The sequence below is a fragment of the Haliaeetus leucocephalus genome, unplaced genomic scaffold (genome assembly GCF_000737465.1).
Source record: "Haliaeetus leucocephalus isolate CR32 unplaced genomic scaffold, Haliaeetus_leucocephalus-4.0 Scaffold616, whole genome shotgun sequence".
Taxonomy (NCBI): Eukaryota; Metazoa; Chordata; class Aves; order Accipitriformes; family Accipitridae; genus Haliaeetus; species Haliaeetus leucocephalus.
Genome location: NW_010973052.1, coordinates 3,698,678 through 3,760,186, shown reverse-complemented (window position 1 = coordinate 3,760,186; position 61,509 = coordinate 3,698,678). Strand labels below are relative to the sequence as shown.

At 37.3% G+C, this 61,509-nt stretch overlaps 2 protein-coding genes across 2 annotated transcripts; one reads left to right on the top strand and one right to left on the bottom strand.

Moving 5' to 3' along the window:
- The first annotated feature begins 1,012 nt into the window (after window positions 1-1,012).
- On the top strand, window positions 1,013-45,328 carry CCDC67 (coiled-coil domain containing 67). The gene is made up of 13 exons (XM_010578239.1): window positions 1,013-1,056; window positions 8,708-8,879; window positions 10,166-10,261; window positions 15,462-15,596; window positions 18,581-18,694; window positions 21,132-21,344; window positions 26,332-26,477; window positions 27,090-27,195; window positions 28,744-28,941; window positions 29,979-30,065; window positions 32,615-32,814; window positions 38,830-38,971; window positions 45,158-45,328. Exons 1-13 carry the CDS (start codon window positions 1,013-1,015, stop codon window positions 45,326-45,328), a joined length of 1,824 nt encoding a protein of 607 aa, XP_010576541.1.
- A 7,529-nt stretch (window positions 45,329-52,857) lies between these two features.
- Window positions 52,858-53,727, bottom strand: SMCO4 (single-pass membrane protein with coiled-coil domains 4). The gene has a single exon (XM_010578237.1). The coding sequence runs from the start codon at window positions 53,596-53,598 to the stop codon at window positions 53,419-53,421; it is 180 nt and encodes a 59-aa protein (XP_010576539.1). The 5' UTR covers window positions 53,599-53,727; the 3' UTR covers window positions 52,858-53,418.
- Between the last annotated feature and the right edge of the window lie 7,782 nt (window positions 53,728-61,509).

Genomic DNA, 61,509 nt, shown 5'->3' with positions numbered 1-61,509 from the left:
CTCCTCAGGTGGCCGGCACAGCCAAGGCTGCCCCGGTGCCTGTGTCACCTCGGCTGCTGTGGTCTCCTGTGGAGTCGAGGGAGGTGGTTCTGTGGCAGTGTCACCTCAGCTCCCCGTCAGAGCCACAGCTGCCCCTGTGGCGGTGTCACCTCAGGTGCTGGTCCCTGAGGAGGCTAAGGCTGTGGTGCCATGTGGCAGTGTCACCTCAGGTGCTGGTCCCTGTGGAGGCCAAGGCTGCGGTGCCCTGTGGTGGTGTCCACACATCTGTATGTACCGGTACCCGTGCCCTTGAGAGCCCCACTGCTCACCCCCATGAGGAACTAGGGCTGTTTCATGCCACCCTGTCAAGCATAACGTGGCTGGTTCCTGTTCTGGCATGCAGCCAGGTTTGCCCCACGTCCTTGTGTCCTGCTGGACCCACAGAACCAGACTGGTCCCAGCAACAGTCTTGTTCTGGTCTTTCTGCGGAGGTACTTGAGGGCTGTGTGTCTCAGCGCCGCATCTGCTAAGCAAGGGAGCAAATAGTCAATAGGCATTCAAAATTGTGTTTGAGAGCAATTATAGCCTGGGTATAGGTTAATTAGGGTGTGTCAAGGTATGGGTTGACGAATGCAGCCATGGATCTATGACAAATTTAGGTTTATGTGTTTTAGAGTGTCTTGGCACATCATTGACATCACACAACAGGGAATGATCCAAAACAAACTTCCTCATGGAAATCCAGGGCTATCCTCAAGCTAGCACCACCTCTAGTATCTCAGTGCTGCACCAAGGGCAAGAGCTGCTGACACGGAGCTGAGCTTACTCCAGAAGTTTTCATCTTGCTCGTTCCAGCCTGTAATGAGAGCTACGTTCTCCTGCCCTGGTTGTTTGCAATGGGAGAATTACAGAAATTGAAAGGAAGGCATAGAACTATCTAGTATGCAGTACTTGCCTATGTAAATGCACGCATTTAAGGATCTGAATTATTTAATTTTTGTTGTTTCAACAGGTTAAAATGACCACCAGTAATATGGAGCAGGACTTACAAGTGTTTCAGGATCAAGCTGTTGCTAAGTAAGTAATTAATGACTTACTGTCTGGAAGTTGAATATATAATGGAATCGAACTATGTGGGTTTATTAAAAATGTGAAACACAAAATATTAATGATTTTAGAAGAAAACATGATACTTTCTCAATTTCTTCTGCTGCTTTCTATGAAAACTTGGGAAGTTACTGATAATTAAGACAACACATCTTATTGCTTTAGCTAATCTACTGACTGGTTTTGTTAGTTATTTAATTTTTTTTAAATCTTCATACCTGAACAAAAGGGGGAAAAAAGAAAGCTATGTGGGGTTTTATTAAGATGTTAAGAAATGTTATTTTAAACTGTTTTAAAAAATAGTGAAGTTGCTAGGCTACAGCAGTATAAACTTACATATCACAGCTCTTAAAACATTCAAAAATCTTAAAAACAAGGCTATCAATTGCTAAAGCCCTAGTCTTATTTTGCACAGGTAATAACCACAATTGTTCTTCCCAAGTGTTAAGTGCACTTTTCATTACAACATCTTTTTTTTACATAATCCAAGTTTAGTTCTTTTAGTGTTAATCTAAAAATATATTAGTACAACACAAAATCTTTCTAAAGAAGTGTAAACAAGGATGAGATTTGACATAGGACCTCATCTGTTCAAGGAACACAGCAATATAAAAAATACTTCCCCATACAATGAGCTAAATAGAATGTTTATCTATCATAATTTGTAAATAAACTTATAACCTATTTTTCATATAAAACAGTTTCTTCTATCATTATTACCAAGCAGCAGTCCAAGGTAATATGATGCACATTAAGTGTAAAAGTATTTCTTAAAATAACAGAAAAGCGCATATTGTATCACATCTTATTCTGGCCCGAGAAAGTTTTAATAGGATTTGAAAGTGTGCTCTGTTGTACTGAAGAATAACGTGTGCACTTTTCATCGTAGAAAAAAATTGCTGCAGTAAAATATTATATTCTGAACAACGTGGCTTTTTTTTTTTGGCTTTGAGAGGTATTATTTTTGTTAGTGACATGATTGGTAAATATAGTCATATAAAAAATTGAATTTAAAAAAAACCCAAAACATTGCTATTCTTTGGATACTATTTTAACAAATCAGAAGCCTATTTCAAGAGTTCAGATCCTGCCTGGCCTTTGTTGTAATCCACATATGTGAAATTTCAGGCCATTGCAGATGAATCTAGAGAGTGATTTGTCCCCTCATAAACCAGGTATTCTCAGTAGCCATTTATTTCCATTAACTATACAAAGAATCTGGAAGAGTAGTTTAGAATACACATTCATTTCAGTTTATGCAGACGGTATTCCAGAGACAATGCAGATAGCTTTAAGTTTGGGAAGATGGCTGAATAATGGTGGTGGAAATCATGACAAGTACATCCCAGCTGCAAGAACTCATAAATCGTAAATTATCCATCCACAGATGTGTATGATTCTGTATGACTGAAAATTGTTAAATAAATTAGTTGTAGTTCATGTAATGGAACTTTGGGGTGGAAGATTCTAATGGACTATTGTATCACAACCGGTTTATGTATCTCCTATTTTTAAAGCAAGTTTTAAGAAGATAAAATGTATTAATATTGGCTCTAGAAGCTGGGTTAAGGGCCAAAAACTAATGAATGTATTATGTAAGATGGAAATCTTTGTTAACATTGTTCTGCCATAGGTTTTGCTTGTGTTTGCACAAAAATGGTCATACATATTTTCTTGTTTGTCAGCAAACCTGAGTAATAAGGGAAGAAGGCATGAAGTAGAGACTGGGAGTATGAACCAAACATTTCTTAAAATGTCAGTTCCTGAATAACAACTTTATTCTAAAGTTTATGGACAATAATATTCTTTCTATGTCTATTAGGAAACAATCAGAAAAATATAGATCTGTGCAGAACTCCAAAGCAAAAGACAGATAAATAGAGCTAGAAAGGTCTAACGAGTGCAAAAATCATTTGTGATAAAGGCCTGGAGTTGGTAAAACTTATCTGGATTTTGATTTGTCTAAATTCAGAAACACCTAGATTTTACATGAAGATAAATAGTTATTAATGACAGCAGAATATGAATCATCTCTGTTTTCACCAATATGGGGATAGAACAAAAGAAGACTAAGAGCTTGCCTAGATCACTTTAAAAATGAGATACCATTAAGTATTTTGAGCTGTTTCAAAGTAAATGCAACTAAAAAAAAAAAATAGCTGCCACTTGCTTAAGTACAAGTCATTACTTCCATGTATGAAGAATCCATGTGATGTATGCATTCAGCAAAGTGGGAATGCTGAATGTATATGGGTAAAAAGACATATGCATACTTCTTCGCTTTATGGGAAAACTTGTTCTTTGTGTGTTTGTTTACCTGATGGCATATTAAACAAAAGATAGCAGAGTTTTCCATATTCCACATTCAGTGATCAAAATAAATTCTCATGATTGTGATACCATATGACTGGCCATATTCTGAGGGGGGATAGTTAGCACTTTTTTCAAAACACTGAATGGACTAAAAGAATAGTTACAGCAGCTAGTAGTACCTCTATGATAATAGGTGGGGATAACTACCAAATACATCTTTATGGAGATCTGTTTGTAATACCATGATACAGAGTAGTTCTGGTAGTAGAACGGCAGCAGTCATCTACAGCTTCAGATACAGCTTTCCTTTTTCAGCTGCAGGTGTACCCAGGGCATCTGGGTAAGGAATTAGACAGAGAAGGTGACAATAGACTGAGAAGTGTTTCAGAAGGGATTTTTCATTCAACAGCTCCGTTTTATATATTGGTGGTTCTAGGTTCAAGAAGCATGCCAGAACTGTTGAGAGAAAATTTTCTAGCAGCAGTGGCAGAACTTGCCTTGTGCGGGATGATCTGAAAGAGACAGGTGAAAGAAACTTAAAGAGGGAAAAACATCAGCCATGGTGGATCTGAAAGGATAACCTGGTGATCCAGGCTAGAGGTTGCATTTGCACTTGCATAACAATATTTAGATGATCCACATGACACACAATAAAGAAAGTACCTATTTCTGAAGGTTAAAATCCGATAGCTGAGTCGTTGCTGATGGTTCACCAAAGTGTTGGCACCTGACATTACATGAAGCTGGAAAGGCCCAAGTCCTTATAGCAGTATTAAGGACAAGGTAGTCCTGATGCAGTATCGCTTCATCTTCTGTTTGTGAAATCCCACTTTGTGTTCCACCCAGAGGGAATCAAAGTTTGCTGCATCATTAATGCTGTTTTGAGATGAGTTTCAGGCACTTGAGAGGGGGTATTTTTGTTTTGTGCTATGTACATCACAGTGTACTACTTGCTTGCACTTTGATTATTATCATTCTATGACTCATATTAAATTTTTAAAAGGCATTGCTAACAGTTTTAACATTAAAAAGGCATTAAAATTTATGTGTGTATTTAAAAAGCCTTTCCAAGCTTAACATTGATAATGTTAAAGTTTCGATCATTTGTTGATATAAAAAGTTTTAAAGAATTTTACTTTAAAAAAAATCATGTTGAGTTTTAATATGATATTGTAAATCTAAAAAATTTGCTCCCATTTCCTGTAATAATTATCCTAACAAGCGATATGCACCATTTAAGCACCAAAAAGAGATACTCGATAAACACATATCCATCCGTCCACTAGATGACCTTTAAAGGTCCCTTCCAACCCAAACTATTCTATGATTCTATGTTAAGGAACTCTTTTTTTAGTGTAGTGCAATCAGAAGTTGAGCATGCAGGATATGAAAAGCAGAGCATGTGGGACCAGCACTTGACCCAGAGCACAACCTACAGACAGGGGACTTCAGCATGTCTGCACAGCCACTGGGAGGGCCGACGTTTGGAGCACTAGCTGAACAGCTGGGACGTGAAAGATTACGAGAAAAGCAGGGAAGCATTTTCATGCTAGCATTCACACAAGGTGGTGGTATCAACTACCAGGAGTAAAAGCATCTGCTTATATTAAGGCTTGGTTTGCACAGTCATTTACAGTAGAGGAGCATGTTAGTTATCTTACTGTTCTTCAGCGATTTGCTGGCAGCACACTCAGCAGCTGAAGGCTCACTGGCAATAGGGATGTTACCTCTGAGTTATGGCTCAGTTTGTGTTTGGTTAAGTGTGGCTCTGCTAAAGTAGAGTTCCTAATTGCTTGGCATATTCTCAGTTGCAATGTCCACCAAAAACATATGCTAGATTGTAATGTTCGTGACACAAAGTGGCATTCTGTGCTAATTTTGGGTATTGAAATCCTCTCCAACGCTTCCTAGGATGCTGCAGTTACAGGCATACTGCTGTGCTTTTTATCATTAACCCTTTTGCAGTTTGCTACTACATTATTCAGATGCTGCACCATCTTTTGTCTCTGTGTGACTGTCTCTATGTCAATTATTTCATAAAATAATATCTATGCTCATTTTAAGGAAATAGCTATGCTCCTTTAACAAGCCATCATGCTGTAGAGATATTAGAATAGCTGCAAAATGATTAGCGATCACAAAGGCACTTTATGTGTACACAAAGGTGTGTATTATCAGCAGTCAAGAGAACATAGCTTTTAAATTTTTATAAGTTAAAGAGCCAATTAAATTATAACCAGTGGCTATCACTTTTACTTTTGGGGAAAATGTCAGTGAGATAAATATTATTATTATTAAAAGGAAAATGGAACATGTCATAACTCAAAACAACATCACAGCATTCTTAGATAATTTTAAGGGAAGAAACTTGTTTATCAGAAGGCTAAATTTATTATCATGAAAAGAAATAGGTTACAATACATTTTTTGCATCAGTTTAGATATCAGGAGGGATAGTTAAATTTGTGAAAGAATACAATTGCTAGTTTTATCAAGAGGAAATTCAATATAGGCTTCTAATCAAAACCAAAAAAAGAAAGAAGAGACTTGAAAATTATGCAACAGTAAGAGGAAATGGAAATTAAATGCAGATTAAACTTCAGTTGTACAGTGAATAGTCACTATGACAGATGAAAAAAGTGAAGAGGAAGGAGGTGTACCACTAACAGTTCAGTAACAGTATAACTGGTTGAGATAAGGGAGAGAGAGTTGACAGTGGAGAAACACTGGTTTTATTTGTACCTTCATTTAGATATGGAAGTAATTGGATACACTAATCTCTAAATCATTGCAGAGACAAAAATGCAGAAATTTTCACAATGATCAGATCGTACCATTGAAAAGAGTAATTTGAAGATTTTAAATGAGAAATTTTTTTTTATGGCCAAGATAAGGTTGCAACAACTAAACGTGACACATTTCAGTAGATTCCAATCTGTTATAAAGATAAGATAGAAGTATGTCTTCTAAAGAAAGTAATAAAGCTGTATATTAGGGTAACTTAAACATAAAATCTCTTATTTAGAAAAAAAAAAGTAAAGCAATTAAAACTAGAACAGGAGACAAGAAAGGTATAAAAAAGCTCTAAAAAAGAAGTGGGAAAGAAGTATAAAAGTTTATCAATAGTTAACTCATGAAAACAGGATATGCGGAAAACAGATGCCACTAATAAAAGTTGTGTGGAAAGTAAATGTTTACAGAAAGTGAAATGAAAAAGATTCTACTCCTCAAAAAGTTTAAAAATTCCACACATTATTTCACTGGCTGAAAACAGCCAATGAAAGGTTTTCCTCATTTCAGAGAGATATATGCCCCTTCTGGTACTTAATACAAAAATATCTACATCCAACATTCTATGAGCTCTGAACATACTAAAAATGCTTAGAAGTTGTGGTATTTAAAAAAAAAAGTTGATAAAAATATTTTTATTTCAATAAATGACATGAAGCAAGCATTACAGTGGTAAGTGCTAAAGGCTTTTATCAAAAATACTGTCTTAACTAATTCTGATCTCGTATCTCAATTTAAGTAAACTGAGATCAAATTGAAGTCTTTAGTGATTGAGAAATAACAGATTTTTTTTTTTTGGTGATGTGTAATTAATCTAGTGATAGAAAACAGTCTGGGGTTTTTTTTCCATATGACTTGATGGAAATTAAGTTTTATAGAAAATTTATGGGCTCATATGCATAGTTAAGCAATTTGTTCAATAGGTAATTCTTCTTTTTAACAGTTCAAAAGCAGCTCTGAGTGATAATGGAATAAAATTCCCCTTCTTTATTTTATGGGTAGGAATTAGGCAGGAGTGTACATTGTCTCCTTTATCTTTTTCCCAAACCCTAAAATCCTAGGTTAAGTGGATAACAAGCAGTAAGTCAGGAAAATAAAAAAGGACAAAAACCTGGAATGTTTCACTGAAGGTTGAATAGATCCATGAACTCTAGAAAGATTCTGACTGTTAAATAAATAATTGCAAATCTGAAATGCTGTAAATTTACAGATTGAGAGAAGCTATCAGTTCATAAACAACTGAGGTTAACTGGGCAATAAACTCTCCAAAATACTTCAGGAAAAATATCTCATATAACCTACAAGGACTGTATAATTTTGATGTTAAATAGTCATTTCTACAAATAAAAAGTCTTAGAGTGTAGAAAGAATTATGCAATTTCTTGCATAAAAGAGTATCCAGAGCAAAATTTTCTATAATCGATATATTTCTTATTTCAAATTTTTCTTATATTCATCATCAAATACAAAGTTGGAATGGGTATGTAATAAAGAAATCTCCATACTAAAATTCAGGTATTTTGTATAGATCTGCTAAATGACATACACTAACTGATTTAAACATTATTTGACACTGTCCAGACAAAGTTTCATTTTTTAAAATTAGTGTACTGCTCCTATATAAGGGGCAGTATAAGAGGGCAACTTTGACTGCTTTCAGTTTCTGGTGGCCCTTCTAATATACCATAAATTAACCATATATCATTATTTTGTTACTTAGATCACATCATATTCCTAAAGCAACAGTGTAAAACATTGTCTTTTACTGACAATGAAGTCACAGTGTAAGGGATGTATTCTAAATTTAATCTCAGAAGTCTGGGAAAAAAACTAATGTTTATGTTGCAGATACTGTACAAATCTATATGAAATCCAGCACATGGTCCCTCAAAGACAAGTTCTTTTTCAAAATGCACTCACTTCTGTGCTTCCTAGTAAAATTAAAATTTACTGTTATTATACAAGTCACCTGGTTATTCAAGTCCATTTTCCACAAAGAGAACATGAAAAAGTAAAAAAAGGGTATAAAAGTTGAACTAGCAAGTGAGAATTGTGGCTCGCTTTCAAGCCAGCTGTTGAATAACTTCTTCCAACAAACTCTGCTTCCATCATTATGTATCCTTTGTGGGAATCCTGTGCCCATAAGCAACTTAATATTCAGCTTCTCCTACTCTTGTCCATTGAGGTTTGGGCCTGGATACTTTCAGCTCAACTTATGCTTGTTTGACAGTTCATCCCTGAAGGAGTAAGAGGATATCGAACAGCATTTAAGCTAGGCAAATAGTCCAGGATATGCTAAATACTCTGATTTTTACTTCAGGCAAATTTAAGATAGATGAAGTGAGATTCCACCTACATTTGAAGGCATCATTTAGCTTTCCGATTTCTTTCTTTCTCATGTTGAAAAGTGGTTATTTCCATCAGAATTAAAATAAAATCTTAGCAATGTAAATAAAAATTTGTTTTCTCCCTTATTCTTTAACTGAAAAAATAAATATCTTTTTTTAATATATTATTAGAGCTTCTCCATGTGAAGCTAAACTTCAGGAATTAGTGCATCAAATTGACATCATGGTAAACAGCAAGAAGGTGGAATGGGGAAGGAAGATGAAAGCTTTAGAAGCAAAGGTGGATATCCAGGATCAAGAATTAGCAAGTGCCCAAAGCAAACTGGATCAGAAAGGTCAAGAGGTATTTAAGAATATCACGTTCTATAAAGAAGTATTTATTCTGGTAGTTAGTTAATAGTGTGTTCTAAATGCTCTGTGAGGAGACCTGTTTGTTCTATCATGTAAAAATACCAAACATCCTTTAAAGGTCACCAATTATCCTTAGTGTTTTGTTTTAAAGCGTGCTTCTGTTCTGAAAAGCGATTGTAAAAATGTCATTGAAAGTCTCATATTTCTTCTATTTCCCTAAAGTCTAAATCAAATATTCTCAGTTTAGCTGTAAAAAGATAATTTGATGGTTTTTCTAAATGCCAACACTTCTAGTTTCATCAGAAATTTTAAATGGAATTGTACAGTTCAAAAAGTTTCACAAAATTGTGTCTTTGTAATTCCTGTTTATACCTGATTGTTATCATTTTACATGATAATGTAAATACATGATATCTTTGTATGATAATTTTATTATTAATAGTGAAGGTTTGAATTATATTATTACTTAGACTTGCTTATCAAACTGAAAGCCCCAGTGTATCTGATGTTGTCCGTACTTCACAGTCTTGTCTGCTGAATATTCATTCAGAAGCATCAGTAAATCCTAGCATTCAGTTCTAGTTCAAGACATCTGAAGTTAGGTGTTTACACATGGGCATCCTTGTGTGAGCTAGGTGTCTAAACTGCCAATGGGAGTGTTGAAAATGCAATAACTCTCCCTAATGAGCAATTAGGAACTTGCCCTTAGTCACTGCAGTCAGAGGAGCCAAGAGAATAATTCAGCTAGCCAATCCTTAAAGCATCAATTTATTTGCCTGTACAGAGTTTTTATCTGAAATATTTTAGCATATTTTACCTAGCTTCCTGCTGCCCCTCCAGAAAAACATAGGTGCCATGCTGAAACAAGTCTACAGTGTCTCCCGATAATTTGTACATAAGTAGTTGAAAGTCATTTATATGATTTTTATAAGCCATTCAAGCAAAATTTTCACAATGGGGCACAGCAGTTCATTTGTATAGTTGGGTCAGCAGAGCTTTCAGTAAATGGTCTTTCATGACAGACTCATACAGTATTATCATTAAATCATAACATAAGCATACAATGAGATTTTTTTTACTATAAAATCCCTAACTTGATGTTGACACTATCTGGGTTTGTGATAGCCAGTTTTATTATTAATTTACTGAATTAATATATATATTTCATATCTGCCTTTCAAGAAATGGTCTTCTTTCAGTGTTTCAAATGACTATTCCAAAAATGACATATTTTAGAACACTTCAGAAAAGGTAAATTTGAATGCTTTCTAACTGCAGGTGGGACTGCTACGACAGAAACTGGAAGACTTACAGAAAACTAAATATGAAATGGCTCAAAATTATGAAACTCAGTTTCAAGCACTGCAATCTCAAGTAAGAAAAATCTGTTTCATTATTTTATGACTGCTGTATAAAGAGCTTATACATGCCTTATGGTATAGATGTACCTTTATTGATTTGGGAAAGGTGAATCATGTCATACAAATGATGATGACTACAGCTTCCTACCAAGCTCAATTATCATTTCTGTACTGACACGTCCAAACACTTTGGATGGATTTTGATGTGGTTTTGATATCTGTTATGAAGACAGATACTTGATTTCCTGACTTTGGACTAATAAACTAAAACCTTGGGTTTAGAATAGGTAATTAGATTCATGCTAATAAGACTCTGATGCACATTAGGAATTTTAAGACTTAAACTATTCTCATCATGTCTTTGCTGTATTTTTTTCTGGTTTTAGTTTGCCTGATTTACAGGGAATATTAAAGTGGTCTGATAGCTTTCCATAAGGGAACATAGTATCAAAATGAGAGTAACATGGAGAGTAACGAAGATGATCAGAGGGATGGAACAGCTCTATAAGGAAAGGCTGAGAGAGTTGGGGTTGTTCAGCCTGGGTAAGAAGAGGTTCTGGGGAGACCTTATTGTGGCCTTTCAGTACTTAAAGGGGGCTTATAAGAAAGCTGGAGAGGGACTTTTGACAAGGGCCTGTAGTACCAGGAGAAGGGGCAAGGGTGTTAAACTGAAAGAGAGTAGATTTAGATTGTACATAAAGAAGAATTTTTTTTTCCGATGAGGGTGGTGATGCACTGGTACAGGTTGTGCAGAGAAGTTGTGGATGCCCCATTGTTCGAAGTGTCCAAGGCCAGGTTGGATGGGGCTTTGAGCAACCTGATCTAGTGGAAGGTGTCCCTGCCCATGGCAGGGGGGTTGCAACTAGATGATCTTTAAAGGCCCCTTCCAACCCAAATTGTTCTATGGTTCTATGATTCTATGGTTCTATGATTCTATGATTGTATTTGGCTGTGTTTGCTCTGTGCCTGTATTTTTGTTTTTTCATTATTTTCCACTTCAGTCATGAATCTAAATTCATAGTGAACTTCAGTCTGTTCTGTTTCTCAGATTTTAACAAGTTAACATACACAATTCTGCTTTGTTTTTCCTGCTATTCTACTGTTTCCTTCACTGGATTCTCCTACCAGAGATTTACTGTTATAATTAAAAATTGCCAGTCATCACACTTCTCATAGAATCATCTCAGAATGCATAAATTGGATATCATTATTTTCATTTAGAGGTGGTAACACTTACCACCCAAATCCATCAAACAACTTTATATATGTATAATGTATAACTTATTTTTAAGGTTATGTTGTCTTTATTTTTTCTTTTATATAGGAAATTGATTTGGCAAACAGTTCTGTGAGTAAGCAGAGACTGTTTTCATTGTTATGTAATTAACACTTTTAATCATTTGGGAAAGTAGCTAGAGACAAAAGCTATTTTATAATTTACAGAAATTACAGAAAAAGAAACAACATCTTAGCATGATTATTGAGAAGATAAACATGATACAATGAAAAATGGTGTGAGTTTTTACATATAAGTTGTAAGGTACCTTTAGCAATGCAGAACTATCCCCCCAAATATAGCAGAGCTCTCTTTTCTCATCCTTTTTCACATTTGCTGCAATATTTTCCTCTTAATTTTTTTTTTATCACATGCTAAAAATGACTGGGTTTATGTTACATGTTGTTGGTAAGAACTTCACTGAAATTCAACTTTCTGACATTGAAACTCCAGGTCATTTTTCACAAAGATTTTGATTTTGAAGTTGTTAGTTGCCCTACAAGTCCTTTCCATGGGCAAATGCAAGTTTTCTCTTTGTGTTTTTTTAAAGAATCTGATACTTCCTAACCTACAAGCTTCTCTCTCTAAACCTGGTTATACTTCTTGCCAAGATTTTCCCTTTTAGTTACCACTCAGACCACCTAACCTTTCTTTGAGTTTTCTGGTTGCTTTTTCTTTTATCTTTATGCAAGAAGTTTGGATTTCTAGCTCTTAATAGTATACATCACTTTCCCGATCTATGCCTCCAAACATTTCCTTCTCTCTCAGTCATCCTATTTATTTTACCAAAGGTTTCAGCACTGATGCCGTTTGCATTTTGGTTTCTGATTCCCATTGCTCTCCTTTCACCAAACCATATTTCTTCATGTAATAATACCTATCCAGTACACATTGACTGAAAAAGTAAACTGTTGAGTGCCTGAATTAGGAGGCCTGCCTAGATTCTCTATGTGATAAACAGGAACTTTGCCTGTCAGAACAATTCCAAGCACCTATGCAAGACAGTAGGACTATCCCACTTTGCTCCTCTGGCTTTTACCACATCTCCTTATTGAGTTTCTTTCTTAAATTACAGTGCTGCAGTGTCTACAATAGAATGACTTTAATGTCCCAATTCTTAGCTGCACAAACTCATATCTACAATATAGAGCTTCCCTGACAATATTAATCTTTGCCTTATCTCCTTTTTCTCCCTTCTTTTGGTTCTTATCCCACTTGAAAGTTATACCTCCTTCTACACTGTATAATCTTAAGAGCTACAATTTAGTTTTGCACAAATGGTGTGAGTGTTACTATTTACCAGTAGCATTGTATCTTTCTCTGCACATGTATTCTTAAAATCCCTCTCAATTTTTGTTCCTTCCTAATCTTGGTAGAAATAGAAAGGATCACTTTTTTTTTAGCTCTCAGGAAGAATGCTAGGCTATTCAGAACAAATTTCTCTCTGATATACTGCTTCTGTGGTCCTCTGTGCTTTTTACCCTTGCTACTGATAAAAGCAACTGTTTAATGAGCAACATTCCCACTGAATTGACTGTGTGCCTGTTGAATGCAGTAAAACCTGTATTTTTCTTGTGTTAGGGAATTAACTCCTGATACGTAACCTGAAACTCTTAGGCCATACTGCTGCACTCATTCAAATGTACAGCCTTTTGTGATAATTAAATAGCAAAAACTTTAGCGGTTCATCTTCATTACTTTTTTCCTTCATTTTTTTCTGTATTAATGTTTAGTAGTTATTCTCCTTTTGAAAATGACAGAAATCCCTCAGCAGAAGAACAAGAATCCATTCTTGCTTTAAGCACTTTCAACTAATTGACTCACTTAGACATTTAAAAGCTAGATGACTATGTCTGAGCTACCTTGGGCTCCCTTTAGAATCAATGGAGGGAAATGGACACCCCTAGAATATAATTCATGTCAGTGTATGACCAGAATTTAAGATAGCTGAAATGACTAAGCATTTGGAGGCAGCTTTTTCTAATGCAGAGTAGCTCATGCTTGGATATCTAACTTTCAGAAATCTAAACCCAGATCTAAACCCAGAACTCACTAACATGCCTCATCTTTTTTTTGTTGTTGTTGTTTTTAACTTGTACAACATGCAAATAGAAAAACTTGGACCTTATTTGTAAAGCAAATATCTAGCATTAAATGGAAGGATTCTTGACTTTTAGTCTAGTTTCTGGGCGTGGTAACATCCAGACTATAATCTGTCTGAACTGTCCTACTCTCATTATATAAATCTAATATTCAAACTAAATTTTCTCTTTTGGGCCATTCTGTTCCATTTTAGACTGATTTGCTGAAGTGTTGGATCCTGTATTTCCTAGCCTTTTTAGCATGAACAGTCTAATACCTGTCTTTATCCAAGTTTGCTCTTCCCAGGCAGTTCACATATGCCATAATATATTCAAGAGAAAACTTGTGTTATTTGAAAAAGGACATCTTTCTTCCAAAGGCAATGAGTTCCATGTTGTTTGAGCCTGGATCCTTTGACCCATTTAAAATGTTTTATCTTAAATGTGTTCTCTGGCAAGGTCAATTTCAAATATAGGCAGCTTCTCTCCAAGTCTTTTGATTTTGTTCTGAAGGTGGTATCTCAGCTCTGTAAGTCCATGTTACAGGATTTCTATTCAGAAATGCCAAATTGGTCAAATCTATCCCTGGACCTCCCCATTTCATAAAATTTTCTAGTCTAGGACAATCTATCTTCTGGTCATCTTTTCAATTCTTTTTTGCTGTTCCATATTACGAGTTCCCCAAATCATCTCAAATGTCTCTGGGAAGTTTCCAGATGATTTTTTAACTCCAGTTTCTGTTCTGTATCTTTTCTGGACTTCTTTGGCCATCTTTGTTATCTGCACAGACCTCAATTGCTTATTCCAGGTCAGTTCAATAGGATTCCATTCCATTTCCAATTACTTCCTTGGAGATAATTTCTTTTCCAGACAGCAGTTCACTTGAGAAGTTAACAAAAATATGAGATTTTATGGATTTTGTTTGGTTAGACAAAGAACTTTATGTTAGAGTCAGAATTTTTAAAGTCTTATATACCTGAATTTAAAAGAACAAAACAAGAGACATGATCAGTATTCATAGTTGTAAGCTTCTTTTCTACTTAACATTCTTCACAAAGTTCTTTCACTTGGCTTCCCTCAAGACCGTATTTTTAGTGTTTCCTTTGTCAATATCCTTGGTTGACCTTTTTTTTTTGAAACCAGGTGTACATATCTGTACCAGACAATGTCAGTTTGCTGTATCAAACCTGTTAACGGCCGCTAGCCCCTTTACTGTTGATCAGACCGGCCATTTTTCTGAAGAGGCTGGTACCTTCTGAAGAGGCTGGTACTTCTACTGGTACCTTCCCTTCTCTGCCTCTGATTCCTTTGCCTCTGACTTCTAAGCCATGCTTTCATGGTAAGATCAATAGGCAGAACAGTATTTAGTGTCTAATTCTCATAGACACCCTTTGGTACTTAATGATTCCAGAAGAATGCAATCATCACACAGATAACATTTCAACAATTTTCATGAAAAAAAATGAAATATGCAAATAAAATACGTTAATGATAATCCTTCGTTCTGGCTAGTGAAGCACCCTTTAAAAAGTCAACACAAGATGGCAGTAAACAAGTATAGAACATTCCACACAAACATTGTAGAGGAAATGACACTATGGGTAACAGTGCCGTAAAGAACTTCAGCAGAATTAAGTGGCTGTCAAATGAACCCGTTTGAACACTTAGTTAATATTTATATGAGAGCTTAGTCTTGTTCATCTCTAATAAATTAACTTTATTAATTGATTCTTTATTACATTGATTAAATATTCAGAATGCTGAAGCTGCAGTTGGCAGTTCTAGTTTAAAGAAAACTTTGGCCATGTGGTCATCTTTGATAGATTCTGCATGTTCAACTCTGCTTTCATTTTTAGTTTTCAAAGTTGACACGTAGTTATGAAAAGCTACGGTCACATCAGTTAAAACAAAAAAAGGTTGAAAATAGAGAAGAATGCGAGGAAAGCCTAGAGATACCATCTGAACTGAGAGATTTATACAAGAAACTGGAGGTAAGAATACTTTGTTACTATATTCTAATTTTAATATGCCTTTAGAACTAATTTGTGGTTTACAGTTGTAAACTTAAAATTCCTGATAATTCCACAAAAATTATGTAATTTTCTTGCTCTGTCAAGAAGTTTAATATTCAGGTTTTGTTCTTTTATCCAAGTTTTATTAGTGTTTTTGGTAGCTTTATGAGTTAGTATAGATAATTTTCTTCATAAGTGTAACTATAAATAAATTTTACTTTTTTACTGATTAATATATGTGTACTGGATAATATAATCTCTTGAGGCATGGGACCTTTCACATATGCAGGATACTGTCACAGAATACCTACCATTAATTCAAGTTTTATAGACCTCAGGACAACTTTGACCATGTAAGGCTAGATAGAAAAAGGATTTAGGATTGGAAACTGCTTGCTACACACATATGCTGTCAGCACCCATGTGCCTGAGGCAATCCACAACCTTGACCTCAGTGCCTAGTTTCCCTTAGGTAACGCATGAGGAAGGATTAGGCACTTAAAAACACATTCCACAGAATCCAACATACTGAGTGGGGGACTAGATAATATGAGATGCTGAGGACAGGATTCAGTCATATTCCCTGTCCCTCTGGAAACAGAATGGATTTTAGCTGACTTATTCTTGGATACAGGAAGATACTGATTTCTGATCATAATTCCCAGCCTTGACTTCTCTGAGTTAGAAGTTACATTATGATCTGTGGAATAATCAAATATTTATTGGGCCAAAAGGAGAGTTAGCCAACACAGAGAACTGGCATGTAGTGTGCCTCCAAGTGGTGGCTTCTCCCCAAATACTCCTCTGGCTACATTCACGGGTGCAGAAACTGATATCCAGTCTCATTTCTTATAATTGAGTGATATAATTTCTAGCTGTGCTAATTTTTGCTTCTTCTTTTTTATTTATCCAATAAATTTGCTGGTATCCTGTGCAAGGTGAAACAACTTCAAAAGGAAGAATTACAGAGCCTGTTGAAAAATAACATTTGTTTGTTAGGTAGAAAATTAACATGGGAAGATTCTGGTTCAGATTCTGTCTGGAAAGAAGGTTATTAAACTGAGTCTTTCACATATAGGAAGAGCAGTCTAACCACTAGCCTGAAGAAGCATAGGAGGATCACAAAAAAAATTGACATATTCTCTGGCCATCCTTCGTAAAGAGCATCATATAGTGCATGCTTCGAGTGTTTACTAAACTGGGTCCTGTAGGGAAAGAAAGCAGAGGAATACCAGTTGAAAGTGTGAGCTAATTGACTAGCTGCTAAGCATTGTGAAGACTTACAGGCTTATGATATACGTTTATGATGTAGATGATTTTAGACACTTTGAGAAATTTACAATCAAAAAATTAAGATCTGGTAGATTTGAAGTACTTTCAAACTTAAGCTCCAGTTAAGCAGGGTTTTAGGATCTTTATTTTGGACTTGCCTATCTTCTATGTTATTCTGTAAGGTATAGGACTATCTTCTGCGACCTTCAGGTGACTGTACCTACATAACAGGACACATCCTAGACACTTCCTAGCTCTACATAAGGTTCGTGTCTTTTCCACATGGAAGAGTCCTTACCATCAGAAAACCTACTACGTTTGGAGTGAGCATAGCTGCCAACATCTGCTACTACAAGAATAATAAATGGGTCATACATCTATCGTTGACTAAATATATCACTACTGTGAAACTGTCTGATCCAGCTAATTTGAGAATGACCTTACTCAAGATTAAAATGTGAAAATAATGTAACACAATGCTATAATTTGATTAATTATGCAGTATGAAAAATGAGTGCTTGGAATATATTCAGCAAATTCTAGTATTCAGGAAATAATTACTGTGTTGAAAATCTACTAAGCTCAGCAGTGCTTTAGTAAGGCCTTGAACCTGCAGTCCTCATTAAGTAGTCTGAAACTCCATTTGTAACTCCGTTTGTATCACATTTTGTAAAATGGGAAGATGTTTATTGGTTTAAAATGCCAAAGCAGATATTAGGAAAGCTGTAAGAGAAGATTTGTATTAATCTATGTTGGAAAGCATTCAATTTTGTTTCAGTAGCAAATAAAATCTTATTTTTTAAAATTTGGGGAATATACCAGTTTAGAATAATTATAAAAAATCATCTGTCTTTTTGGAACCAACATTTGCATTGTGAAAAAGGAAGTTCTCATAACAGCTTATAAGTATTATATATTTCACTGTATAAAACAGTATACTGTTATTTTGCCAATTCTTCAAACTAAAAGAGCAACAGCTTTAGTAACTGGAGTTCTACTTATTGTGTAGGTTACTGCCTTTAAAGTCTAGTTGTGAACATATAAGATCTGGTATGATTTAAGAGCAAATTCAAATACACTATGAAGAGGAATATAAGTGCAAATACAAAAATCGTGTTAGATAAACCTGATATAATAGAATTTGTTAAACAAGTTTTTGTTTAAACTAGGTGAACTCAGGACTAGAAGCAGCAATTGTAAAGAGAGCAACAACTAAAATTTATTCACAGTAGCTGCTGTCCCATTTGTTCAAAAAGAAAAAAGCAAGCACTCAAAACATTTGTCTGACTATTAAGGATTTGATTCCCTGCTGATTACTCTATTTGACACTGGTATCGCTTTAAAGTCACAGGAACTACCCTCCAGTAAAATGGGTGTATTATAGTCATAACTCTGAGATCTACAGCAATGGAAGTTATTTACAATATTTTATCATTTTTATTCAATTATTATGTTTACTCCCCATTTTTTTTCAGATTAACAGCCCTTAAGACTGGGTTTTTTCTGGTGAGGATGATTGAATGGCTGTTTATATCATTGTTCTTTTTTTCTTCTTTCCAAAATTATGGAAAGTTTATGTATTAATTAAAAAAATAGATTTTTCTTAGAACTATACAAATCACAAAGTTATTTAGATTAAAGAAAAAAGTTATTTTCCTTGTGTTTACTAGCCTTGTTTTGCTGTCTTTCAGGAATTTCAGGCAAAATCAAGAGAATGGGATAAGAAGGGGACAATCTGCCAAAATTATCTTGTTTATTTAGATGCTCAACAAAAATTATTGTCCGAGAAATGTAATCTATTTCAGGTAATATTCCTACCTTCCTGCTTTAGGAATAAAATGAGCTGTTAGCTCAGCTAGAGTTATTTTAACTTAATTTAAAAAAACTGAACACCACTAAGCTTATAGTGAATCTGACAACACATGGATATATTAGTAGTGAATACATTGCTTTAGGTAAGGCAGACCCATACTGAAAGATCTAATGATACATGCATTTATTTTATTTTTCTCATGAAAATGAGAAAATTAATAAGTATAATGATGAAAATTACAATATCTCCGATTTAAAAAACCTGCAAAAAGCAGTGCATGTTCCTATTTACTTTTTAAATCTACTGTGGATATACTTTTATCTTCTATGCTATTTACTAATATGCAAATAATTGTGATGACAAGTTACTGAAAAGTATCTTACCAAGTAAGTAGTACATGCCATTACTATGTTGACTCAAATATAAAGTTCCCTCAAATCTAAGAAGGCCCTCACTTTTCTGAAGATCATAAATATACATTACTATAATTTATGCAGAAAAATTAATTTCTATATGCTACTCCAAAATCACACTTGGAGTTGTTTGTTGGATCACTTACCCTTTTTTATCATATTTTTCAGGTTTCAAGTTACCATTCAGTCGTTGGTTGACTTTGTGATTCTTTTTTACTTGCCAATTTGCTTATTACTTTTTTTATATAGCCGATTGATCTAGCATATTTTTATTTTTTTAATTCCTTCTAATCCAGAACAAAATATTGATTTAATGATGTCTTGATGACCTATCCTGCTCTAAAAAAAAAATAGAAAATAACTTACAAATTAACTGGGCCACAAGACAGCTCAAAAATTAAGTAAGAGGAAGCCAATTACATTACTGACTGGTAATCTCCTTTTCCACTGTTACTAAACTCATTGGATTTTAATCTAGTGAAACACTTTCTTAACAATTCCTATGAGACTACCCATATCCAGAATTTCCAAGGATGACAGTTAAGTTTTGTTTTTAGATGCTGAAAGCATTATTTTGCAACTATTGAACTTCCATACAAATGTGTGAAACAAGCAAGGCTTTGACTAGACAAAACTACTGACTGACACATGTTGATTATATAGTTAGACAAGTCAAAATAGAGTACTCGAGGTGATCATCCACATTGTTCTGTTGAGGCTTTCACTGCCATCAGTGAACTTTCTTTGAAGCCAATTTTCTTTGCAACTGTAACATAACACTGACTAATTTGTTAAATAGAAGTCTGATGGACTGTTACCCCTTCACTGTTTCAAAAGCATTAATTGGTCCTGTGTCTTTGTCTCAAATTCCTCTTTTGTGAGGATTTCCAGCTGGAGTCTTGCACTGTACTTTTCACAGGATGCTTTGACATTTTTGTATGTCAGACTCTGTAACTTAGATGTCAAGGGGACCTTAATTTGTTATCTGTAGAAATGAAAATTACCTGCAAATTTCTTTTGGCTTTTTATTTGATATGCAGCCAGTGGTCAGTTCTGCTTAGGTATTCAGCCAACACAAATTATGGGAACATAGTCAATGACATCAAAAGCTATCTAAAGCATGCCTTTTTGCAGTCCTTGTCAATGAAATACGGTATTTGTGACCCTATTTATTTTTAATGTACATTTTCTTGCTCAACTTGATCTCTGCACATGATATATGGTTTCCAGGTTATACTTTGTTGTCATTTTTCAGCTAATTCTCTTCTGAAAGGTTACTGCTGCTTGTTAATCTCCCAGTAGAGGGATCCATGTGGATGGGTTTTTAAATAGCAAAAAGAGTTGCCATAGTAATTATGCTTCTTCACGATGCCTGTGAATTCACAAATACTAGCAATACCAATTTTCTAAAGTTTTGGTTCTAGGATTTTAATTGGTACAAGAAACAGAATGGAGTGTGGGACTCTGCAGAATGTGCGAATGGTTCTTCCCCCAGTTTAAGGATAAAGATATCAAAGAAGTACAGTTCCTGTAGTAACTGATCTGTTTATACATGAACTATGTAATGCTAGCCCTCTAGTCAAAGGTTAATATCTATCCTGAGGCACACACACACACAACTCCTACTGAGTTCAATGAATCAAAGAAGAACATTTCTCTCAAATTATTTTTTATAGGTAACTGCTTTGAGTAGGTCATCGTAATCACCTTTTTCACATTTGAGGCTAATTAACATTAAGTGCTAGGGAAGTACACAGCAGAGGAGAAAAATCCTTGAAAAAATTCTGTGCCCTTGAAAGTTTCTGAAACATTTTTTTGCTGAGAGCAAGGAACAAGAAACTAAAAAAAGGAAGTATCCTTTAGAGAAGTAATGCAAACTGTTCCAATTGTGCCATCTTTTCTAAGCAAATCCTGGTGAAGATAGAAGTAGCTTTATGATTTTAGTAGTAATGGTTTGGTCCTAGCAATTTACATATAATTACTGAATTTCATTTAAAAGATTTTCTTGTTTTATAGAAACAGATCCAGAAATATCAATTCCAAATAAGCAATAAGAAACAAAACCAGGAAGAGGTAATTACCTATGGCCAGCCGAAAAGTGAAAAGAATGAGTTGATTATTGGAAAGCTAAAGGCAACTGTGAATGAAATAGCAATAAACAAGAATAAACTAGAAGAGGAAAATCTGAAACTCCGGGAGGATCTAAAAATGTACCAAAACCAGGCCCAGGTAGTAATAGTTTTTCTTTTTCATGATGACTATGGAATTAATGTTGAAGCATTAATTACTTGGGAGTATACTTTAAAAAGTTGTACTGAGATGGCTGTATAAAATATCTGTACATTAGGTATATTCTTTGCAGGAACACAGAATGAGCTGTGAACAGTACAATTTTTTGAGTAACACTTAAGGAGAAAACAAAAATATGTTTGCTATGTAGTGGTATATTTTATTCTTGTCTGTATATCTATTGTTTCATAACTTTCCTATATCCTTAACATCTATAGGAACTTAGCCTAGTTCACTTGATTCCTTGTATATAAATGACTTCTATGAAATCTTTTTATCTGATTTACACCTTGTTGTACACTGTGCCATATAGCTAGTAAATAGAAAAGTGTATGGCATACTTTATTATTATTGAGAGAAGATTTTGCAGTCAGTGAATTTTTAGTTGCCAGCCATGTGAAGAACCATCAGTTTTTATCTTATCTCTACTTTACTGTTTTTCAACATAGCACTGATCTATGACAACAGCCATTTGGGCCTCTTCTTTTGGTCGTGGTATATGATTTCTGACAAGATTGAGATAATACAAGATCTTTACAGCCTTTTTTGTTAGCTGTTTGAAACAGATCAGGAATGAGATTTGGATTGCTGGGTTTTTTCTGGTAACTTATATAAATTATGCTTTTGCTTATTTATTTAAGCACTTCAAGGTTCAGTAATATATTTAGTGGCCTATAGTAACTTTGACTCTTTCTGGAGAAAGATAATCTATTTCTGTTTATAGACAACCTTGCAGAGTTGTAACTTCATGTGCAACATCCTTTACAGGAATTAACATATATGGGGTGGAGGTTAATTTCAGGTGTTGTCAGAACAGCCCAGTTTAGCACGTGATGTTTATACATTTCATTTGCACATTAGTTCAGAGTCGTTTGCTGGTTTACAAGTTACTGATATGCAAGAAAAAAACCTCTGTTTTGGAGCCTGTTAAAAAGGCTGCCATCAAAAGTAGTGGGGCTAGAAGATGGAGTGGAACAAATCATGGCAATTGCAACAGGTGGATAGATGCTGTACGACAGTGAGAGTAGATGTCATTGTGCTGTAGCCATTAAGTAAATCTTCAAGCAAGAGGATTTCTGGAATCCTGCAAACAGAATACAGGAGCTGTATACAGGAAGTGCTGAAGGCATTTTAAGTAGAAGTGGAGCTAGATGTACATAACATTGTCAGCTAAAGGGCAGAAAGTTGCAGAATAACTGTGCTGGTGGTGTGGAATATTGCTGTGTTAGTTAGAAAAGCCACATTTGCAAATAGCTGCAGAAGGGAAACACTGATGTAAAGACAATGTATTGGTGAAAATGTGTCGCTTGGAGAATATAGTTTTTTAGGAATGTCTATACGAGAAAGAAGGAAGTGCAAGGCCTGTTGTAAGCCAGAAGAAGTAAGCAGGTTTGCATGAAGGAGTGCTAGGTGGAGGATGGGAATAGTTGGACCTGATGTGGGTAAAGGAGGGAGGATTAGACGGGAGTCTTGGTGGGGAAAAGGCTGATGGCAATGGTAGCAAGCCTAGCATTGTGCCTCATATATCTTCTATGCCTATGACCATTTCATGTCTGCTTCTAAATATTTCTTTCATACTATTAATTAGCAAGGAAACAGTGATCAAGTGAAATGTACGGATGACCAGTTTGTTGGCTGTACAGAAAATACGAACTTTAGAAGATCCAAACTACAGTTTATTTCTTTAACTTATGAATTGTCTGACAAACTTAATTGCAGCCATACATGAGAGGCACTCTGAAAACATCATACAGAAGGCTTGGTTCTTGGAAAGTCTGCATTAAGGCAGCTGCTGGACACTAATTTGCATAGAAATCCAGCATATAATTGTATTTAAAAGGTTGAACAGTGTATTGGGTTTGCATGGCAAAGTTTTGGTAGCAGTGGGGGGGGTTTACAGGGGAGGCTTCTGTAAGAAGCTGCTGGAAGCTTCCCCCATGTCCAACAGAGCCAATGCCAGCCGGCTCCAAGACAGACCTGCCACTGGCCAAGGCTGAGCCCATCAGCGATGGTGGTAGTGCCTCTGGGAGAACAGAGTTAAGAAAGGAAGAAAAAACCTGCGCAACAGCAGCTAGGAGAGAGGAGTGAGAAGATGTGAGAGCACCAGCCCTGCAGCCCCCCAGGTCAGTGAAGAAGGAGGGGAGGAGATGCTCCAGGCGCCGGAGCAGAGATTCCCCAGCAGCCTGTGGGGAAGACCATGGTGAGGGAGGCTGTCCCCCTGCAGCCCAGGGAGGTCCACGGGGGAGCAGATCTCCACCTGCAGCCCGGGGAGGACCCCACGCCGGAGCAGGGGGATGCCCAAAGGAGGCTGTGACCGCGTAGGAAGCCTGCGCTGGAGCAGGCTCCTGGCAGGACCTGGGGCCCCGTGGAGAGAGGAGCCCACACTGGAGCAGGTTTTCTGGCAGGACTTGTGACCCCATGGGGGACCCACGCTGGAGCAGTCTGTGCCTGAAGGACTGCAGCCCGGGGAAGGGACCCACGCTGGAGCAGTCTGTGCCTGAAGGACTGCACCCTGTGGGAGGGTCCCACACTGGAGCAGTTCATGAAGGACTGTCTCCCATGGGTGGGACCCTATGCTGGAGCAGATGAAGAGTGTGAGGAGGAAGGAGCAGCACAGAATACGTCTGATGAACTGACCGCAAACCCCGTGCCCCATCCCCCTGTGCCACTCGGGGGGGAAGAGGTAGAGAAAACTGGGAGTGAAGTTGAGCCCGGGAAGAAGGGAGGGGTGAGGGGAAGTTGTTTTAAGATTTAGTTTTTATTTCTCATTATCCTACTCTGATTTGATCGGTAATAAATGAAATTAATTTCCCAGAGTCGAGTCTGTTTTGCCCATGATGGTAATTGGTGAGTGATCTCTCCCTGTCCTTATCTCAGCCCGTGAGCCTTTCATTATATTTTCTCTCTCCCCTGTCCAGCTGAGGAGAGGAGTGATTGAGCAGTTTTGGTGGGCACCTGGCATCCAGCCAGGGTCATCCTGCCACAAACAGCTTTGAGTAGAATTAGAAAAGGAGCTGATCAGGAAATTTTTGAGAATTCCCTTTGATATCAAACACAGCAAGCTAGTTGAAGCAAAACTTTTCACAGAAGAAAAGAGAGTATTTGGTAAATTTTTCAACTTGAAACAGACTCTTAAAAAAGTTGTATTTCAGTAGATATTTTCTAAACAAAACCTAAAGTTTTCTGGTTCAATATTAATTTTCATTTTCGTGTTTTAACTAGATGCAATAGATATTTCCTAAAATAATAAGTGGTACATATCTAATTTTTTTTTTTTTTTAAATGATGTTTGAAACTCTTGACCTGAAGTTCTGTTTCAGTTATTATTGCTGCTGCTGCTGTGGCTGCTGTTGTCTCTGCTATTATTATAATTCACAGAAGAAAATACAATTTATGTAAATATGTATGATGACTGCGTTCTGCCACAGATGATATGACTTCTACCACACAACTGTGCAGCATTCATTCCCTTTATCCACCCCAGACTGACATCTAAGGGGTAACCCTCCCCCAAATTCATATATTATAAAATAATTGTGGCTATTTCTTGAATGTTAAAGTCATGAAGATGTTCATAAGCAAGTCTTGCAGACAATTTTAACAGTTCATTAAGCTTTATTTCACTTTAATATGCCCAGACTTGCATTTCAGAGTTTAAAAAAGCGCTCTCAACCTTAATTTAACAAAGGATAAGACGAATGAATCTATATATGCAGCCCCTATAAAAAAAGCAAAAGCGCTTCATATCTATCTTCAGCAGCCCTTTCAGCCAGAGGAAAACCACAGGTTTCTTGGAAGGAAGGTCATTCTCATATGAGGCTCTAAGGGAAATAAACCTTTGAAGTTCCTTGCTTGTGGTGTCATTTCTGGATTCCAGTTGTCTTTTGAAAGTTTAAAGGCTTTATTTTTGCTTTTAAACATGGAAACTATATTAAAATAAAATGAAGAAATGATGAAAAATACTAGTGTTTTTAGTGTAATAGTTTTAAAGGCAAAGGATCAACATCCTTGGAAAATCCTTTTTTTTATCTGGAACATAACTTTGGATCTTGGGTGAGAGGAAATAAATATTCTCTGGATATTACTGTTGTGAGAATCTGATTATTATTGCTACTTTTTTTATTTGTGGTTATATTTCCAAGTTCTTAGCTTTAGTATGTTTTCAGTGTATCTTGGGGGAATTCTGATTATCTTTTTTAATTCAGATTGTATTATGCCAAATATAACATGTATCTTCAGGTTGTCTATCACATTATCAATCAGAAATTAAAGGTAAAATAGAGACAAGATTTGTGGAGTCCCTAAGAAGAATGTCTTTGTGATTGTTTAAAATTTTGTGATGTTCATTTAAATAAGCAATTAGCTCCATGCACATAGAACTAGTTTTGGAGGTGATTGAGCACACACCTTATCTAAGTACTTAAGTCTAGGTGTATCTGCTCCAGGCTTCCAGGCAATATTTAATGAAGGCATGCACCTAATCCTGCCATTCTATAGCCTTGCACTTTTCAAGCTTATAGATTTGGAAATGCTATTAGGAAAACAGAAAATGCAAGTTACTTATGGCACTAATTCCTGCATGTGAAGCATGTTCTAGGGTGCAGAACCTGCTCAAACAAGCAGACTATGTATTTGAGATGCATTTAATGCAATAAAGAACTTCTGAATGATGTTTCCTCTGATAGTTTCAGAGACAGATGCATTGGAATGTTGTAAGAGCTGAAGAATATTCAGCATCTGATTTTTTAGATGACATTTCTGGAGAAAGGAACTGACATGAAAGCAATGCCTTTTTCAGAAATGAAACTCAAAAGTATGTACGTCCTTTCATACAAATTGGTATTGAAAATTATGTGTTAATATACAGCATTTTGTGCTACTACTGTCTCATTTTATTAACTATTTATGTATTTGCTTGTTTCTTTAGAACATGGAGGCAGGCTTTTCAGAAATGAGAAATGAGCTGCAGTCACGGGATGCTATCTGGAGAAGAATGCAACTGGAATGCCAACAGTTGCATACAGAATTATTGAAAATCAGAGAGTATAAAGATATGCAGGAAATTCAAATAAAGTATGTATGTTGAAGACAATATTTAACAAATACTTCTGCACTAATAACTTTTCTTACATTTGATTTAAATTAAGTCTATTTTAAAAGATACTCTGGATTCAAATGTCAGATTCTAAACAATTTTTGAATAAACATTTTCATTAGCAATTATATACGATGAGATTGCAGGCAAGATGCAGGCTCTGTTAAAAGGCTTTAATGCTTCCTAGATCTTTACAAATCAATGCATTTCATTTATTTCTATTTATATGTTTACATTGCCTTTCTTTTCTCAGCATTAAAATACTTTGGAAGTAGTGCGATTAAGATTCTCCCTAACCTCCTTTAAGTAAAATGTTCATCTTTTTATAGTGTATATCTAATCTACCATAGCTGTTTGAGATTATACGAAATACTAATCTACAAGACATTTCAGGATTCTTTCTGCACGCACTTGCATTGTCCTTGATCTTCCAAGATTGAACCTGGTTTAGGCCAAATCTTTTGGTTGGTTGTTTTTTTTTTCATCAGTGAGCAGGGCTTTCACTGTTTTATGCTGAGGAGAGGATACTGTAAGTTAAAGGTTATTGAATGGTCTGCTTGTTTCATGTTTTGTTTATTTCTTATTTAAAGGCATCAATCACCTTGTGTACAACTTACTGAGCAACTAGAAAATAAAAACGCTGAGTTATTACTATTGGCACAAAGTCAAGAACACCAGCGAGAAGAGCTAAACACGGTATTTCATATTGTTAAGTATTTCCAGATCTTAACTGCAATATGGGATTTTAAAAAGCAAGCAGAGTACTGACCTTGGGTATGTTCATATGCAGAAGAGAGCAGGAGGATAAACTGGCTTTAGGAGAGTATGAAGTTTTCATATATGAAAAAGTTTTCATATGTGGTTGCATTTCTGGAGGTAGTTGCATAGCTGTAATTCTGTGCACTAACAACAGAGCTAGCTACTTCATTGAAATAATGGAAGAGACCATGCCTAAGCATCACGGGGATTCAGATAATACCATGCAAGTAATAAACCCTCCAAGGCTATGAGTAATTAATAGGCTATAGGAGGTAAGCAGTAGTTTGTAGGCGGTCTCAGATGTAAGACAGGCTAACAGATCAACTGATACAGGTCACTATGGCATGTACCCACACAAGGCTAAGCTTAATCAGTCACCTGCTGCACAGTCTAGGGCAGTGCTCTTTTGTTTGAACTATGCATCCCATTGCATTGCACATTTCAGAAGCGCTGTGTGCAAGCAGTAGTGGCATGGCACCATGGAATGGCATACGGCTTGGCAGACAAAACCACTTTGGGAGTAGAGGATGCTCAGAACTCCTCTTACAGGCATGTTGTGGTTTTGCTGAGTAGCAATGTAAGCAGGAATATCTCTAATTGGATGCAGCTGACTTGGACACAGCAATTTTGGCATGATAGTCATGATCTAGCTCTTAGGTTTTCTGCATCTACATCTATTTGTTTACAATTCTAGTATTTCTGTGTAGTTTGCATAAATAAAAATGAAATGCCATCTGTTACTGATTGTGTACAGTGCTGCAAGGAATTATTAAAATCAGTTCAACTGTTGTGCTGGGTTTTGTAGTTTTGTTTCTTACATAATAAAACTATCAGTACTAAATTGTTGGTTATAGTAAAAAGATTATGAAAACAATCTTTGTGTTGATCCTTTGGAGAACTCTGCACAGGAGATAGCGCAGAAAGCTTGACCTTAAATTTTATATATAATGGCAGGAATAATTCTCATAAAGTGATTTACCATATATACTCTTTATTTCTAACATAGTTTCTCATTAAAGAGCCTCTAGACTGATTTATTTATATTGCTCCTAAGTTAATTTAGGCTGCATTAAACTTATTTTAAACCTAAATTAACTTAGGAGCAATATAAATAAATCATACTTAGGATTATTGAATGGGTATTTCCTTCAATATTCTTTGCCATAAATTCCAATTCTTAAAATTAACATTATTTTTATTACATTCTTTTTAAATGTTAATTTCAATGCCTTGTATTTCATTCATTTCTAATACTAAATAAGCAAATGAAAGTACAAGAGAAGGGTTGAAAAAAGATGTAAAAATAAATAAAGTTATGTGCACTGATTCATTAAGACATTTTATTATATGATCTCAAAAATCTCTGATTCAGTTAGAAGAGTTGGTGTCTTGGAAGCAACAGCAAAAAAGCCACTGATAGGTAGCAAGTGATGCAATCATATTTACTGCACAACATTTTTTCTTTTTGAAACATATTTGCTACAGATAAGAAACCATGTTTATCGAGAGGAGCAGTCCCATTGCTCTGAGCAGGAAAGAATGAAGACAGAAATCTCTGACCTGACAGAAGAGCTTCATCAGAAGGAGATCACTATAGCAACTATCATGGAGAAAGCTAGTCTTCTGGAAAGACAGTTAAAAATGGAGTTAGAGATAAAAGACAAATTGTTAGCAAAACAACAGGTATGCAAGCAGGCAAAACCAGCCTAGATCATTTTACTCCACGCTGTTGATAATGACATACATTTTCAGTGAAAAAAGGCATTACATTTCTTGCTCTAGTTTTCATCAGCAGTGCTGTAATATCTGTGAAGTATTACTAAAGCAGCCAAAATGATACTGGAAACGGAAAGCACCAGTAAATGTCAACTGTACATCTGAATTGCAATTCATTCTGACCATCAAATGCATTTACCATTTTAACATGCAAAAGATCTTGAAAACTTCCAGTTTGTTGTTATTATATGTGCTTTATCATTAGAACCATTTATTAGATTATCTAGAAAGTTTCCTAATTTTTCAGGTTTTTTAAAGCTTTTTGAGGAGTGATAGAAATCTGCTTAGAAAATTCTGGTAATTTTAAAGCTGAAAACTGTAAGATACCAGTGTTTTAATGGCAAATTTCAGTTTTAAAAACAGACATGTTATATTCATTACTTAGTTTTGTAAACCAAAAGAACCTTCATATTTAGAGGTTTCTGCGTATCTCTGGACTTTCTGAGAGGGTCACTGCATATTGAAAAGAGTGATTAATGTAATACTTTACTTCTGACAATAGGAAAATTTGTGTTTGGGAAAATGAGAGATATCTCCTACTGTGTGGCACTCTTTATCAGGCCATATTCCCTACTGTATCACTAAAAGAGTGGATGTCGTTCCTAGGCTTCATGGCTACGATTTCATCCCGTTTCAGTGGCCTGCAAAAATCTGTCCCTCTTTGTATCTTGCAACTGCATGTGAACTCCTTTTTTTTCCTAAGTGATTACTTCTTTCAACAAAGGTAAATAAAATCAGAGGCATTGCATTTGTGTATCTTTTATAGATGGTTTAAGATGTCTTTCTGCTTTAGTATTGCTGTATTTTAAAAAAATTATTATAGTTAGTTTCATAATTCTTTATGTATATTTTGTAAAATTAAACTAACATATATCTATACTCATTGTTATTTCAAGTTAACAGTAATATTCTTGTATTTAACTAAGAATTGAATCTTTTCCTAGTTGTTGGATTTCCGATACAAAGTTATCAAATCTGAAAACATGCATCTAAAAGAGATGGTGGAAAACCAGGAGTGTAAAAGTTGCACGGTAATTTTTTTTAATCTATGCAATATGCAGAATAGTTACTTATATTTATTGTAAATGTAGATTGAGATCATGGCAGATTTAGAGATTTCTGGCTTGCGTAAAATAAATAAATAAAAATAAGGTGTGTGACATAATCAAAACCAAGTGATATTCACACACAGCCTGAAGATGGGTATAGCTAGGAATAATTTTGACCTTAATTGTAGTAAACTAGAAGTAAGCTAAATTTTTCAGTAACTGTCTAGACACTAAACAGTTTCTGGGAGCCTATTTTTTGTAAGTGTTGTCACTTATTTCAGAATTTTTTTTATTTTTAAACAGTCATCATTCTCACAGATGCAAAACTATGTTCCTTTTCTACTATTTTACTCCTTTGTTTATATGATATTTAAATAACAGTGTAAAAAACTGAGACATTTTGCCCCCCTCAGGTTATTTTCAGAGTTTAGTATTGCTTTCTCTCCAAACAGGGGATATTTAAAGTTTAATTCATAAAAAAGTGTGCCATAATATCACGTAGAACTATAGTTTATAAAGGTATCATAAATGTTATAGATGCTGCCTTCCACAAAAACGTCCCCTGCTTACAGAACATCTGTAGTTATTGTATCTATCACTAGAAAAAAAACGCTGGAATGTTGCTTGTAAATACTGCTGTAAATATATCTTTGGGGAATATGTAGCCTGTTAATTGTCTTACTGTAGACTGACAAATGCATCAAAGAATGTCACATTTTTCCACACCCTTAAAATAGCATATATGTCTTATCAGTGATGTATTACCTATATGTACATATACACTATGATGGATATATGTATGTGTATATATGATATATTAATGTGGAAACATATATGGATGTGTGTATGCGTGTCTAGCTCTTATCTACAGTGATATTCTTTATGAAGACTGAGAAGAGCTGTCTAACAAGAATCCTTGTAGATATCATGTGTTTGTTAATTCTTAACAGTAAAATCCAATTACTAGATATATCAAGGTCACTACAGATATCATTGTGTTTGCGGACTTAATAATTCTTTCCTACTTTACTAGTGTATTATGAGGATCTAAACATTAAAGATTGTGAGGTATTTGATATTAAGATTGCAGGGACTGGAGAGATTTTTACGGATGTGTTTGTACAGTACAGTAGACCACTACACAGACCCCTCAAACTAGTGCCAGCCTAAGTCAGCATGGTGTAATGCATCATCAGGAAGGGTTACTTGTTTAGATTTCAAAAGCAACGTAGCTGTGCCAGCTTAGTTTTGGGGTTCATGCCATTATAACTGTACTGCTGATTCTAGAGCTATTAGTGGTAGGGTGACTTAGGACTCTCCTTCTCCCCCTGTTCTGTCACTCCTCTCCACTTGGGAGACATAGCTGAGCCCCTGCCCCCTATCCTTGCACAAAATATTAAATTTTCTTATACTTTCTGGCACTTCCATGCCAGCTTGGCTCATAAATTTCCCCTAAAACTAGCTAAGCAAGGCAAGGTTTATAGGAAGAGATGACATCAGAACAGTTAGTGCAAGGAATAGACAAGCTTTCAGGTGCAGCAGCCCAGTTGTGCTAGCAGTAGACTAAGAACCAAATCCTTAATACTCATGAGTTACTAGGTTCCAAAAGAATAAGGTATATCTAGAAATATATGAAAGCAGAACTTAATAAAATGTATGAGGGTTTAGTCTTTTGTGTGTAATATGATAAATCTTTTGAGAATTTTCTGTTGATGACAGTACACTGTCATTGCAAATATCTTTACACAATGCAATGCAGTATTCTGCAGAGGTCGTTCCAAATTAGCTAGCTCAGGTGTGCAGCATAGGCTTTATGGAATAAGTGATAGGACATAAAAGGAATGGGGTATCCTGGCTAGTCAACTTCCAGAGCTAATCTCCATCTTCCCCTCTTCATATCCTAGTGGATGGGCCTCTCTAGACCCTGGTCGCAGTGCACATGTTGCTTGCACTTTCAGTATTTTGATGTGTATACCATGTGGGCTAACCCACCTGAGAAGCAGAGTTTAGTAACACAGACGCACAACTCTGTGCTAATGTGGCTTTACTTTACCGCTTCTGAAACTGAAGGTGACTGTATCTTGACACAGATATTAAATTGTGCCTGTAGACATACCCTGTATGTACTATAGTAATGAACTTCTGTAATTTTTCTTGGGTTTTTTGGTGGAATTGTTACTGGAGGGAGCAATACAGTCTGCAGCTATAGCTGTTATGGTTGCTTTTATGTCCTAAGTTTTACAAAGCAAGCGATGAATTTACAACAATAATATTTTGAATGCATGTTTGTTGAGAAATTTTAATTTGTTTTATTGCGTTATAGAGGCTGTTATCCCTTCTTTTCCATTTATCTACAACTTTTTTTCTGGAGGCAATTCTCTTGGTTTGCTATAAGTGCTGCATGATTATATATGGTAGCTAGGTCTTTCTTTAGCATAGAACATTGTTTTGTGTTTGCTTGTTAGAAATACTAACATCCATTTATTGTGGAAAAAATAACTATTTAATGATGGTTTTATCTCCTTTCACAGAGTATAGATTTATCTAACAAAGAACATGGAAATTTTACAGCTTCCATTCACAAACTGGAACATGATAATGTAAGATTACAAAATAGTCTGGTTAAACTACAAAATGACACAGAAACATCAGTACTGGGTCACATGGATACATATGGAGAAACAGAGCACAGCTGCCAAACCCATTCAAAGATGCAAGAAAAAGAAGAGAGGTAATATTTAGATTGTACACATACATGAAACTTCCTGTAAGTTTTTTGGAAGCATCTAACTGGGCCAAACTGTTAAATTTTGTTTCTGGTTCTGTTCATTCAGAACTCCCACCAACATAAATATCAGACCTAGTTAGTATATTTTTAAGAATTTCCTACATTTTTTTGGGTGGCTAACTGAATTTGGCAATAAATGGAGTCCCAGAAATGTTTGATCATTATTTTAACATTTGTTACATGAAACAACTTAAAAAACTTTTAATGTGCTGCTAAAGTTATTCGTAGTTCCAGGCTTTGCAAAACAGGACAGAATGTATTTTTACTGCCAAATAAAAACAAAACAAGGAAAGGATATAAAAACCAACATGAGAGGTAAACTGCTCCACAGGAGGTTATCTTAATAAGCAGTTTGAACTACAACCCCTGCTGAAAAGCTTTGTGTCCCACCAGTTTCATTTGTTGGAAGTTTCATTAAATGTATTTTAATGCCTTGTCTAGTTTTGGTGTTCTTGGGTGACCTGATTTTTAAAAGAAACATAATTTCAGATGCCTTGAATAAATCATTACTACAATAAACTCCTTGTTAGGGAAAAATAATGAGACTTAAGAATACTCAGACTCATAGAAAACATTGTAGTGATGACTTCCTTCTTATTTCCCTGTATTCAGTGAAACACTGAATTACCTTCAAACATGTTACAATCATGGCGTTGTGGTAATAAAAAGAAAATTAAACTCCCTGCTAAACACTATTTCACAGTACAGGAGAGTAAAAATTAATAGGAAGCTAAATATTTTGATCATCTATAATAAAGAACTGAAATGATAGCACTAATGTGAAACAGTTCTGTGAAGCAAAGTTTAAGTAATTGGAGCCAAAGTTGTACAGGTCAAGAATTCAAACTCATACATTCAGTCTTTGGCAAAATTTAAAGTGATTTTCTTTCTGCAAAATAGAAAGGCATCCCATTGTATGTAGCTACATTCTTGCCTAAAATTTCCTTTTAAATATGTTTAGTGTTAGAGGTAGTATTCATGTGTATGCAAGTATATATATATATAATATGTATGTATGTACATATGTATATGCATATACATAATACACACATACACATAGATATATAGATATATATATATGGAAGTGGCAGGTATGGCTGTTTTCCTACTAAGTTTCAAATGATGTTGAAGGTTTTGCTGAAACAGATATTTACAAACCAAGATACAGACTATTCTGCACCTGTAGGTCTCATAATTTCACCAAATATTGGTCAGCACAATTTTTGCTCATGCTTCCACTCTTCTCAAGTGAGAAAAAGTAAGGTTTTTTCCCATTTTCTCAGGAATTACACTTGCTATACATGAGGAACTGTGAAATTTCATTCATGAGAATGTAAGTGTATGAGACAATAGAACTATGCAGGTAATTTGCAGGATTTTGATTTCATAGCCATTGAAGCCCAATGTTAAACCAACACTGGGAGAGAGAAACCTGGGATAGCTAACCTTTCTCACAACAGAAATCTCAACCACACTACTGAATATAATTTAAATTATGATTCTAATTAAGCTGATGAAACATATATTGAGCCTGGTTTTCAGGATCTAAAACATGCATTTGATTTCGTAAATGAAAAGCTATTTAGCTAAATAAATACATACACAGATTTCAAAAAAATCTGCAAATTCCACGTGTACTGTGTATACACATCAGTCATCTTTTTAAGATTGGGCCCTCTCTATACTGTCAGTTCTCTGTTCCCAAACAGGGAACTACCTCAAGATTTTCTCAAAAACTAAAATTAAATTTTCAACCATCAAATGTATGCACATAAACCAGGCAATTGATGTTGGTTGAGTTAAACTCTGGGGTATGTTTTATTTTATTGTGAGCATAAACCATGTTATTTCTGTTTTAATTTGCAGTTCTGTTTCCATGGTAATTATGGCACTGGGAAAGGGCAAAAAGACTTTTTTTACATAGTAGAAAAATAGAAAAATGGTGTTTGTGCAAGGGGGATGGTGTTTGTGTTTAAAATAGTAATTTTCAGAAGCTGTACATTTTGTTTTTCCTATTTGCATTCAGAAACCTAGAAAGGTTTGCACGATGAAAAAAAATTCTTCAACTAAGTATATTCTATAATATTTTTCAGGCATGTCTCATGGTAAGTACTAGAATCCTAGGCATGGGCACAGTCATTAGTTAGATAGGAGACCTCTAGAGAAAATAGAGGAAATTGCAGGAAGTTATATTGGCGATTTAGAAAGAGGCATGATTTCTTCTTTCTTGCAGTATACACTGAATTTCTAAATATTACAAATTAAGATATGCAGGAGTGGCATCTTTTTGCTAAAAAAAGACTGTGGCCACATCCTACCTATAGCCACTTTAATTACTGTTCTTATATATGGTAATTGACTTACTTCTAATTGCCATTTACATAAGCTTTCCCCACCTTCAAGATTTCAATCCTTTATTTAGACCTTGGCCAAATATAGTTGATTTAAATTTTGGCATGGTTGAAGAGGGCTTTCTCTGATGAAGCTGATGTGTTTACCCTGTTTCTTCCAAAATTAAAACATGCATGTGAGTTCCCAAATGAAAGGCTACTTATTTACCATAAAAATATACACAAAATAGGTAACTGATCAAGCCAAAGTCCACTTTCATCATGTGGCAAAAGTGAGAGGTAAAGGCTAGGACTGAATGCCTACTAAGGTAGCTGGGGACCTCTTAAAGGATCTGTGTTGGCAGATCTTAAGGAGGTTTTCACTACCCTTTGGAGGTCACACACTCTTAGTCATACTCACCACTGTATCAGTTATTGCAATAGATAAACTGGAAGCAGTGAAAACAATCTCTTCAGGAAAATACTTTTTATCCATTTTTAAAATCAAGTTAGCAGTTATACTTGCAAGGTAAAAGAAACAAGATGAATTCTGAAGACATTCTGGTCATTAAAGACCTGTTGTTTTCTTTCTTAAGACTAGGTACATCAACCAGCACAAGCTGTGTAAGGAATTTGTTTTGCAGCACTGAAGTCATTGATTGCATAGGGACCAGGCTGATTTTATATATGAGTCTGGAAAAATCGATCCTGTTTATATAAATTCCCTTTGCAAGGACATTGTTGTTTCACTTCTTGTCCCATATGTTGCCATGTCAACAGTGATATTATTCTTGTGAAGTATGTGTATATGTTAAACACTCTATGACAGTAAACCCACTGAAAGCGTAAGTTACTCAACTGCAGTTATAGTGTATTTGCATTGCCAATGTTAACAAATGGACAGTTTTTTACAAATTTGCAGATATTTGCCTACCTTTACATTTGTATTCAAAGTAGAACTCTGTTCTTAGATATTATTTTGAACTGAACTGGCAGAAATTTAAACCCCAACTCTGAAATCTGTCTGAAGTGAAGGCATAGTATCCATATCAAAGCTCTTAAATGCAGGCATCATGTCTTTCCAAGATAGCAAACAGCCCCTGCAATCCTATGGATTACAGTAGGAAGTGGAGTTCCTTTAAAAAATCAGTCCTTTTTTGGGGGGTATCTGTTTTTACTATCTAAGAGCTACCATAACTGTAGGCACTCAAGTCTGAAAATTCTGGTCTTAGTGAAGTAAGCTATAACATAACAGTAATAAATGTTATTAAATACATAGAGAAGCAGTTCTGGGGGAAAAAAAGAACACAGATCACATAGACTTTACTGTGGGTTTACAGAGGAAATTACTTCCAAAAAGGTCAGAACACAAGATGGAAAAAAAAATCTGTCATTTTATTATTCATGCCATCTATCTTCAGTTGTGGCAGTTTTTTTCACTGTGCCCTTCATCCAAACAATAGATGGAATGGACTTTAAAATAGAGGAAAAAAAAGAAAAAAGATATTCTCCTGTGCCCAAAGAGCAGAGTGTATTTATTTAAAGAAAAGCATGAAAGAAAGGAGAAAATTCTGCCCCCATAAAGGTAAACATTTTAGGTGATTTAGAAAACTGGAAGGTTTGGTGAATATTCTCAGAGAGGGTTTTTTAGAATGTATAATAATAATATTAAAGTAATAATAATATTAAAGTAATAATAATATTATAGCATCATGCCTACAATTTGCTTTCCTGTAGCATTCAGAGTATCTTACTGACTACTTCTTTCATAAGCAGAGAAAAATATGTTCTTCATTAGTTCTCTGAGTTGTTCTGCACAGTCCATTTATGGAGTACTCAGTTTCATGTACAAGCAGGGTCCATTAAGACTGCAGAGCCACCCTCTCCCAACAGCAAATATTTAAATTAAGATTAGAAAATGATGGTGTGATCTTTCTGCAGAAAACACTGTCCTTTCCCTGTGCTTGGCAAATTATTCTTTTTTATTTAAAAAAAAAAAAAAAGCTGTTTTCCTTGGATCTGAGCAGCACTGCATACTCCTGAATATTTATAATAATTATATTTTAGTGGCAGAGAACTTGATCTTTAAAAGCTTTTACAGCTGCATTTCAAATTAGTAAAGTGTTTTAGGACATTTGCAATGATAGGATCTTTTCAAACAGATATCATGTTTGAGTATAGTAGTTACCTCTCAAGACTAAAATTTCAATTTTATCATAAGCACAGACCTCAGTGCAATAGAAATTTTTACCTCAGTCAGAAATATTGTAACATAAATGTAAAAAAATCTGAAATAATTTAAATTTTTTTGCATGTTTTGGTATATAATACAAGTAAAGATGCAATTGAAAATTAGTCTAATTCAGCAGACATCTGAGCAAGCTAGTCTCAAAATTCTGTGTTCTTATCAATATGGTTTCAGAATTGTTCAGTTAACTGTCAGGAAAAGAAGATATTTTGATTGGGAGGAAAATAGGTTTCTTTTTTTTCAAGTTGCTGTTAACCATAATAGGTTTTGCTTTACAGAACTACAAATGAATACAAAGATATGCTTTCACATCCATTCTGATCACTCTAAGTGTGATACAAGAGTTATGGAACATCATAATAAAATACTTTAAAATTCTTTTGTAAGCTTGAAGATTTCACTTACTGTTACAGAAGCATGTTCTTGTACAATTTTTTTAAAAGTGTATTTTAAAAATTTCTTTATTTCTTATCTTAATCTCCAACATGTTATCATTAAATCAGTGGCAAAATTAGTATTGCAGTAAAAGTACAGGATCAAAGATTTCCTGTACTACTTTTTCATTTAACTTATTTAAACATTTATTCTAAATTCTATCTATTTGAACACAGTTGTTTAAGGTGATATTAGGTCAAAATTGACTAATTATCCAACCACTAATAACAGTTTTGGCCTGCCATCTCACTTTATGCTTTCGTATTTCATTCCCTCTATTTGTATGGCTAAATTCACTCCAGGCCCTATCATAGTGTAAGTTATAAAGACATGGCTGAAGAGTGCTTACATAGCTTCTTCCACTGAAAAGCTAAAGGGGTGATAACCTTTGGCAAAGGAAGGGTAACAAACACTTAAGGAGTATTGGTATCTTCAATACCTGAAGCAAATTTGTGTTTTAGCTCTTGTCCTGCCACAATTATATGGCAACGTTACTCAACTTAAGCTCCAGTGAAGGGGTTTACATTAGTGTGATTTAAGTCACAGCTGAAGCAGACAGAGAATGCATACTCACATGTTTAGAGTAACTCAGGTGGAAAGTTGCTAAATTGCTGCAACTTGGTAATGCTTAATCTTATGCCCATAACTTCATGCATGAAGCAGTTTGAACAGCTAAGTAATCAAAATTGCACAAACAAATAAAATAAAAAAAAACCCTTGGCTTTGCTGTGATAGCTTAGAGTTTTAACTAGTTTTCATACTTTGATTTTTTTTTTCTTCTTTTAGAACTTTGGAAAAGAAGGATGCATGGGAAATGGAACATCAACAGACTGCTATGTTCACAGCCAGTGGATACCACAGAAACTGTAGTCCTGCTTTGTATGGCCAAGGCAATATCACTGGTTCAAAAAGTGATAGCACTTTATCTTCTCATACACTTCACAGAGGTCATGAAAAGCAAATAGTTTATAAATCTCCATCACCACCGACGGGGAATCCTTTGGGCTTTGGTGGGCTGTTTCCTGAAAAGGGCAGAACAGGAAGCTTACTGAGCCCTGCTTACAATGCAGAAGAAATCAAATTATCAGTAAGTAACTATTTTCCTATAACACAAGTATTCTCAAAAATCCATCTGTGGACCAAATGCAGCCTTGGGGGAGCCAAAAATTAGATCACCCCTATTGTCATTATTATTTATACAGTGCCAGCCCAGCAAAAATGGAAATACTTTATCCTAACATAAATGCAGTTTTTCTGGAGATTAAACATCCCCTACTGGGCCATACCTCTGTTCCAATAACGATGGTGATAATTACCTGCCATTATGTGACTGTGAGAGAGATTTCTACATTTGAGCTCATTGCTTTCTATATTGGGGCACTCTGCTTCATATTGCCTTCTGTAAGGGCACTCTGCTTTAAGTGTATTTCCATAATGCCTGCAAACTTACTGTCTTGTAAGTGCTGTTAGACAAATCAAGTTTCTGCAGCATTCGATTAAGGGATAAAATTAGAGGAATTATGGCAACTATTTTTTATGTGTTAGCTATTGTATTTGAAAAGGAACAGAAATTATAACTGCTGTAATCCTGATTTTTCTTGAAATGAAAGAGTAATAGTGCAGCATTCTTTCTTTCAGTATTCATAAACTGAAGATTACCAACCTCCATGACAAGTGGGATAAATCCCACTTTGCCTAGGGCAACTTCATAGGAAAAACTTTCCATAATTCTTTGCCTTTAGATCTCTGTTTAAATTTGAGCTTTATCCTCTTCCTTAGTATCTTCTATTCTTCCTTAGGCCTCCACTACAGGCCACTATTTTTTTCCACTTGAAAACTTAGCACCTATTTTCCAGACCTCAAACCATGCAACCACAGCATCATTAAATAATGGAACTAACAGATGAGTAAGGAATGGGCTGTAGCCATCTCTCTGTCCAGCTGTGATACGTATATCTTTGTACCCAGGAGATCCTGAACTGCAGGTGTGTGGCTGAGCCTCTAGAGAGAGAAGACTTTAGCATTTACTGGGGGGAACCTATAGGCAATTTTCTTGCCACTTGTCACCTTAAGTAGGAGCAAAGAGGCACCATGACACCAACAATCATCTCCAAGCAGTTTGTGGTTGTCTTACCCCAGTTCTGCTGTCCACTTCAGAAATGGACACACATTGTTTTCTATCAGAGATGTGGCTGCTGGAAGACCGTCTCCATGTTCTAGAATCTCACTGAAGATAGGGAGCACCGTAGTGATAGTCTGCCTGGGAAGCTGGGACTGCAGTGCAGCCCTTCACTGACTGGTCCCGGCAGCTGCATCCCAGTAGTCAGAGAACAGTGAGAACCACATAGTCCTGGGTGTTTGACCTCACTTCCATTTTTATATTCTTATGCTTCACAGCCATTTTAAGTAAATGGCTTTTGGTTTCTCATGTATTGGGAGTTTTCCTCTTTAAACTGCTAATTGCGAAAAGAATTGTCTGGCCTTTTTCAGGAGAGTCTGATAAACACCAGTCCTCCTCCTCTCTTCTGTCGGAAGTGTCAGACAGAGACAGCAGACCACAAAGCCTCTGTTTCTAGCCAGCCCAGGGAAAATGCCCATTCTGAGACACTTCTGCAAGCTGCAGGGAAACTATTTCCCAGCTGGCACTCAGGACAGGGTCAATGCCAAGGCAGTTGACTAGATGATAAGGAAAACACTTTCCAGCTGGTGTGTGGGCAAAGTACATAATGAAACTATTAAGCAAGGGATATTTCTTGTACAGAGTCTAAGTCCAAATCAGTGGCATTGAAGCAGGTACAAGTTCAGAAGATTGCCAAAATTAAATCATCACTCACACTGACATTGGATACCACAGCATTAGTGCAGAGATGATTCAATGGTCTGTTACGCTAGAGTTCTGTGTTCAAATGGAAAGCCATTGCATCAAGGAGAAAGAGGAAAAAAACATACAATGTGTTGTAAACCAGAGTTCTTTGACAGAGTTTTCAGGACTGATGTTTCACCTAAGTGAAATCTCCAATATGTTCAAAACTTCTGAAGATGTTTTAAGGGACCATTTTTCTGAAGAATATTTGTAGCACCAGCTGAAAACATCAGAATTGTAGGTGATGTCCTGAGACCTACCAAAATTACTGTGTTGGTATTTAGGGGAGAGAGAAAACAGTCTCTAGGGCTTTAGACAAAGACTTACATCTCTCCTCCCAGTACAGACTCTTCAGACAACCTTAGTAAATGTTCCACTGGAACCTCTGTCCCTTCACATTCTTACTTAGAGGTTACATGTGTAGAGAAAGTTGCTCTTGCCTTAGAGTAAACTAGAGGCTCAGCTGGGATTCACTGGAATTCCCATAGCCCCCAAAATTCTTGTTTCAAGGCTTTCCAAATCTAGAGAAATACTTTCTCTCTGAACAGTAATTCAGGCTGTTCTCTCTTTCTGAAATGGAACAACTTCAGAAAATGGTTTCCTGATCTGTTGCCAGTCTCTGGGAAGACTATTCCATAGAGCAGTCCAGTGTCCAGCTTCAGAAAATAAACAAACAAACAAACAAACAAACAATCCAATAAGATTAGTTGCAGCTTCAGAATAGTCCATTTGTACACAATTTCTCATGTTTCTCTTCAGATGATGGACAGACATTGTCTGTTCTTGCTTTCAAGCCTGGGAAAGACATGAAAGATTTAAGCTGTAGCAAGGAAAATTTAAATTAGGCATTAGGAAGCCTTCTAACATTAAGGATGGGAAATTGCTTAATAAATAGATTGCAATGGGAAGTTGTGGAAATTCTACCAGTGGACGTTATGAGGAATGATTCTGACAGTCCTGATGCTACCTTGAGGCGTGCTGTAGTCCATGCCTCTCACTCTGCAGTATTACTGTTACCTAGCTGATTAGGTACTTAGGCTCTGTGAAAGCCTTCCTATATTGCTTGGCAATTTCCTATGCATCTCAGTTTTGATTTTCTTATATGAGCAGAAGCATGTTGAAGATGGGCATCTGTACCTGCTGCCTAAGATGTATTGCAGTGTAGAGTTAGAGGAAAGTACTCCCAGAAGCCCCCAAATTTAGTCACAGAGAGACTCAAATTAGCCAGACCAATTTCTAGTCTTGGTGTTACAAGAACTTTCCTGGAAAGAAGGGGCTAAACGTGAGAAAACTTTAACACTCTGGAATTTGACCACTCATTGTTTGACCACTAATGTTAAAATATCCCAAGTGTTAAGGTTTTCTTGCTGCCCTGCTGAAGGTGCATCCAAGGATGCTGGGACAACTCATGGGGCAAGAAAGAGATTAACACGAGGCAAATTAATTAGGCAGTCTGTGAGAGGAATAGACTTAGCTTCCTGAAGTGCTTCTCCCTAGCAATCCAGAGTTAATTCATAAGCACTTTGGGTAGTTCTTGCTTAAGGAGAAGACATCTTTAGCACATATTTCATATGTGCTAGATAAGCATCTCTATCAGGTGCACTCCTTCATTTCCAGCAAATAATGAGGCAGAAAGGTGATTCTCATTACTGGAATACAACAAAGAAATATGGGATCAGCTGACACTGTAGAAATGCAAAAGTAGAGTCCTTGTTGCCTAACCACCCAAACAAGTTAGGTTAGAAATGAACCCATTTCTATCCAGCTCCAGTTAGAAAACCAAAAGACATAAAAGAAGTGTTATCTGAGGAAAAGAAATTCAAAACTAGGGACCATGAATCTCATCTGAGACATGGATTAAAGCAGTTTCTTTATGGTTTTTCTTCCTCAGGCACTGAAAGTAAAGACAATAAAGAACATAGTGAAAGAACAGACCAGAGGCTTGGAAAGCAAAGCTTAGTTGCTAGCAAGAAATGTTGCCTTTTAGACCTGTTTAGATACAACCTTCTCTCAAAGCACATAAAACCCAGTGCATTAGGGACCTATTTGCTTATTCTAAGTGATATACATTCTTCACTCAACTCTGAGGAAATTCAGAAGTGTCTCATTTGGAGTTTACAGTCTATTTCAAGAAAAAAACACATCAAAGTAAGTACCAGTTGAAGCAAAGGACACTAGCATTTTAGGAAGATAACTTGATCATGAGGCCAGTATGTTTCTAATAACAAGTCAGCAATTGTAAACATTGTTATAATGAATTTCTTATAACTTGATATAACACTTCTGAAGACTAGCACTTGTGTAAATCCACTGTCCATAAGGAAAAGGCCGACATGACTTTTTTTTCTGTAGGTGATGACACCTATTAAATTTGTATTTCAGATTTACATTTTCCCAGTTTCTTACATTTCTCACTGGAAGTATTTTATTTGCTCAGTATTGAATCAGTGATTTCAGAGGTGGTATTCAGTAAATGAAACACATGGTGATTCTTCAAGTAAAGCCTTCAAATCCAATGTCTTCTTCATAATACAAAAGCCGCCTTCTTCAAAATAGTACTGCCAACTCTATCTCTGAATCCAAATGTCACAAGGAGATATATTTGTGATCTAGCCCATGAAGGAATACATATGCATGTAGCCGTGGCATTCAAAATCTCAGGAACAACTATTCATATGAAAACAATAATTATTTACGGATGAGAAATCATGCATGTGTTCATGAGGAAAACCAGAAGGCAGGTGATCTCCATCCAGAGTTTCTCAGCCATTGGAAAATTAACATTTTTTCTTATCCCTGCTAGTGCAGGGATTGATAAAAGAGTGTTGTGGCACAAAGTGATCCAATACCTTTGGGTTCCTTATTCCTATGTGGCAAATTAAGTCACTTTTTTTTCCCTGCCCTGTTAAAACACTAATCTGGAGGAAGGTTCTGCTTTATCTGTGAATTTCATTTTAGAAGCCCTATACATCAGAAAGCCTGTCTCACTCTAGAAGGACGGTATTACCTTCAGAATTTATTGCCAGCTACTTCTTACTTGCTGTACTTTGAAAAGTAAAGGGGTTTCCTATAGGAAATCTCTAAATTTCATCTCAAGGTCTGCTGCAAAGAGTTGGAATAGAACAGTGCTTTAAAGTATTTCTCTAGTTAGTATCTTTTGGCCTGAAAAGCTGCTCAAGGGCAGTTTTAAACCAGGCTGAAAGCGAAGACCAAAAATGCCATGGAAATAGGGCATACCCCATTCTGATATAATGGAGCCTAGAATAAAAATTTACAGGTTTAATAGAATTGGCCTTTTCCACAAAACATTGGAATATTTAAATCATTTGAAGCCACTCCTATCTGATGTGCTCACAGATAAACTTTCCTTTTTACATTCTAATAACTCAATCAGTTATTAAAACTATTTAACATATGGTTTAATGAAGATAATAAATGTCAATCATCTTTCTCAATATATGATCATATAAAGACAGAAAATTAACTTTCTCTTAATCAGTATTAGAGCTCCTATACTAAGTTTTTTCTCAGTCAACTGTTAAAAATTCATGTCATAAAATTGCATCTGTACAAATAAATACTGAATTTATTTTTAAAAGGATAATATCTTTAGGCAAAGAAAAATTATTTCATATTTCTTTTGATAAAGACATTCCAATTAATCCATCTTAAGTATTAGCAAAAGGAATGAACAAAAATTCCTGCTTAAAAATTTAGAATTTGTTCCAGCAAAGACTTGCTCATGTCCTTTGCTTTATACAACTCTGCATCCCATGACAATCATTTTAAGACCAATTCTGGTATGGTTTCTGTCTCAGTCTACTAAATGCTCATTAAATAGAAAGAAAATTTTTCAGTGAACTACTTGCAGCCAATAAAATTTAGTACATTCTCCAAAATATCAGGGCTTGAAGTTGATAGTACTGAAATAAGCATAGGGTTTTTCCCATCCTCAGAAATCACCACATCACAGAAGCAGAGAGCTGAAACTACAGGAGGCAATCAGCAGTACCCAACACTAGTTATATTCTGTAATTCCAAAAACTAGATTATTGTCCTCCATCCTGGTCTAAATTATACAAATGACGAACATAACCTTTAGCTGATCCAAAGATTTTGGAGGTTCTGGAGCTGCTTAATTCTGTCTAATGGGATATTAAATTTTTTAATGGCAAATCTATATCCTAATGCTGTGAATATCACAGGTATTCAAACATCATGTTCACATTTTGTCATTTAGTCTCCTGAATGCCTTTAAACATGTATGCCCAAATTCATGTTTTCTTGGTGAGTTATAGCGTTATTAGCTGCTATAGGTTAAGAAGTTTTTCAAATTTAAAATTTGATAATGCAAACATATTGTAGTACTTGCTAGTTTTTACTAACCATGATTTTCTATTCGTTGCTCAGTGTCCCCCTGAGATGTCCTTCCTTGCAACAACAGAAAAGTTCCTTCAAGAGGAAGAGAAACATACAGGAGAGTTTGAAGAACGTTTAAATTCACACCTTGAAGAACTGCAAAGACATTCTGAAAATACTCTAAAAAAGTATGCCAGGATACAGCAAAGTGGGCATACTTAAGCCAGTCACACAATTAAGAAAATAAAACCAAGTAATCACTCGTGAGTTTCTTAGAACTAAAATCTGCAACTAGCTGCTTAACGTATTTAGGCACATTGCCAATAGCATGTATTTCTAACACCAAGGTTTCAATAAGGTAATCATTATCCTGCAGATTTAGGTATATTATAACTTGACTCTATTACAAAATATCATACTCTAAACATATTCTAAAATATACAGGTTGGTTTTGCATAGTTAAATTGTGTGCAGCAGAGACCTTGTTGCAGCACTGTAAATTAAGTAAGATACTTTCAATTCTGTGATGTACAGAGGGCTAATAAGTGGAATTATTCCCTTGAAAATATTATCAGCCAAGAGAAATTCTCTAGATTGCACAGAACAAGAATAATAGGGGCCGTTAGCCATGTCATAGCTCCTAGCATAAAGAGCTTATCTATGCTCTGGTTATTTTTGGCTATAGAAATAGCCCTTGGGACTCTTGAAATGGGAAGTTTGAGCTCTTTCTTTCTTATGCTCTAAGCAATGCAGGTCCATGAGAGGAACATGAATAGACGAAGCACATATTTTGAAGCCACCCATATTGCCCCTTTTACCAGACCTACACCTCACCTGGGGTAGAGCCTGATCTCAGGTGCTTTACATGCTTTACATTAATACTTTACAATTTTTAAATCCTGTCTTTGAAAGCACCTGTTTTGATATTGATGTTTTGATACTATGTTGCCTTGTTGTTTAAGTACATTGGAACAGGGAAAAACCTTTAAGTTCAGACAACTTGTGATCAGTCTTAGGTAAGGGCCTAAATTCTTTGTATTTTTCTACAACATCGGAAAACATAAAACTGAGCAGAGTTAATTCATCTCTATGTGCCGAAAAACTGCAGAATGTTGAGATTCCTTTTATTTGCAATTCATACTGAATTCTATTGCTGTGCAAGCGAAACAGAAATTACAGACAGTGTTGATGAACCACCAATTTCAGTGAAAGAGATACTGAAGAACTGCTTTCCAGCACATACTGTTGCCAACTTCCTGGAAAAATCTGGATAAAAATAATACCAGACTGTCAAACAGCTCCAGTTTGTGAGTAAAAGAAGTCTCATTAATATTCAAGACCACAGCAAAAATGTAAATTGTTTTTGGAAGCTGTATTTCCATTAAGACAAAATACATCTCACTTCCACAAAATACCATGATTTTAAATACCAGTGTGGCTTGGTTTGCAATAAAATGAGTAATGAAAATGAGGACATCAAAGAACCTTTTACAGGAAAATTCATGAAAATGACTAGACTCAGCTGGAGGAACGAGGACTGAATAAGATGATGATGGAAGGACGTCTGAACAAAACTAAATATATATGTGTCCTCAACTTAAGGGGAGACGCACCTGGGAGTTTTAAAAGAACTAATGAAGAAATTTAGGAACCTCTAGAAATGAAGCTAAATTTTAAGCTGGGAAATACCTGTAGAAGCAAAAAGACAGCAAAATATTGTCTTTCAGAAAGGCAAGAGGAAAAAATATGGGATATTAACCAGTTAGTCAGATTCTTTTGCCACTGCAAGATTTAAACATACAACAAGACAGTACACTCCAGATCTTCAAAGAAACATGTGTGTCCGAGTCCAGGCCAGGCCAGAGGATCCCTCTCATGATAGAGGTCTGTGTGATGATACAGAATGAATGACTACAATTATCAAAAAATGAGTAAGATTTTTTTCTAAAGCTTTTTAACATCTGGCCAAGCTACTAACTTTGGCTAATGAAATAACAAGTTTCAGCCTGGCTTTTGTGTAACGTCCTATAATAAACTCCCCGTAAAAAGCACCACAAACTGCAAAGTACTTGTATCTGAACAGCCTACTTGTTTACTGTTATTTCCTGCTCAGAGCACATTATGCCACAAACGTGCTGAGACAGTATGGATCAAAGTCCCGTTCTTTTAACACATGCTTACCTGAAAGGTCACCCTTCTCTTGCTAGCCAAAATCAGCCCAAGTTGCTCATCTGACAATCCCCAATTTAAACAAGCCCATTGCTGCCAGAGTATAGTTGGAGCCACACCACTGGTTCTGAATACTTTAGTTGTATTAAAAGGTAGAAACTTGATTGACTGGTGATTGGTTTCTGAAGGAAGAGACATATTCCTGATGTTATCATGCCAAAAATAGTTTGTACAACATGTACCAATTTCAAGTTATTTGGAAAACTTTTTAAAGAATGACGGACAGCAGAAATAATAAAGACTGAGAAATTATGTACCGTATGAACAGGGATTGGAGATGTATGTATATTGTCAAAAAAGGAATAATCAAAAGGGTCCGAGGCTATAAATGTCTGAAAGCACCAGTAAAAATGAAAAAAAAAAAATTATTAATCATAAGTTCATTTGACAGGACAAGGTGCAATGTTCGGGAGCTACGCATTACCCAAAACACACAGAAAATGTCTATTCTAGTATGTGAATAGCCAGGCAATGGAAAATTCCTGTAAGCTGCTGGACTTCTTTTATGGCTTTTCAAAGCTTTACCGAAAAGCATTTTTTGGCTCCCAGTTGAAAGACTTGTTTAAGTAAGAAGAACAATGGTTCAGGCTGCCACCAGCTTTTTTCGCTAAAGGACAAACAGAGGTCATGTACACACAGTTGCCAACATGCTTCATCGAGATGTAATTTTGAAATAGTTGGTGGTGTAAGAGCTGCCAGACCATCGCTGTCCAATTCACTTCCCAAAACTTACTCTGATGGGGCTGTCAGTGAAATGACAGTAACTGAGCAGAAACATTTAAAAGTAGCTCACATGAAAGTTGGGTATTTAGCGCACTTTCTTCCTACCGTTTCTTACTCTCTTCTTTTTTGTATGGGAAATTTAGGACTATAAGAATGAGAGAGTGTCGGACGGTGGGTACTCTGAACCATGCAGAGAGGAATGCAAACAACAGCAGCAAAACACAGTGCCAGATGAACACAAAAGTGGACAAACATGAAAAATCACAGGCACAGCTTTCTTGCTTTTCCAATGGGTGGACTTAAACAATGGCTTTAGCTTACCTAGTCAAAGGCTAATAAATCTCTCCTATGATCAGAGATACTACGGAAAGCGCCTAACCCCCCCGTCTCGCTGTTCTGGCTTTATCGTACTGTAACTGGTCATAATTCCTGATTCAACAGTCGTACAACAACACACAGAATCAAACCTACCACCACTTAATAATTCAAAACTAGATGAAACACCACCAGTGGGAATGAGAAAGAAGTCATCAACAGAGACTGTCTAATGAGATGAGCCCCAGGTGATTCTGCATCTATAGTATGTCATGCCAGTCATCAAAGTTTTATTTGCACAGCCAGCTCAGGTATGTGCTGAACTCCGTTCAGTCCTGCTGCTTTCTGCCCATGGGTATCCCAGAGATCAAACAGCTGGAAGGAGCAGAGGGCACTGGGGGAAGGTCCTTAGCCTGTGTCATACGCACGATGGGATTACACTCCCATCTGGTTTTACAGCCTAGAACAGCCAATTGTATCATTCACAATCCCCTTTTTTTCCATTTAATTCTATGCAAAATAGCTATCCACTAGATTTTACACCAACTGCCTTGTGCTAGGAAGGGTTTTTTTTCCTCTCAGACACAGCAGCATGCTGAGAAAATGCTAGGTTAAAGATCGTTCATAGCAGAGCTCGTTTGAATTGGCCAAACCAATGTGGGAACTGTGTGTTGTTTTTTCCTCACTGTAGGGTCCAGATCTCAAAGTTCACTGTGTATGAGTTACTATTTAATTGCACGGACACCCTCAAATCCATAAATAGGCTGTAATTTAATGTACTGCACCTAAATCTCCACTAGTAGATTGAGCGACGCCCCCAGACAATGATACACTGCGCTCCCATCTCCCTTCCTAAACCAACAAACCAGTTGGTTTGTTCCTCTAATCTACTCTTAACCAAACTGCTAGGGGATTTGAACACATTTATCAAAAATGTGTTTTCCCACCAGTTTGCGTGCAAAGAACAGTCCTAAACCATCCCATCACTGAATTTCCTGCGACAGATGTAGGATTTACTTTACTTGACATGAACTCTCGTACAATCCCAGATGGAGCAAGAAATCTTAGAGAAGTCCTGGCCCTCGGTATCCCACATAAGCACCATAACAGGAATTTTTTTCATTGAAACTTTTCAACCAAATAAAGGTGGTGCAGGGAAGATGACATCAGCTAACAGCTCTATCTATAGTGATGACAAATGAAGACACTCGGCTGGGACATGGATGGCAGGACTTTGCTTTGCTGGTGCATGAACTGCAACTACCTGCCTTGGTAAAAAACTTCTCTTGGTGAGAAACATCTCTGTGACACAGGTTCAAATCAGTGAATCATACTGCAGGATCTAGTTCACATCTTCTGGAGCTACAGGAGCGTTCAAACCTGTACATGTACCATCCGGGCACTGAACATAAACACTCTGAAAAAAGAACGGTGCATTTTCCCTGCTGTGTGCATTTAAAAGTGCTGTTTTCTGAACGTCAGGATGTGAATAAGTAAACATTTTCTTGTAGATGGATTGAAACAGACAGCCAATTTCTCTGAGGTCTGAAAATATGTGTAGTTCTTCCTTCAGACCATGGGCAGTGTCGCTGGCTTCTCTCACCTGGTTTTAGGGAGCTGGGGCCATGTCTAGCACAGATGGGCACTTACCCACTGCAAGAATACTTGACACAATTCCTTCATTTTCTTAGCACTTTGAAGACATTTATAGAACTCTGTTCAAACCTTGATCTTAAAGTATTTGACTCAGATTTGATTTATGCTTTGAAAAATTGGTTTTAAAAAATTGCTTCTATAACTTGATTTATCAGAAGGCAATGGCAGGTTTTTAATGACTTCACCTGATAATGAGCACTCTTGGACACCATATCATAAGACACTGCTGAAGAAGTATCTCAGCATGAGTTTTCTGGTAAAATGCTTGTAATAAATCATTCAGTTTTGCCCACAAGCTACTGTATGCTGGGAAAAGGTTTGAAACCCTATTTCTAAAACATTTTTGAAGGCAACTGACAGTTGGAGTAATACATACAGTTAAAAAAACAGAGACACAGTTACACCTTCGGCTGAGAAGTTCACAGGAGTTGACATTTGGGCAACTGCTGTTAATTTACTTCCCGATTATTTCCCAGTGATTTTTGGCAGTTTCTGTCTACAGAGGCTTCATACCATTTTTCCAAATGCACATTCTCACATCCAGTACTAGTAAAAGGGAATTTGGTAGAAAATGTCAGAATCCAACTTCATTGTTTATTATAGAAAAATATATTCCTTTTTTTTAAGAGTCCAACTGTGAAATCAGTTCTACCCTCTGCATAAGGAACAATTCAGAATGTGTAACACTATTTTCCTCCCAATTAGCAATCAGTAAAATTGCACATTTCAGGGAATTGAAATACACAATACACTAATGTCTCTTATTAGCATTAAGCTATAGGTTCATATTAATAAACATTTGGCTCCCAGAAGATTATTATTCTGACCTGAAGAATTTGCAGATGACAAGAGACAAAGGGAGGGCATAAGAAAAAGCAGCAGAAATGAAACATCTCATTAGAGAAGTAATCTTAAATATTATCTAACCCGACTGACCTTTTACCTATGTAGTTGTTATCAGCCAGTTAATTGCTCTTATGTGTCACAGACTCAACATTTTCTTGCAGAAAAAGAAGGGGGGGGGGGGGGAATCACATAAGGACTCTGAACAGTTTCAGGGAAGGCTTTCCAAATTATAAAATTATTGCTTGGGCTGATAAAAAAGCCCTGCAGGTGGAATGGACTGAAATAAACCTGCTACTCAGAGATGGGAAAGTCACAGGAGCTTTGTCAGAGCCATTAGAAAGTACCACAGAACGAGTAGGGACAGGAAAACCTTGGTTGAGAATCTATGGAAGAGGAAGATGAGGAGGAGGAATCTATGGAAGAGGTTGGCAGAAACTTTGCTTCTATTCTAGACGCCCAAGACACCAAGTACCCTGCAGAACACACATATTTAAAATACACACACTTTTGTTCACTTCCTCAGGCACAGATTTTATTCAAGCTGAACACCTCCTTTCAAAAAGGGGCAAACTATCAGAGCCCCATCGCAGCCATCCCGGACTGAGGATAAAATAAAAATAGGACAAAAAGGATTTGGTGCCTGGAAGAACAGAAACAGCTGGGAGATGACACAGACAAAGCAATTACTTTTACAGATGCATCATTTCAGATCTCTCCAGTTGAAGGAAGCAGTTCTTGGTACCATAGCACAGATAATTTTTCAGTCTCAGTGCACAGCTCAGTGAGCACAGGGGTTCCACAGCAGACTTCCCGCTGGTCACTTGGTGGGAAAACACTCATCTGGGCATACCACAATGACCATCTTGTCTGTGTGGTTTGTTGTGCATATATCCCAACTATGCTGCAAGTTGGGGGGAAATAAAACAACCTAACAGTTGATCCAAACTCTTCCTTTTAGTTTTTAGCAAATTTCATACTTTAAAAACTTCTTAGTCCACAGGGCCAGTTTAATTCTAGGCACTACCAGCAGCAGTGGCACAGCAAGCCTCATTAGCTGCGGCCATCCCAGCATCATTAGGTATCTGTCTCATTCTGAACTGGGTTAGTTTATAGCTGGCCACAGGCTCACGCTGCTTATGGTACACGTGCCTTAGGGCTAAATCTACTGCAGGGAATTGCATTTGCTTGCCTAAACTATTTTTTTTGCATAAAAACTTTGGTTGGCAGTGGCATTCCGCACAGGAGCAATACACAGGGTTAATGCAGGAAGCGAGGCACAGGCTTTCATTGGCCCATGTACGAACAGTCCCACTGACTTCACTGGGACTATATCCCTGCGCTGGAAGACAACAGGCAAAGTAAAGATTTGAGGGGTCTTTGACTTTCGGCAGAGAAATATTTCCTGCTACGCTTCGGTGCGCTGTAGCATCACATTCTTTGTTGCTCGACCTGTATTTAAGCAGCAATCAAGAGTTCTCAAATTCCCTCCCCGAAGTCTTCTGAAGGTTAACTTAAAATATTTGGATGAGAAAGGGCTGTAAAAGACTACAGGATTATTGAAGCATTTTGATCAGAATTTATAGCTTGATTTCCTAGAATAAAACTGCCCAAGCTGTGCTCACAGCTTTCTTTAAGTGAGGGGGAGAGGAGGATGTCACAGGACAGCAGCTCACTTCAGCAAACAGATGAAAGACCCAAGTTATACTAATGCTACTTTTCCTTCTTTTAAAATAAATAAATAAATAAATAAATAAAGTCAAGGGCTGTATCCAAAATCACCTTTTTATTGCCACTTAAACAGATTTAAATATTTAACATTCAGATAAACAACTATCTGTGTTTATGTAGTTTGTTATTAGTTTCTTCACCATAAACTGGTAGAATCTCCCTTTCCAACTTCTGTAAGATTCCTTCCAGCGGATCTTGAAGTATTCACTTTGTATGTTGGCACCTCACAGCAAAAAGAAATTCTTTTTGAGTGAACTATGTAGTGTTTAATGAAAAAATTATTACACAATGTAGGCCTTCACAATAAGTCACATTCTTTGCAAAATAATTTGAAGATTCCAAGTAAGACTTCTCTCTTTTATTCAAAAAATAAATATATCCTTTCTGAATCAAAGCACTTCATATGACATTAAGTACAAAGAAGAAATGTACTTCTTTGGAAGTTCTGAAATAGACATACAAGAGCTCATGGGAGCAACATTATCCGTAACAGTGATAAAAGCTGAAAGCTGATTTTTTACAAATTTATAGCAGAACATGATTTCCCTTTACAATATAGAGCTTCAAACAGATTTAAGAAAAACACCATTTTAAAAGTCTGAAAGGCACATGAACTGGACCATAAAACGTACTGGCACATTCACTAATACGTTTTATGTTACATTCCTAAAGAGATTCTGCGGGACCCTAACCAAGAGAAAGACTGAAAATACCAGCAAGTTCCTTTGTAAAGTACTAAAAGAGTGACAGAGAGTTCCTTTTGGCTCTTGAAAAAATTAATAATACCCCAAAGCTAGAAAGTCTGAAAAGCTGCATCATTCAGTTGTATTTGGACGAGTCGCTACATAAACAAAGACAACAATCAGCAGTACTACAACAGCCAGTGTGGGAAGCACAACGGTGGTGATTTGTTGCCGGGCCTCTTGCATCGCCTGTTTTCTCTCCTTTTTATCTTTGGAGGTCTCTTTTTTGGGCTTTCCTCTTAGCTGCCTCATCCTCCTCTTAGGATCTTTTGTTTGCTGAAATAGGGGAGCGAAGGGAGTTGAACAGCACAAAACAGTCCAAGGCCTTTTGAAACAAGGGGTTGAAGGATTCCTTCTCTTTCAAGTGGTTGGCTGTGCAAGAAACTGCAAGAGAAAGAAAAAAACAATTCTTTTGAGCAAGATCTACACATATTCCAGTTATTAAAACCATTTGCAGCTCCACTTGGTAGATCTTTTATCCAACTGGCACCAGTATCTATGCAGCTTCTTTCAAGGAAGCGGAATCACAGCACGCTCGCTCAGCTCATCAATAACACTTTCCCCGAAAAAACTACAGCAGTTCATCATGGTGTGTGTATTTGTCCAATAGCACTGAACTTGCACTCTGTTAAGCCAGAAACAAAGCCCAGGGCCATACATTTTATCCTCCAAGGCAAACAAGATAACACAGCTAAAGACTTCATGAAAATAACATGAATTAGTCTTGCGTCAACACAGAGAACCAGCTGCCCCTTCCTGTAACAGCAGCAGGCTCCCTCCCCGCTGAAGGTCTGTGGATCCCCACAAGCCTGCAGAGCGAGGAAGGGCAAGCGCGCACCCTGCCGTAAGGAAAAGCATTGAGCGTTTATCGTCCACACCAGGTAGTTATTCCAATAAAAGGTATTCCAACAGGAAGAAACGTGGGGAAAGAGCTGCTTAACTTACACTTCTGGTTCTGCTGCCATAGAACAGAGTCTAAATCATAACATGACTCAGGGCTGTCACTCTTATTACAGCTGTCATTTTTATAAGAAAAAGATCCCAAGCGATAACCAGCCTGCTTACAAATCACTGGTGTAGACAAGCAGTCATTAATAAGGTGGTTGCTCTGAAGCATCTACTAGACCAATTTTTAAAAGCAGAAGTATCTGTAGAGTGAGATTACAAAAAAACCCACATGACATGAAAGCCTCTCTGAAATAAGGAGACTTAGTAGATGCTTAATATTTTCCATACCCAAAGTTTTTTTGCCCCTAAGCTGCCTACAGCTGTGTAATTCACTGACTGTGCAGGGGATGGAGGATGCCCACTGTTTGGCTATATTCTTTTTTGCCACATCCCCCATTTCTGCAGCGGCACAATAGCTGGCTACAGGCCAGATGTATCTAAACACAAATTTGGAGGGTGTGGCGGGTTGACCCTGGCTGAACGCCAGGTGCCCACCAAAGCCGTTCTATCACTCCCCCTCCTCTAACTGGACAGGGGAGAAAATATAACAAAGGGCTTGTGGCTCGAGATAAGGACAGGAGAGATCACTCACCAATTACTGTCACGGGCAAAACAGACTCGGCTTGGGGAAAATTAACTCAATTTATTACCAATCAACGAGAGTAGGGTAATGAGAAATAAAACCAAATCTCAAAACACCTTCCCTCCACCCCTCCCTTCTTCCCGGGCACAACTTCACTCCTGGATTCTCTACCAACCCCCCCCCCAGCAGCCCCGGGGGATGGGGATGGGGTTTACGATCAGTTCATCACACATGATTTTCTGCCGCTTCATCCTCCTCAGGGGGAGGACTCATCACACTCTTCCCCTGCTCCAGCGTGAGGTCCCACCCACAGGAGACAGTCCTCCACGAACTTCTCCAACGTGGGTCCTTCCCATGGGCTGCAGTCCTTCAGGCACAGACTGCTCCAGCGTGGGTCCCCCGCGGGGTCACAAGTTCTGCCAGAAAACCTGCTCCAGTGTGGGCTCCTCTCTCCACGGGGCCACAGGTCCTGCCAGGAGCCTGCTCCAGCGCAGGCTTCCTACGCGGTCACAGCCTCCTTTGGGCATCCCCCTGCTCCGGCGTGGGGTCATCCCCGGGCTGCAGGTGGAGATCTGCTCCCCCGTGGACCTCCCTGGGCTGCAGGGGGACAGCCTGCCTCACCATGGTCTTCCCCACGGGCTGCAGGGGAATCTCTGCTCCGGCGCCTGGAGCATCTCCTCCCCTCCTTCTGCACTGACCTTGGTGTCTGCAGGGTTGTTTCTCTTAAATGTTCTCACTCCTCTCTCCGGCTGCCGTTTCCCTCTGTCCTAACTTTTTTTCCTTCTTAAAAATGTTATCACAGAGGCGTTACCACTGTCGCTGATGGGCTCGTCCTTGGCCGGCAGCAGGTCCATCTTACAGCCAGCTGGTATAGGCTCTCTCTTGAACACAGGGGAAGCTTCCAGCAGCTTCTTACAGAAGCGACCCCTGTAAACCCCCCCGCTACCAAAACCTTGCCACACAAAGCCAATACATAGGGTAACAATTACTGGTGTCAAATATTGAGCTGAATTAAAAGTCAACTATGATCTGGTGTTTTTCCATCACTCTCTAACATACTCAGAATAAAATGTATGTAGAAATAAGTGGGTTAATGCAACTGCCTCTTTTCTTTCCATCTTTATATCAAAATATAAAGATGATTTTAGCGTGCTGCTGCAGGTGAGGAGCATGTGTCAACAATCAAAGCTGCAAAGCTCGCTCAGTTCACCACAGACACAATTTCCTCTTGATGTGTCATCTCTGGTCAATGCTGCAAGTGGTCTTATGACTACTTCTTTAAAAAGACAAAGAGGTTTTCCCTGAAAGTGGGATGCTTTCTGTTGGTGTTAGCACTCAACCTTATTTGTCAGCCTGACCACAGAAGCAAAACTGAACTAAAACGCTCATGTACAAAACAACAATCCTCACCTACAGGTTATGTGTAACTACAAAGGATTTTTCATCCTTTCACATAACAGCAGCAACCTGCCTGCTGTGAATCTCATCCAGCCAATTAGGTTGGTGAGATATTGCATTAATTAGGGTAAAATGTGGAATAACTCTACTAACTTGAACTTATGGAATTGACCAGACTACCAGAGGAACCATGTGGTACTGGGAAACCAACAGCAAAGGAATGCACCAGTATTTCTGTCTTTACATGGTCCTTCCTGGATACAATCTAAAAAAACCCAAACCAAACAAAAAAACCCCCACAAACAAACAAACAAAACCATCCAAGCATCAAGCATGACAGGATCTGGGTGTTCAGCTGGATTCACCAATTCTGCATCCCATGCACCCACCTCTTTCAACCAGTTTTTTCCGATTATAAACTTTGCAAATTCAGCCTGCACTCTGAGGCAAACACTTCATTTTGGTTGTGATAAAGCACAAAAGGGAAACGTTGGTGCTTGGGATGATTTTCAAGAGAGGAAACAATAAAGTTCAAGTCTGAGAAAGAACCAATTCCTTCTGCAAGCTGCAGCATTAGAATCAAAATACGTAACGGATTTAGAGAGACCAGAAGTGGTCAGAGAACTTCATCATGGGGAGGTAAATAGGAATTGGATGGAGCAACTACACACAACACCCTGGTTCCAGTCTTTTAATCAAATGGGACTACTTAATTTCTAAACTTTCATAACTGTTTCTTCTCAGCAAATCCTCAACTCTCTTACTGATTTAGGGCAGTCTCTTCAGTATTCCGCCTTCTGCAAGCTATGGGTTTCTGGTTTGGTTTTGTTGTTTATCACTGAACTCTTGAATCTCCTCTGGGGCAAAAGAAATCTGTGTTTTACCCCTTTCATTTCCATTCGCTCTCCTCCTGCTCTGGGTCACCAGCTTTACCACCGAACTCTAGAAAAAAACTACTAAGCAAAATAAAGTTTTACATTTGCCCTTTGGGATAATTAGACAACCAGAGCATTTCAGGCTACACTATTTTCATATTGTTTTCTGTCTCCACTGTTAATGTATATCAGTGGGGTTTGTATCCAGCGTACTCACAAGGCCCAAGAAGTGATGGACAGTAAAAGCCTTTGGGACTTTCTGCGTACCATAGTAACAAACAGGAGTTGCCATGAAACCAATCTCTCTAACAATAAATGTATGCCTTGCTCTACGCAACATCACTTGCTACCCAGACATTAAAAACATCAGGATGTTTTTTTAAGTCTCTTTTGAATGAATATTTCATTCTGAAGCAAAATTATACCAAGTTAATTACATACACTAGCTAACATCTGACGGCTTAGAACAGAAAGCCTTCCCGCAAATGTCAGCATCACTTGAATTGCAAGCTGATGCTCTCCAGTTTGGGAATCTGGCATCAATCTCCAAATATGTTTCCAGTAGATTGGGTTACTTGGCTTTGCTACTGGCAGAGATGGGCTTGCACAGAAAGTGGCCCACAGTTTTCGGAGAGATGAGCCTTAGGGTTCATCTTAACTGAACCATAAAATGGAAGCAGTGAAATCTCTCTAAGTTGCTGCCAGACTCCCGCTGCTGCTAGGAGCTTGGATGCAACTGCCAGTATTAGAGAGTTGCTGCAAGAGACAACAGTTCCCCACAGGAAAGGTCCGGGATGTTGTACATGCTGCTATGTTCGTGTTGGTATGAAGCAGCACTTAAAAAACAGGGCTCAGTTGCATAAGATGAAATTCTACAGCCCAGCCCATGTTGTGCAAGCGGAGTAAGAGAGACACAGCTATCCCCTTCTGCTGCCAAGCCTCTTACCGGCCACCCATGGACTTCACTGGAAGACAGGTGACTACTGACAATTATGGAAAGGAAGAAACAGATACATGAAGTACAGCAAGTCAGCGCTAGGGCCAAGGTTACAATGTTAGGGTCTCGTTCCCTGTGGCACGCATGGCCCATGAGAACAAATTATCTCACATTACTGAGCTACGTCCTCCTTCAGCTAGTAATCACCCTGCTTGTGCATTGGGAAGGCTGAACTGAAGAGAAGAGGGGAAGGAAATAATATAGCATTGGGATGGGTATAATTGACAGTCTAGTTAGCACCGCCCATTGGAAACATCTCAGAGCAAGTAGCTATCAGAAAGGCAACGAGAAAGTTATGTCCCACAGGTACTTGCATCTTATGCAAACCCTAACCTTTGTGACCAGCTAACCTCACACTCTAAAAGAACTGGAAACTCACCTTTTCTCCTCAAACAGAAGCTAGGAGTCTCTTTTCCATTCCTAGTCTCCCCCGAGCAGGAGAGGGCTCACTGCCACAGACTGTACACATCCTCCTAAGGCTGCTTCCCATTTCCATTAACTGCTTAACCTGGCCCAAGCATCTGCCAAGGCTGGAAATGATCACCAAACTAGTTCAACTACTGCTTTTACCAGAAAGTCAGCAACTTCCTCAACTGGGACATTTGTAGGAATAGCAATAGAAGGGATTAACAGACTCTAGCAAAAGTGGACTATCCACAGTCCACAACAGTGTGACAGGAGTCTGGCACTAGCGATAGACTGTAACTTCACCTTTTTATGAATTTTTGCAATTTAAAAGTTGATGATAAATTGCATGGGTCAATGAGATTATTTTTAAGTTTAGCAAAGTAACTTCACTTTAACCATAGCGAAGTTTCCCCCCAAAGCAGGAACGTGCTGGCTAGAAAGAAACCATCTCGATTGCCAAGTCAGGAAAATGAGTGTTGACATGGTATATTCATTTGAAATATCCATTTCACAGAGCCTACCTCTTCTAACACTGCAGTGCTCCAGCCTGACACTGAAAAAAGCTAAGGTTTCAAGCAGAACAAAACATTAAAAAATTCAAGCTGCTGAAGACAAACCTAAAGATGTCATTCTTCAACATAATAAAAATTCATAAATTTAGTACCCTGGCTTGACATCTAGGGCAATTACATTCCTCCTTGCCCGTCATCCAAATTGCTTTTTATAAAAGTGCTCTTCGTTCTACCTTCTGGGTTAAGTTACTCTGAACTGTTTTTGCAGAGCTAACCTCAAAAACCTAAAAGCATAAATCAGTGGACTTGAAGTCACTCATACCAATGCTGAAGCACTTGCCAGCATCTTAAAGTAAGTCAGCTACAGTTAAGCAGGGATAATTTTGTGCCAGAAGGCTGTAGTGAAACTTGTGGGGACTGGTATCCTTCAAAACATATCAACAGTCTTCCAACCAGAATTAAGGCAATCCACTGTCTCCTTTTTTTGTAAAATTAACCCTGACCATTAGTAATTTGCAGCTGAAAGCTCCTCACACCACACATATGGCTATTCCTGCAAGCCAGCAATGGCAGCCTTGACTCCGGCTACAACAGCACTTGCTGAGTACTGCAATTCTGCATCTCCTTCCACACGCAACACATACACAAAAGATTTTGGTTATCTGCTCTTAGTGTAATCGCATGTCTAGACATCTAAAGAACTTATCATCAACCTTACAGCATGAATGTATTAGCCATGTTAAGCTGAATAATTTTTCTCCAAATACAAAATTACAAGTGTTGCAAGCCAATTTGGATTAACCTGGCCTCATGATCCTGCTACTGACGCTGTAACATTTCTAGAACAGCAAAACATCTTGAAATTCAAACAATCTGACAAGAATTAATTTTTATCATTTAAATTTTCCCCTAGGGCCATGGATGTTACTGAGACATTAAAACCCAAACAAACCAGCAGACAATCAGGACACACTGTATTCAAATTGTCTGCCAGCAGTAGGCAAAAAGGACACAAGATTCCTAAGCAGACAATACTCTTCAGATTATTTGAGCATTTCAAATCCCCAAAACCAGTAGTTCCCAATCACCAGGTGTCATAGTTTAACCCCAGCCAGCAACTAAGCACCATGCAGCCACTTGGTCACTTCCTCCAACCCAGTGGGATGAGGCACAGAATTGGGGCGGGGGGAGACGGTCAACACAGTAAAACTCACGGGCTGAGAAAAGAACAGTTTAATAGAACGGAAAGGAAGAAAATAATAATGACAATAATAACAGAAATAAAATTACAATGATGATAATAATAATAAAAGGATTGGAATATACAAAACAAGTGATGCATAATGCAATTGCTCACCACCCACCAATCGATGCCCAGTTACCTCCCAAGCAGTGATCCCTCCCCAGGCCAACTCCCCCCACTTTCTATACTGGGCATGACATCACATGGTATGGAATACCCCTTTGGCCAGTTTGGGTCAGCTGTCCTGGCTGTGTCCCCTCCCAACTTCTTGTGCCCCTCCAGCCTTCTTGCTGGCTGGGCCTGAGAAGCTGAGAAATCCTTGACTTTGTCTAAACATACTTAGCAACAAGTGAAAACATCAGTGTGTTATCAGCATTGTTCTGAATCCAAAACATAGCACTATACCAGCTACCAGAAAGAAAATTAACTCCATCCCAGCTGAAACCAGGACACTAGGACACACCAACATCAGAGTCAAGAAGAACTAAAACCAACAAGCTTATCACTTATTTTTGCTACTGGGCTGATTACTTTAGGGTACTGCAGCCAGAAGTGCTGTACAGAGGCTGGATGAAGAGTCAAGTCCAAGAGATGGAAAGAGGAGGTGGTGAGGACCCAAGAGGCAAGAGGAAGCCTGGTTAGCAGGGAAGCTGTGCTCAGCACTGAGCAGTCGTTAAAACAGGAGCGCTCCCCAGCCTCATGATAAAGACCCCCCCCTTCCTACCAGTGAAAGAGGATTGTCCCTGCAGTGCTGTCGAAGCCCCAGGCACAGAGCACTCTGCTTGCATGGTCCCAGCAGAACACACAGCATCTCTAGGGAGCCAGGAGTGGCTGTGCAGGGTCTCCTACACATGAGGCTTTAATCCTCCCTTACCTCAGGGCAATTTCAACTTCACTGTGGCCAAGCTGGTGGCCACCGCAAGGAGATGGCAGCTCCTGACAGCAGAGGGAAACCTGACATGCTGCCCCAGCCAGCATGGGGAGCCCAGGACCAACAAGTTGGCTGAAGTAATATCACTTTTAAGGTCTGGCCATTGCTACAGTAGCATCAGCAAGGTCACCAATTTCTAAGGTGATTTGGCCATCTTAGAAATGCAGCTAAATGGGAATTTTAAAATGTATTTCAGTAGGAGCTTGGGACAGATTTACAAACAGGAATACTTGTGCACAGAGGTCTAGATGGGGTCTCCATAGACCTC

Coding starts and splice junctions, on each gene's coding strand:
- SMCO4 (XM_010578237.1), bottom strand. CDS start 53,598: ATGAGGCAGCTAAGAGGAAAGCCCAAAAAAGAGACCTCCAAAGATAAA.
- CCDC67 (XM_010578239.1), top strand. CDS start 1,013: ATGGAGCAGGACTTACAAGTGTTTCAGGATCAAGCTGTTGCTAA. Junction 21,345..26,331: donor TGTACCAAAACCAGGCCCAG/GTAGTAATAGTT, acceptor TTGTTTCTTTAG/AACATGGAGGCAGGCTTTTC. Junction 38,972..45,157: donor CAGAAGAAATCAAATTATCA/GTAAGTAACTAT, acceptor TTCGTTGCTCAG/TGTCCCCCTGAGATGTCCTT.